Source organism: Ictidomys tridecemlineatus, unplaced genomic scaffold, assembly GCF_052094955.1.
Source record: "Ictidomys tridecemlineatus isolate mIctTri1 unplaced genomic scaffold, mIctTri1.hap1 Scaffold_1005, whole genome shotgun sequence".
Classification (NCBI taxonomy): domain Eukaryota; kingdom Metazoa; phylum Chordata; class Mammalia; order Rodentia; family Sciuridae; genus Ictidomys; species Ictidomys tridecemlineatus.
Window position 1 is genome coordinate 1 of NW_027520975.1, and position 72,089 is coordinate 72,089.

A 72,089-nucleotide genomic window follows, 5' to 3' on the forward strand; every position below is an offset into this window, starting at 1 on the left:
AAACTTTGTTTACAAAAGCAAGTGTCATTGTTGGACACCGTGGTGTGCTCCAACAGTCACAACTACTCAGAAAGCTAAGGCAGGAAGATTACTTGAGCCTAGGAGTTCAGGCCAGCCTGGGAAATAAGAAAGAAAGAAAGAGAGAGAGGGGGGGGAGAGGGAGGGACGGAGGGAAGGAGGGAAGGGAGAGAGAGAGAGAGGAATGAATGAAAGAAAGAAAGAAAGAAAGAAAGAAAGAAAGAAAGAAAGAAAGAAAGAAAGAAAGAAAGAAAGAAAGAAAGAAAGAAAGAAAGAAAGAAAGAAAGAAAGAAAGAAAGAAAGAAAGAAAGAAAGAAAGAAAGAAAGAAAGAAAGAAAGAAAGGAAGAAAGAAAGAAAGAGAAAAAAGGAATAAAGGGAACAATTTAAAAAAAACAGTGTCAGGCTTACAGCTATGATTTGCTCAACACTGTTCCAGAGTATTAATGTTATGCTCACAATAGATGTTTGGCTAGGCTGTATACATACATACATACATACATACATACATACATATATACATGAAAGCAATTTTGTTCTTTTGTTTGCTTTCTTTTATTTTTTCCATTTTTTTGTTGATACATTATAGTCGTAAATCATGGCAGTATTTGTCGTTACATATTTCCACATGCACAATATAACACTACAGTTTGGCCAATATCATTCCCCAGTATTTTCCCTTCACTCCTCCCTCTCCTGGTCTCTTTCCTACACTCTACTGATCTCCATTTGATTTTCACTTTTTTTTTTCCTTTTTCCTCTCTTGCTTCCACATCTGAGAGAAAACATAGGCTCCCTTGATCTTATGAGTTTAGCTTATTTTGTGTAACAGAATGTTCTCAAGTTTCATCCATTTTCCAGCAAATGACATAATTCACCTTTATGGCTGAATAAAGCTCCATTGTGTGTATATGCCACATTTTCTTTATTTATTCATCCTTGATAAGCACCTAGTTTGGTTCCATAGTTTGGCAACTGTGAATTGTGCTGCTATAAACATGGGTATGCATGTACTACTCTAGTATTATGACTTTAATTCATTAGGATAAACATTGAGTAGTTGTATAGCTGGGTTATATGGTGGTTTCCTGCCTAGTCTTTTGAGGAACCTCCATACTGATTTCAATAGTGGTTATATTCATTTATAATCCTATCAACAGAGAAAAAAGTGTCCCTTCTTCTCCACATTTTCTCTAGCATTTATTATTGTGCATATTATTTTTTTAAGTAGTTGGACACAATACCTTTATTTTTATTTATTTATTTTTAATGTGGTGCTGAGGATCAAACCCAGGGCCTTGCACGTGCTAGACAAGCAATGTGCTGTTGAGCCACAACCCCAGCCCCATATCGTTCATATTCTTGATGGCTGCTATTCTGACTAAAGTGAGATGAAAGCTCACTGTAGTTTTGATTTGCATTTCCCTAATTGCTAATGATGTTGAACATTTTTATAGATTTGTTGTCCATTTTTATTTCTTCTTTTGAGAAGTATCTGTTTAATTCATTTGCCCAATTAAGCTAGGTTATTTGAGGTTTTGGTGTTAAGTTTTTAAAAGTTTCTTATATAGTTTGGATATTAATCCTGTGTCAAAGAGTAGTTAGCAGGGCTGGGGATGTGGCTCAAGTGGTAGCACGCTCGCCTGGCATGCATGCAGTCCAGGTTCGATCCTCAGCATCACATACAAACAAAGATGTTGTGTCCGCCAAAAACTAAAAAATAAATATTAAAAAATTCTCTCTCACTCTCTTAAAAAAAAAGAGTAGTTAGCAAATATATTTTCTCCAATTCCTTAGGTTCTTTCTTCATGTTACTAATTGTTTCCTTTGCTGTGCAGAAGCTTTTTAATTTGATGCCATTCTGTTTATTAACTTTTGTCATTATTTTCTGAGCTTTAGGAGTTCTAATAAGAAAGTCATTGCCTGTACCTATATGCTGGAGTCTCAAATGTATATTTTCTTCCAAGGATTTGCATAGTTTCTGGTCTAATTCCTGGGCTTTTGATCTCTTTCAAGTTTGTACAGGGTCTAATCTTATTTGTCTACATATGGATAACCAATTTTCCTGGCACCACTTGTTTAAAGCCTGTCTTTTCTCCCAATATGTTTTTGGCATCTTTGTCAAGAATCAGATGAGTGTTAACTGTGTTGGATCTTTTTCTGTGTCTTCTCTTCTTTCCCATTGGTCTATGTATCTGGTTTTATGACAGAGCCATGCAGTGGTTATTTCCATAGCTTTGTAGTACAATTTGAAGTCAGGTATTGTGATGATGCCTCCAGCTTGCTTTATTGACTTAGAATTGTTTTGGCTATTCTGAATATTTTATTCTTCCAAATGGATTTCAGGACTGTTTGTTCTAGTTCTGGAAAAATGACATTTATTATTATTATTATTATTTTAAATTTATATATGACAACAGAATGCTTTACAATTCATATTACATATATAGAGCACAATTTTTCATATCTCTCATTGTATACTAAGTATATTCACACCAATTCATGGGTATTTTGATGGGAATTGCATCAAATCTGTATGTTGCTCCTAAAACCAATTTCAAACATATACAATCATATTAGTAGTGATTTTAGTGTCCAAAAAGAGATCTACTAAACAATAATTACTGGGCTGGTTTGGTGACTTGTAGTCCTAACTACTCAGAAGGCCAAGCCAGGAGGATTGCTTGAGTCCAGGTGTTGGAGATCAGGTTAGGCAACATAGCAAGACCCCCATCTTAAAAATAATAATAATTACTGATGTCAAAACACATCTCAATCATTATGCTAGTCACCAACTCTTCATTGTTTTCCTTGAAACTCTAATATACAATTAGTGAATGTCAATTTAGGACTAATTGTGCTGTTTTATAGAGGAGAAAGCTGATTATAATAGTAAGTGAAATCATCTGTCATGAACTGATTTGTGTTTATTTAATCACAATTATCATGCTGATGACTCTACATATTAAGTCTCCACCTATAGTCCCCTAGGTGCTAATTTTAAAAAACGTGAGTTTTCATTAAAAATAAGAAAAGAAACCCCTCCATATGCATTTCAATAATTCAAATTGTATCATAATTTGACTATTAACACAAGGGAAAATCAATGCAACTAATTCAGATTTAAATTCAAGATTACACAGTGCAAAAGAGGGAATAGTCTTGGAAAGGGAAGTAGAAAAATGTAAGATCCCTCTTAGAGGTCAGAAAAAATAAAATAAAATTTCCTTCAGAATAACAACTGGACATAAAGCTTTCAAGAAATGTTAGCTTCTAGCTTTCTTCTCTGACAATCGGTTTTGTCAGTTGGTTCCCACTAAGTTGTGGACTTTTTCCGACCAGGACCAGATATCTTGTCTTTTGATTTTCATCCACTCCCACACCATGCTAGGGCTTTGGTAGCACAAAATGAGAATTAAAAATATGCTTTTGAATTAAATAATTTCTTCCCTTACGGATAAGGATAAGAATCTCAAGATCTTAGCCTGAAGACTAATGTCCATCTCTCTGCCCCCACCTGTCCCCGCCTTAAAAAAAAGCAGGCCACTGTCTCCAGTTTACACCCTCACTCACAGTTCCATTCACCTTCCCCTTTCCTAATCAGAGGGATCTTGGGGTGGGGCTTCAAGGAACCTCAAGGAGATTGAAGGGGAGGGAGCCTGGAACCATAGACTAGCTGTGACAAGTCATGGGTGGGATTTGGTAGTTCAGAAAAGGAGGTACCAGACCAGGAATGGGGGATGGGAGTGATGGTGAAGTGGAGTGGGCTAGTTTAGGATGGACCAGAAATGAGACATTAAGGAAAGCCAGAAAGGACCAGTTGGCGGGGGGGGGGGGGGGGGATGGGTGGGTGACTACTAGAATCATGTGGAGGGTCGCTTGTGAGGTCACAGGAGCAAAGGCAGGTGATTGGACGAGAAGGAGAGTTCTAGTTGCCAAGGCAGCGACTAGAGGAGAAGGTCTTCAGTCCATGAGAAGGTCTTGACTAGAGAAGGACGGAGCTCCAGCTCCGTGTGTTCTCCAGTAGAGTCTGTGGATTGACCCCCAGATATCCCTGCTGAGGTGTCACCCGGGAAAGGCTTAAGCCTTCCCGGGCGCCACCCCTCTGTGCTTTGCTACCCACCCCACCCGCCCCCCTGAGCCCCGCCTCCGCCCCCTGACACCCGCCACAGCCTACTCCACCCCGTCACCGACTCCCCAAGGTGACCACAACATGGCTGCAGCGCCAGTGCTGCTCTTCTTGCTGTTCGTGCTGTGGCTGACCTGGCGAGTGCCGGGCCAACTGGACCCGAGCACCGGCTGGCCCTTGTGGAAGCACAAACTCTGTGCAGACGACGAATGCAGCAGTGAGTGCACAGGTGGGCGGGCAGCCCAGGGTCTCCGTGGTGGCTCTTTGGGGCCGCATGGGGCTCCGATCCCCCGGTCCCCTGCCCCGTGGGCTGGGCTAGGGGGTCGTAGGATGACGGGTGGGGCGCAGGAGTGACAGAGCCTCAGGACCCTGCGTGTGTCCCCTCCGGCTCTGCCGGCGCCTCAGCCAGCCCGCTCAGGTTGCTGAGATGCTGAGCCAATGGTGCAGACTTCACCAGCAGTCAAATTCATAGACCAATAGTGAATGGAGGGCCTGGGGTTGTAGCTCAGTGGTAGAGCGCTTGTCTAACATGTGAGGCACTGGGTTTGATTCTCAGCACTGCATACAAATAAATAAAATAAAGGTCCATCAAAAACTAAACTAAAAAAAATTAGGCAAAAGCTTAAAAAAATAGTAGTGAATGGGAATCTCAGGGTTGAGAAAGACCTTAGAAGCAACTGGTCCAACTTCTTAATAACTGCATGTTGGACTCCTGCTGTTTAATCAAACGTACCCCAGGCTGTAACTCATACTGAAATTCCACCCCTACAAGCTCTCAGTTCTTACTGGAATTCTACCTCATTCACAGAGCCTCAATGCAGGTCTGTATCCAATTCCCTTTAGTCTCTCTTGATATTACTGTGTTCTTTTTAAATAGCTGTCATCTGTCCATTCAATAAATAATTGTTGAGTATCTCTGCCAGGTGCCAGATACTGTGTTAAGCCTTGGCTCATTCCACCTGCAAATCTGCAAACCAAGACTCCCTCTCTTTCAGCTTTCCTAAAATTTTAAACACAAGGTTTCACCAGCACTAAATCCATGTTTGTTGAATGTGACCCTGGTCTATATATCTCTGGTTTTAAATTTTCCCTTGAGTAAATATTGTTCTGGTAGCAGTTGTATGGCCATGGAAGTAGTGGAGAGTAGACTGGAGATTGTTCATTTTATAATTGAAGGGTCTAATAGCTCTAATAAGGATTTTGAAGTTTTCTTCTCTGTGTTAATTGTCTTTAGGAGAGCCAAATATTCCAGGCACTGTGACTCATATATTTAGTGAAACACTCGATGAATATTGAAACTGAAGAGAGACAATTCTTATTCTATAGCATAAAATAAAATAGCCATTTCCCCTTTCAATTTTAGAGCTACTTATAACAGAAGGTACTCCTGTTGATGCTGCTGATACAGAAAACCAACTAGAGATAAAGGTGGAAGAGCCAGAAGATGCCACCACCATACTTTTCTTGTTACATTCATTCTTGCTTTATTTGTCTAAGATGGTAAGTTTGACATAGTTTCTTCAATTAGAATGTTGATTATTTATTAGTTTTTAAGTGGCTTCTGGTCATGAAGTGAAGAACTTAAAATGTCTTTATGAAAATTACTCCTGATCCTTTGAGTAGATAGCTCCTGAAACAAAAGCCATAGGGGTGTGGCTTTAATGGCTACTTGGTTTAGCACATGAGGAAGATTTGCTGTCTACCAAGGCTGGACATTTGCACACCTATAAAAACTTGGTTCTTCCCCTCAGAACCTTTCATTCTGGCAGGGAGATAACAGCATTCACTTGAAACACAGTAAGATAATGGCAGAAAGAGAGGTATTTATTCGATGGTAGAACATTATTGTCCATAAATGCATTTATTATGGTTGGAAGGGTGATCAATAAGGTCAGAAAGTGGTTGAGATGTGTTTGAAGCACAGGCAAAGGGCAAACAGGAGTCTGACATGTGGTTTGTTGTTGATTAGACAGGCTGGGGTGGTGGGGGAAGCTGGCAGTCAGAAGAAATGTGTTCAGAGAAATGGAAACATGAAGAAAGGATATTTGGGGAGGGCAGGAGAATGTGAATAGTTGGTGTTGTAAAGTGTGAAGTTGGAGGGGGATGGGCCTGTTGGAGAGGCCAGCAAATCTTAACTGAAGTCATGAGCCAAAGTAGCATTAGACCATTAATAGTGGGGATCCTTAGAAAGTTTTAAGAATGAAAAGGAATTAGGTTAGATCTGTTTCTTAGAAAGAGTCACTTAAGGCTGATCTTTCTAAAGAAAATCATGATTCAAACAAGACATTTAATCTGTCTAGAAGCTTATCTAAGCATTTTAGGACTTACCTCCCCCCCATTGGTATTTGTTGATATTGGACTTTTAGAATTTAATTATAGGAATGAGAAAGCTTTTAGAGGTTGGAGGTCCTAGGGCCTTTGTGACAGTAATCCTCCTCAACTGAAGTTGTTTCCTATAGATTGTGTTATTTCAAGGCTTGTGTAAGAAAGATGATGTTGTTGTTTTCCTTGTAAAATGTATAGATTTTGAAGCCAGGTAGATGTGGTTTCAAATCCCAAGGTTATCATTTAGAAGTTTGGGCAAATAAGTAAACTTTTGAAAAAAGTTTTCCTCATCTGAAAAATGTAGATAATGCTTACTCCAATCATAAGAATTAAATGATTTGGCAAGGTAAAATGTCTGGTGAGGTGTCTGGCATTTTGAAGGGTTTTACCCCTACGCACCCCCTAATTCTCATGTAGGCAGTCAGAAGGTGGTATAAATCAATGAATACCTGGGGAGGAAAGACCACCAGGGTGGAATAGATGTGGTGGGGAGAAACAAATCATTTTTCAGTTGGCTCCATGTTTGTTCATGATGGTGGCAGCCACCTGGGTAAGGGGTATGTACAAGCCAGGCAGTTAGAATAATGATATTTCCAGTGATTAAAGCAGTCTTCCACAGTCATAATTTGATTATCAGAATGAATCAGCATCACTTGGAAAGTTAACAGCCTCACGATATGGAAAGGATTTCTTTATTCATATTTTTAGGTATGCACAGAGCCCTCCTCTAGGTCTAGGTCGGGGGACACGAATGTGGTGCAGGTGTGTCAGTGATTGTACGGTGATAGGTAAGACATAGACGTGAGTGGCAAAGAAGAGGCACAATGTTAAAAGACTGATTTGAAAGGAGATTTCAAAAAAGCATTTTGATGGCCCAGTATGTACAGGACATTGTGTGAGGACTAAAAGAGTCTAACAGGTGTAAGGCATGATTGTGATTTTTGAAAGCCTTAAGAAAAGGACTTAACAAATATATGCAAAAATTATGAACAAATCAATGTAAAATCTTAAACAAGTAGTATGATATCTGATAGGACTGGAGAGTAATAGGCTCTGATGTGTTTGGGAGATGTGCACCAATCAGGTTCATTGATCAATGGAATCTTAGTAGAATCTTAGTGTTAGAAGAAACCTTGGAAGGCTGTTAGTCTAGTTTCTCACTCATTGCTGTTATTTTCTTTACTGTGGCCCTGACGAGTAGTTATGAGGCCTGTACACCAGTATTTCCTAGCATGAGTCACTCTCTTACAAGGCTATATGTTCTTCTGTTGTCTAGTTCATCCTCGTATTGACTCCAAATTTTCCTCCACATGATTTCCTCTATAAAACTGAATTCTTTTCTACATAGAAATCCTTTAAATATTTGAAGTTATATCTTAATTTAAAAATTATTTTTAGTATTTTTATCATGGAAACTTTCAAATAAGAGCAGAGAGAATAGTAGGGGACTATAGGTAACCATAACATACTGTACATTTTAGAATACTAGAAGAAAAGGTTGTGAAAGTTTTACCATAGAGAAATGATGTTTGAGGAGGTAGATATATTTAACTGATTTAAACGTTACATAGTGTAATCATGCATCAAAATGTCATGTTACCTACTTCAATAATTATAATGTTTGTTTCTATGTACTAGTTAAAAAATAAATTTAATTAGAAAAGCTTTAAAGAAAAGCACAGAGAGTAGTATAATGAACCCACGGGCCATCACCCAACTTAACAGTAATTCCTTGATAGCCAATATCAGTGAGTTTTTTTTTAATTTGTTCTAATTGGTTATACATGATAGCAGAATGCATTTCGATTCATTTTATATAAATGGAACAAAACTTTTCCTAGTTGTACACAACACATTTGTATTCCTACATGTACCTCGGGTAATAAGGTTCATCTCATTCCACCATCTTTCCTATCCCTATGCCCCCTCACCTGTCCTACCTCCCCTTTGCCCAGTCAAAGTTCCTCCATTCTTTCCATGCCTCTTACCACCCACCTTACCCCCATTATGGGTCAGCATCCACTTTCAGAGAGAACATATAGCTTTTGGTTTTTGGGATTGGCTTACTTCCCTTAACCTGATATTCCCATTCACCCGCAGATGCCATAATTTTTTTCTCTTTTAAGGCTATAAGTAATATTCCATTTCATATATGTACCACAGTTTCTTTATCCATTCATCTGTTGAAGGGTTGGTTCCACAAAACTATGGAATGCTTCACAAATGTGGGTGTCATCCTTGCTCAGGGACCATGCTAATTTTTTCTGTATTGTTCCAATTTTAGTATATGTGCTGCCAAAGCAAGCACACTCTGAGTTTTAACAAATGTAGATACCCATGTAAAAACTACCATAATCAAGATATAGAACAGTTTTTTCACTAGAAAAGGGGTTTCCTTGGGATCCTTCCCAGTGAGTTCCTTCACCACCTGTTCCAGGCAACCACTGATAACTTTTTTTTAACTATAGATTCATTTTTCCTACAGTACTATTTCATATATATGCCACTATAAATGGACTCATATCTAGGAGTGCAATTGCCTCCTACATTTAATGTATGTTTTTACCTTATGTGATACTGTCAAGCCATGCTAAAAAATGACCACAATCATTTTATACTTCCACCAGCAATTTAGGAGACTTCCACTTGACTTCATCTTCACTAGCACTTGGGCCATTCTAGTGGGTATGTCTTTGTGAGTTTATTTCCTGATAATTAATGATATTGAGTGAACTTTCTTTTTCTTTTGAGATAGGGTCTCACTAACTTGCTTAGGCCCTTGATAAGTTGCCAGCCTCAAACTTGGGATCCTCCTGCCTCAACCTTCTGAGTTGCTGGGATTACAGACATGTGCCATGATGCCTGGATCAAATACTTCTTCATGAGCTTGTTGACCATACTGTTTTTGTATGTCAACTCTCTCTGGCTAGCTGGAATCCAGACTTCTCCCAGCTCAGTGCCAACTGTGGGATTGGTTAGCTTATAGTTGTTCTTGGCCCTTGCAGGTACTGCTTAGAATATAGCCCCAAACTGAAGACCACCTCCATGCAGATTTCTGGAACTCTCTTTCTTTGTGGCTCCCATCTTTCTGGTAGTTTTCTCTACATATTTTTGGCTGCTTAATCTCCTGGAACTCTGGTCTCTCTCTCCTCAGTGAGACTGTTATGCCCTATTTGGGTTCCCCTTCCCAAACTGAGGTCTAGAGGGTGCCTCCAGGTGAAATGCTCATCTATTTGTTCTCCTGCTCTTAGGGGTGACAGTTGCATGTCCCTTGTGGCTTTCTATCTGAAAAATAGCTCTTTAAAAATATATTTTGACTGGGCATGGTGGCACATGCCTTAATCCTAGTGGCTCGGGAGGCTGAGACAGGAGGATCATGAGTTCAAAGCCAAAAGTGAGGTGCTAAGTAACTCAGTGAGACCCTGTCTCTAAATAAAATACAAAATGGGGCTGAGACTGGGGATGTGGCTCAGTGATCAAGTGCTTCTGAGTTTAATCCCTGATACCAAATATATATATATATATTCCAACTTTCTGGTTGCTTTCAGTGGGAGAAAAAGTCTCATATAAGTTACTCTCTATTGATTTATCCTTTTGTTGTAACTTTTTGCGATAATTGAAAAAAATATGTTTGTGGGACTTCTAGGATATATTGTAGTTTTGGTGAATAAATGACATCCCCCTGGTACAACAATTTAACCTGTTTTCTCTATTGCCTTTTTTTTTGTTTGTTTGTTTGGTGGTGTTGGGGATTGAACCTCGGGCTCCATGCATTCTAGGCAAGTGCTGAGCTAACAACCTCAGCCTTTCTCTGTTGCTTTATATTTCTTGGAAATTGGTAGTCAGGTTTAGGTTCAATTCTGTTTCTTATGAAAACTTAATAAAATATTGCATTGACATCTGCATGTCCTCTCCTTTGATGTTGACTACTAGTCAACAGTGACCTTGGTGAGATTTGCTAATATATTACAGGTTGCAAAATAGCAATGGTCTGAGTTGCTGGGATTTTTCTTTCTTCATTTAAAGGCTGGGATGCCTATACAAATAAAAATTTATGATTGATGATTCTTTCTTTCTTTCTTTCTTTTTTTGTACTGGGGATTAAACTCAGGGGCACTTGGCTAGTGAGCCATATCCCCAGCCTTATTTTGTATTTTATTTATATACAGGGTCTCACTGAGTTGCTTAGCAATTCGCTTTTGCTGAGGCTGACTTTGAACTTGCTATCTTCCCTCCTCAGCCTCCCGAACTACTGGGATTACAAGTGTGTGCCACGGCGCCTGGCTATGATTGATTATTCTTTACACAGATATTTTGTTTGTATAGTTAAGGCAGGAGATAAACATTTGATTCCTTTTCTTCATTACTTTTCAGAATAGTAAGGTGGTATTCTAGCATTATCAAATGATACCCAAAGGGGCTTTTGAAATCCTTTTAACTTTTATTTAAGAGTCAATATGATGTCATGCATTTAAAAATATTTGGTGTGTTTAATCCAGTTAGGAATAGTAATTGTTCTTACCTGATGCTCAATTTCTCCCCCTTTTGCCTTGCAGAAGCCTCTTTATCTTGGCTCCTGAGACCCTTTGCCACCACCTAGTGGTCATTGTTACCTATTTCCCTTGCTTTTGAACTATGAGATATTCCAAGTTCATCTTAAACATTCCCTGTCCAGACCTTGAAGGAACTATTTCTCTAAAAGAACTTTGGTTCCTTTCAATAGGAAATGATATTTAGAGGCTACATTCCAAGTACTAGGATTGCTTATTGCTCAAATTGACTGTCATTTGTAGGCCTTTTTAGTGAACAAAGCTCAGAAATATGTGGGGATTTTTCATCATGTCATTTAGATAATTCCCATGAAAATTCAGGAGAGATTTTACTTCACTTCATCTATCTTAGATTTGTGTTTTCTTTCTCTGATGTTGGAGTTCCAGTTTTCAATGACATCAGTATAATTGTTTACAGTCTTGTGCCACTTAATGACATTTTGGTCATTAGTGCATAATAATGGAGCTAAAAAATTCTTGTCACCTAGTATTTTTAATATCTTTTTTGTGTTTTGATATGTTTAGATATATAAACATTTACAACGTTACAATTGTCTACAGAATTCAGTATGATAATATCTTATAGGTTTTTATCCCCAAAGCGATGATATACCATATATGAATACCTATGTGTGGAAATGGCTATATTTTCTAGGTTTGTATAAGTATGCTCAATGATGTTTACATGCTGAAATTGCCTAAGACGTGTTTCTCAGAATTTATTCCCATCATTAAGCAACACAAGACTATATTTATGTTATTTAAAATACTTTCAGGAATGTATTCCTGAAATGAAATTCTCTTGTCTTTAAGCTATATCCCACTAAGGTATGTTTGAACTAATTCATTTCTGTGGTTTGTCACCAACTTGATGTCACAGGTTGTTTCATTTTTGCTTTCAATATTTAGGTATTACTTTATAAAGATTTTTTTGTTTATTTTACATTTATTTAAATATTTAGAAGAGCCAAAGTTAATTTGTAAAAATAAGTTGTTTCTGTTTTCTAGTACTGGTGATTGAACCCAGGGCTCCTATCCACTGAGCCACATACCTAGCCTCTTTATTTTTTATTTAGAGATAGTTCTCACTAAATTGCATAGGGACTTGCTAAGTTGCTGAGGCTAGCTTTGAACTTGTGATTCTCCTGCCTGATTTTGAAAGAATTCTAGCTTTTGTCCCAGTTCTGTCTACCCTGATGTTACTCTCTTTTATAGTTAACTTTTAAAATTTATTTCATTATGTATTCTGCTATTAAAAAAATAAGCAAATGAGAAAAGGGATATGTAGCTCAGTGGTAGAGCACTTGCCTACCATACATGAGGCCATGTGTTCAATCCCCAGCACCATAAAAAGAAAAAGAAAAGCAAATGATTTATACATCTAGCTATGATAGCTTTATATAGGTACTGGCTTCACCTTCCCAACTGAAACAACTAAAATAAATATGAAAAAAAAACCCACAAACAGATAAAATTTGAAGATCCAGCAACATTGAAGATCAAGCAACAAAGAATGATTCTGGAAACATAAGGAACAAATGCTGTGAGCTCTTTAGTTGTCCCAGCTTTTACTATGTTAAGAGATTCCCAAGCCATGACAAAGAAGGGGAAGTCAGGCAGAACCAGAGGATACCATGAATTGAGAGATGGTGCTGAGATTCCAGGAAAACTGAAGTGACTAGAATTCACAGGGTGGAGTACCAAAAGAAGGTTGCTACATTGAGAGACAATTCTGGAAATCTGTGAAAGGCTCTCTGAGTGTTCAGCAGGGTATTGATCTGCACATAAGTGTGATGAAACTGCTTAGCAAGTCAGAGAAACAATCTTAAGTGATTAGAAGGAACAGGTCCTAACACAGGGACCAGAATAGCACCTGGAAAAAACTATCTAAGGAAGTTGGGTAGAATAATCAGAAGGGCGTTACCTCGGACTGACTATTACAATTTATGTCATACCTAGCAAATATTCAGACCCAAGAGAATCAAATTGTTTCCAGTAATTTAATTGTATACAAAATATTAAGAATAGTAATTCGTAATGTATGGCATCGAATCAAAGCTTACCAGGCATGCAAAGAAGCAAGAAAAATACAATCCACAATGATGAGGAGAAGAATCATCCAATCAAAGCCAACCGAGAACTGCCGGAGATGTTAGAATGAGGTAATGGCATTTTTTAAAAAGTTATTACTACCATATTTCGTGTGTTAAAAAGGTAAAAAGAGATATAGAAGATATATTTTAAGAAAATCAGACTTCTAGAGTTGAAAATATATGATAAACACAGTGGATGGGATTAATGTCAGAATAAGCATTGTGATGAAATTGTTAGTGAACTTGAGGACATAACAGGAGAAGTACCCCAAATGAAACACAGGAAAAATTTCTTCTGTTAAAGAAAAGTGAACCAGAGCATCAGTGAGCTGTGGGACAGTTTCAAGTTGAGCATTGAGAGGTATTCAGAAAAATATTTTAAGAAATGATGGCCAAAAATTTTCAAAAATTTGTGAAAACTGTACATCTGCAGATCCAAGATATTAAAAGGAACTAGAGTACAAAAAGCATGAATAAAGCTATATCAAGGTATATTATATCATAAATAAATTGCTCAAAACCAGTGATAAAGAGCAATCTTAGCAGTTAGAGAAAACATTTATGTAGAGAAGAACTAAGGATGACATCAGATTTCTTGTCAGAAATTAGGCATAAGAGAATATAGTGGAGTGATACCTTTAATATATTTGAAGAGTAATAATGTTGGCCGATAATATCATGCCCAGTGAAATATCTTTCTAAAATGAAGACTTGTACTGACATACAAGCTGAAAGAATTCACCCTACACTTGCACCAAGACAGCAGATGGAAATAATGGAATAAAGGAGTAAAGAACACTGAAAATGGTGACTGTGTGCATAAATATTTAAAATAATTTTTTCTTATTTGAACATTTTAAAAAGTCCTTGACTGTTTAAAGACAAACATCAGTGTAGTATGGGATTTAGAAAACATGTAAAGTAAAATACATGACAACAGTATAAATCTCAGAAGGGTAGTAATTATTGTAACGTTCTTATTGAATATGTGAAGTAATACAGTGTCATCTGAAGGTATATTGTGACAAATTAAAGATGTACATTCTAAACCCTGAAGCACTAAGATTAGAAAACAGAGTTATAGCTTAATAAGCCAATAGAGGAATCACTAAAAATACCGATAGTGGTATTTCTGCAAAAGAAGACAGAAAGAAAAGAAAAAGAACAAAGAACAGAAGGAACAAATAGAAGATTATATTAAGCTTACACCTATGCACAGCAGTAATCCTATTAAGTGGAAAGTATCTAAATACATCAGTTAAAAACAGAGATTGTCATATTGCCTAAAGAAGCAAGACCCAAATAGATGTCTAAGGGAGTAACACTGTAAATAGACACAAAGAAGTCAAAATTAGAATGATTGAAAAAGGTATCTCATGTTAAACACTAGTGAAAGGAAATCTGGAGTAGCTACATTAAACCAAAAGAGGTTGTGGGGCAAAATATATCATCGAGACTCAAGAAAGTTATTTCCTAATGATAAAGGAATCAATCAAGATTATATAATAAACTTAAATGCTTGTACTTTTAATATTAGACCTTCAAAATACATGAAGTATAAAAATTGATAGAATTATGAGGAAAATGATGAATCCTATAGATTACATTTAGAGATTTCAATATCTTCTCCTCAGCAATTGGCAGAAAATGAAAAATAAAAGTAAGATTGTAGAAAGTGTGAATGACATAATCAATCCATCCATTTGAAATTAATTGACGTTTATAGAAAACTCCCAAGGAGCTTAGTGCACATGGAACATTTACCAAGATAAAGTGTATTCTGGATCTTAAAAAAATTATCAGTAAATATAAAAGTATTCAAAGTCAGGCAAAGCTTGTTCTCTGAACACAATAAAATGAGAAATCAATAATGGAAAAATCTGGAAATTTCTCAAATATTTGAAAACTTTAGTGCCAGACTGCTAATATATATATATATATATATATATATATATATATATATATATATATATATATATATATATATGTATGTATAAATGAACAACACAGTACATTTATTTTTATGTGGTGCTGGGGATCGAACCCAGTGCCTCACACATGTGAGGCAAGCACTTTACCACTGAGCTACAACCTTAGCCCCCACTGCTAAATAATTTTTGAGTCAAATAAATCAAAGAAGAAATTCATATTTTGAGTTCAATAAAACTGAAAACAACATATCCATTTGTGCAATGTCACTAAAGCGTTATTGGAAAATTTATAGCACTACCAGGCCCAAGATAGCTTTATTAAAAAAGAAGTCTTCAGTCATTGACTTTAGTTCCTACTATGAGAAACTAGAAAAGGAAAAATACGTTAATCTCCAAGTAAGCAAGAAAAAAAGATATAATAAAGACTATAAGTCAGTAAAATTTTAAAAAAGGAAAATAAGAGAAAATCAATGAAACCCAAAGCTAGTTCTTTAAGATGAATAAAATTGATCAACATCTAGTGAGGGAAATAAAAGAGGAGACACAGATTACCAATATCTGCAATCAGAGAAGGGATATAACTACAGATTTCACAGATACTAGACTGATAATGGGGATATTATGAACAGTTTATGTTAATTAACTTGACAATTTAGATGAAATGAAGAAATTCTATTTAAGCCACAAATTGCAAAAGTTCACTCAAGAAAAACAGACAACTTCATAAACCTTGTTGACTATTAAAGAAATTGAAGGTATAGGTAAAAACCTTTCTACAAAGAAAAAAATATAAGACCCAGATAGCTTTATTGGTGATCCAATTCCTGTAAGGAAGAAATGATACTAATTCCTAATAGTATTAGTCATACTAAACCCTTGCAGAATATTAAAGCAAGGAAATATTTCTCCTATGAAGCCAGTGTTATCACTACACCAAACCAAGACAAAGATATAACAAGAAAAGAAAATCACATACCTCTCAAGAGATCTCCAATGAATCTGTACAGAAATTCTAAACAAAAATTTAAGTCAAATACAACAATATGTAAAAGGAAAATACATCATAGACAAAAACTAGACTGATGATGGGGATTTATGTCAAGAATCCAAAATTTATTTAACATTTGAAAATCAATGAAATTTACCACATTGATGTACCTAAAAGCACAATCTTTGTGTTTAGCTCAAGAGATACAAAACAAGCATTTAAAAAATATAGCAGAGGGGGGAAATGTTGGGGAGTAATATTGGCCAAATTATATTGTTATTTTGTGTGCATGTACAAGTAGGTGACAATAAATCCCATCGACATGTAAAAAAAAAATCAGCCCTGATTATTATTTAAAAAATTTTTTTAGATGTTGATTGACTTTTATTTTATTCACTTATTTATATGCGGTGCTGAGAATCGAACCCATTGCCTCACACATGCTAGGCAAGTGCTCTACCACTGAGTATCAACCCCAGCCCCTCAGCATTTATTATTGATGTAGAAAAACAAACAACAAACTAGGAATAGAAGGGAGCTTAAAATATCCCCTGAAAAAATGCAGCTAACCTCATACTTAATGGTTGATAATTGAATACTTTTCCCCAAGATCAGAAACCAAACAGAGATGTCCACTCTCATTACATCTATTTAGCATTGTACTGGGGTGCAGTAAGGAAATAGCTAGTATACTAAGGCAAGAAAAAGAAATAAAATGCACTCAGATTGGAAAGGAAGAAATAAAATTCTCTTTATTTTCAGATAACATGAATATATATAGATACAATTTGGTATGATCTAGAAAAACGCTATTGTAAGGTTGACAGATAAAATTTACATCTAAAAGCAATTATATTTTCTATATATTAACAATGAATAATTAGAAATTGAAATTTTAAAGATTTCCATGTACAATAGAATAAAAATATGAAGTATTTAAACATAAACGTGGCAAAAACTAAAATGTATATATTCAAAACTATAAAATATTGCTGATAGAAATTAAAGAGAACCTAAATGGAGAGATATACCTAATTTATGAGTCAGAAGACTAAGGTGTCCATTCATCCCAGTTTAATCACCAGAGTCAACATTATTCCAATCAAAATTCCTGCAGAGTTTTGTAGAAAATGACAAGCTGATTGCAACAGACCTAGAATACGTCGCTTCAAGACTTAATCTAGGGCTGGGGATGTAGCTCAGTGGTAGAGCACTTGCCTAGCATATGCAAGGTCCTGTGTTCAATCCCTAGTACCATACGAAGAGGAAAAAAAGAGAAAAAAATATTCTAAAGCTACAGTAATCAGGATTGCAGACAAAACATTGGAACAGAGCCAAGAATTCAGAGATAGATACACAATATATATGGCAACAGTCATTGACAAAGATGGAAAGACAAGTAGAGAATGGAAAGTTTTTTTAGCAAATGGTACTGAAATTACTGCATATTTATATGCAAAATATTGATCCATGCCTTGCATTAGACACCTGAATTAACTCACAGACTTAAATATTAAACTCAAAACTACAAAACCTCTAGGAAAAAAATAAGAGAAAAATTTTTGTTGAACTTAGGTTTGGCAAAGATTTCTTAAATTTGACAACAAAAGCATTAAAAAGGATTTGACAATGTGGGATTCATCAAACTAAAACCTCTGTAATTCAAAATACACTTTGAAGTGAATGAAATAGACAAAACACAAGCTGGGAGGAAATTACTGTAAAGCATTTATCAAGACTTGCATCAAGAATATATGAAGAACTCTTAGAACTCATTAGAAAAAATATAGTCCTGTAAAATAACACTTCATCAAAGAAGATAAACAGATAGTAAATAAAGACATTAAAAATGCTTGACATAATTATCAGGGAAATGCAATTTTGAAGCATAAGAGTTACCACTACACACTTATTAAATATCTAATATTAAAGACAATTGTGCTGAGTGGTTGGAGATGGAGGAACTGGATGGGTACACAGCTGGTGGGGATATAAAGTGGTAGAATCACCTTCTTAAAAAGGTAAACATATACCAGTCATATCCAACCATTCTTTTCCAAAGAAAAGATAAGTTATATAGCAATAGGAGGAATTTTATATTTGTAAAAGCCCCAAACTGGAAAAAAATCCAAATGTCTATCAATAGATGATAGACAAATTGTGGTATGTACATATAATGAAATGCTACTCAGCAATAAAAATAGATGATAGATAAACTGATGTAGATGAATCTCAAATTATGCTGAATAAGAGAAGCCATAGAAAATACATTATCCCATACACATAAAACTTGAGGAATACAAAGCAATCTATTAAGATAGACATTTTGCTGGAGGAATGGGAAAGTGGGGGGCAAGAAGGAAGGGTGACAAAGGGCAGAATTACCTAGAGAATGAGAATATTTTTGGAAGTAAAGGATGTGTATATTATCTTGATTATAATGGTGATTTCATAATTTCATGTTAAAATTTATCAAATTGCACACTTTAAATACATGTAATTTATTGCATGTCAATTTTACCTCAAAGCTATAAGAAATAATATACTCATCTTTTTTCACTTTCTAAGATACAAATAATATTCTACAAATATTTTTCTCTACTTCATTTTAAAAATATATATTCTGGAAACCAGCTCTTAGCAGTATTTAAAATTATTTTCTTTCTTCCTTGGTTTATTCAACAACTTTCATTGATGACGGTTGTTTCAGCCTTTTGTGACCATCTTGTATTATTATAATTAATGCTTGAATAACATAGTTTTGTAAATACAAGTTTTAAACATTTGTTGTTGTATTCCCAGTATCTTTAGAAGTTAGGGCTGGGGGACTATAGCTCAGCAGTAGAGCACTTGCCCTAGATACCCTTCCCCAGCACTGAAAAAGTTAAAAAAAAAAGTGCAATTGTTGAGTTAATAGGTAAATATATAAGCAGTTTCGGAAGATGTTGCCAAATCTCATTCATAAGGGTTGTATCATTTTGTATACTTATCTGAGAATTTGTATTCCCCCACATTCTCTCACCTACTGAGTATGTTGTCAAACGTTTGGATCTTGCCAATGCAAGTGAGAAATGGTATCTTGGTGTGGTTTAATTTGTATTTTGTTCATTATGAGCTAAGCAGAGCATGTTTCCATATGTTATAGCTATTTGCATTTCTTTTCCTGAGATCTGTTTATTTCTTCAGCCCATTTTTGTATAGGTTTGCTGGCCATTTTATTTATAATGTTCTTTATATTTCAGGAACATGATTCTTTGGACAATAATAGGTTGCAAATATTTTTTCTCAGGTTGTCATTGTCAAACTGTGTGTGTGTGTGTGTGTGTGTGTGTGTGTGTGTGTGTGTGTGTGTGTGTGTAGCAGGTTTAGATACAGCCAGGAAAGATTTTTTCAATGAGGCAGGTTTTGCCCACTCATAATACATAGAAAATTTCACCCAATATTTTCTAGTACTTGTTTATTTTCTATTTTTACATTCATGTTTCTTATCCATTTGTAGTTTATCTTTTGAATAAGTAGAGAAAAATCCAATTTTATAATTTTCCATGTGGTAACGCTACTTATTAGAAAGTCTATTTTCCCCAAACTAACTTTTATTGTACCCCAAGTGTCCAGTTGGTTCTGTTTCTGGATTCTCTATTCTGTCCCACAATCTCTATGTATTCTTGGGCTTGGACGAGGGTACATGAATTAATTATATAGTCTGCCCTCCCTGTACCCTTCATTGCTCTTCTTTTTTCAGTGCTTTCCTGCTTATTCTTGTTCTTTTGAATTGACTATAATCAACTTGACGACAGATTTTTAAAGATCCACATATGTTCATTCCCTCCCCAAGTTAAACGTCCCCAGTTTCTTCAATTTTTAGCACGTGCTTTTCGGGGGCTATTCATGATTCTGTTCTTTTCCACAAGTCATGCAACCTTAAAATGTGGCATCCAGAAATGAAGCCACCGGAGTGGGGTGATAATGACATGATTCCTTAGGGTAAGGCTTTTTAAAAAGAGTGTCATCCACAATTGGAGAAAGTAACAGGACTGGATTGAGTAGGGAAGGAAAGCCCAGTCCAAGCAGTAGTCCTTTAGAAGGGAGCAGGAGAAGCTTCTTCTCTTCTGTCTGCACTTTTGGGGCAGGTAGGTACCTGGTGTCTCAACATGTTGACAAAAGGGTTTTGCTCTGGGAGGAGCTGGGAGGCCTGACTTTCTCCTTTTTCCTAGTCTCTGCCTATAATCCCCTTTTGCTACTTCCCTGGCTTCCTCCAGGGCCTTCTAAATCGCTGGTCCTCTCCCAGTTCCGGGGACAGGTGAGCCTCTTTCCTTCTGGAGTCCTTTCATTTGGACTCTTCTGCTGGGCTCTCCTCGCGCTGTCCCCCGCTGGGCTCCGCAGTTGGTTCTTTCCGCTCCCTGCCCGCCCCTCTGCATCCTCTGTCCTCTCACTGCTGTGGGCCCAGGGGCTTCCTCTGATGACGCGTTTTACTTGCGTTGGGCGGAAAGCGCCTGCGGTGGAGGAAGGCAAAGTTCACTCCCAGTACCCGCCCCCTGCGCTGGGTCCTACCGAAGTAGGAAACGGTGAAAGAGGGTCCTGTGCTGTTCTGCATGGAAGCGTTGCTTCCGCTCAGCTGTCCCTACACCATGGACTCAGTACCTGCCACTGTGCCTTCTGTCACTGCTTTCCCGGGGGACCCGGAGCTCCTGGGACCCCTGTCGGTGCTCTACGCAGCCCTCATTGCCAAGCTACTGGAGGTGACGGTCCCATTCCCAGGGAGGGACCCCAGCTCTGGCAGGCGGGTGGCTGAGTTCTGGCGGAGTGGGTGCACTGACTGTCGTGGCGACGGAGAAATGGAGTGTGTCGGGCCCAAGGCAGGCAGGACTTGACTGTATTGTTAAGCGAGGCCGGTGAGAGTGTACTTGAGCTTTCCCCACTTGCACTTTTTTTTTTTTTTTTGACGGAATAGAGGTGACAACCTCATGGTATGTTCCGAAATGCAGCCAACAATCCAAACAGCTAAGGTTACTACAGGTGTTTTCCCTACGGAGACTGCTGGGGAATTGGGCCCAAATGACAGTTATCTCCTATTACGTGTAGAGGGAGGTGAAAACAGGGAAGAGTAGGCAGGTGTTTACTGCACTGCCTTTGAGCAACCATTTAAAATTAGGCTTTGAATTTTATAGAAGGATGTTAAATTCAGAGAAGTTTAAGCCAGTTTTCAAGAGTTGTCTGAAATTACATGTCACTTATCTGTTTATATAAGAGTGGAATGGAAGTAAGATTTAAAATCTTATATCATCATTGTTTTTATTTGTTGCCATAAAATTAATTAGTTCTTTCATATATTTAAGTTTTTGTCTTAAATGAATTTTTTAAATTATAAAAACCAGGTTATTTAATAGAAAAGAATGATCCAGAGGGATTCTAGCCAGGTGTTAGACAATGTGATGATATAGGGCCTGTTACAAACTGGAAATGTATGCTCAATTTAAAGTATTTAGATTCGGGCTGGGGTTGTGGTTCAGTGGTAGAGCGCTTGCCTAGCATACATGAGGCACTGGGTTGGATCCTCTGCACCATATAAAAACAAAACAATGTGTCCACCCTAAAACTAAAGATACATAAATAAATATTTTTTAAAAAAGTATTTAGATTCATTATACTTGAAAACACTGCAAGCCAACAAAAAATGTGAGACTGCCAGTATTCTCTCTCTTGAAGAAGCTATTGGAAAATATTGAGGAGGTTGATTTCTGATGAGGAGGTTGGTTTAGAATTGCCATGATTCTTTGTGACTGTTTTGTTATAAATTTAAGGTTTCCCATTTCTTCTAATTTGTCTGTTTCAGCTGTTTACTACATTGCCTGATGATACTCAACCTGGGCCTGATTTTTATGGACTACCATGGAAGCCTGTAGTTTTCACTGTTTTCTTTGGGATTGTATCCTTTGTCATTTTCTTTTGGAGAACTGTTCTTGTTGTGAGTAAATTAACTTACTTATACCTCAGCACATAAGCACAAGGATTATTTTATATAGTCACTGCCCCCCCCCTTTTTTTCTTTTTCAGTTGCTAAAACACAAATTAGTGGTTTAAGTCAAACTAACCTTATAAAATAATTTAGTGTGGGTGCAGTTGGTAGAACTGGTAATTCTTACAGCCATCCTGACCAGTAGTTTCATATGTATCAGAAGTCTTAAAAGTGGGATAAAAGATGGGATAGGTTAGATAAATATCCTTTTATGTAGCATATATGTCTAGTAATCTATCTTAAAGAAATAACTATGCTTTGAAGATTTTGGTAATGTTTTTCAATGGAACAGTGTATTAGATTGAAGACTTAGCACAACATAATTCATTTAGGGGTTATTGTATGTTCAATTAATGGAATAGTAGGCAGATGTATTTATTTCAAAGCTTTGAGGTACAGAAAATGCTCACAATTAAATGTGAAGTGGGGGAAAAAAGCAGAAACTAAGATTTAAATGTTGATGAACTGTATGTTAATATAAACACATATAAACAGGGGGAAATGCTGCAAAGAAATACAGTAAAATGAGAAAAAGGAGATGAGATAATTTTTCCAGTCTTTTATATAAATTTTTCCCAGATTTTATGATTTGATCATATGTTCAGAAAATACCTTTTTATTTGGAAGTATAGATTATGTGTTGTCCAAAAATCCATTAAATGTTTTGTTCATTAAGTCTTTTTTTTTTTTCCTGAGCAGAATTAGTCTATCTCTGTGTATATGTGTACATATATGTATAAGTGTGTGTGTGTGTGTGTGTGTGTGTGTGTGTGTGTGTGTATGCGCTTATACATACTTATGTTTGTACTGTAGGTCATTCTGTTTCATAGTTATTTAACATAATTGAAAGAAAATTATTTTAGGTAAATGGACTTTGCATATGAAAAGCCTAACAGTTAAAGAGGCCAAAAGCATTGGATACAAATCTTTTCAAATCTGATTGTTCTTTTTCTGATTTCTTAATTATATCAGACATATCATTGTTAAGATAAGTTTCCTCTCCTTGTACAATTGAGTGTAAAATCTCTTAGAAAGTATTCCCTTCTTAAATAGAAGAATCGTTTGCCTGGATTCCTGTGAGGAATTTTCTAATCTCATTGAACTTTTTCTCAGCTAAAAGGAAAAAGGAAATAGAAGGATAAAGAGAAGGGAAAAACATGAAAACATTTTATATTTCTCTCTCTTGTTTCTTTCATTTCAAGAACCCTGGTACCTGTTTCTCTTTTCACTAGGTTATGTGGGATCTGGTTCCTAGCTTGTTGCTCCTCAGTTTCAGCATTTGACTTTGGAACTTTAGTCCTTACCTTAGATGACTGCTTTTATGCTACTTCCCATTTTCCTCTGTTGTCATTTTGAGTAAAAGGTTAGCAAGGCTATGACATTAAAGAAATGTTCATTTCTTTCTGTGTTGGAGTTTTCTGAATGCAATTTCCTATTACGAAGATCCCATGGATGATCCATGGACACATCTGAGTATCCCATCACCATTTATAACATTTGAAAGGACAAGTAATATGCTAAGTTACAAAGAAATTTAGTGATGTTTTAAAAAAATTTCTGCTTACGTTTTATTATCAGGTAGTTTATTGCTGTCTTTTGGAAATGATTGTTTTTGTCCTTTCCAGAATATGTTAATTGTCATTTCTCTTGTTGCTTGTGCATTTTCTTCTAGCAGTCTTCCCTTTAAGATTTCTTGCTATATATTTAGTGGTTTGCAGAAATAAGATGATGTAGCCTCTTAGTTTCTAAATTCAGCCAATAGCCAAATTTAAATTGGAGTTCTAAGATGTTTTCTGGTGAGTGAAAGTGGCATATCTTAGTACAAAGATTATGCCTTTAATATTGTTTCCTCAGATTCCTTTTGAATAGTCATTGTTTCTAGACTTTATCCTGGTTATTTAGAATTGTCAAGTAAATGATTTTGAGTACACACACACACACACACACACACACACACACACATACACACACACATATTTACTGTGAAATAAGGTGCATATCTTAGTGTTTTTATGTCAGAGGCTATTTATGAAATATCACTACCAATTAAATTTAAAAGGCTTGTTAACCTTTACTTATTTTTAATCCTATAAATTATTATCCTGAACCAGAATGTTATTAAATTCTCACTTGGTTATGATTCTGATTGTTGTTTTAGGAATGCTGTTTCTATTGAGCAGATGTTTGATATCAAATTTAATCTTTTTTCTCTCTTCTAGGTAAAAGATAGAGTATATCAAGGTAAATTTTTAGGTCTCTTAAACTTGTAATAACCCTTTGTATTGGTGTTTGATGTGTGTTTTATGTATGTTAGAAGTAGATACAGTGACTTTTAATGTCTATTATCTTTTTTACCTCCTGAAAATTTTACTGTTCCTAGGTTGTTAGCATGGATAATAGAGTAGATGATGATGGTTCCAACTCTGAGATAGGAGATAAAGAGGAGGAACAAATTGTGGATAGGGAGATGATAAGTTTTAATTTGGGGCAGATTAACTTTGAATATTGATATAATGCAGATGTATTACATTTGAAGAGTATTTCTATGCTAATGATTTAATCATGCATTAAGTAATTGAGTAGATAATTTAAAGAATGGTACTGTGAATCAGTATGTTTTCATTTCTGTTTTTCTTTGCAAAGAATTAAATGATTCCATTTTCTGAAAAGAAAGTGTTTTGAGAAGGGAGGAATATCAAGCTACAACACTTTACTGTATTTCCCATCTGTGAAATAAGCTTAAATTAAAATATCATTTTGGATGGGAGGGGTACCTGGGATTGAACTCTGGGGCACGCTACTGAGCCACATCCCCAACCTCCTATATTTAGAGACCAAGTCTCACTTAGTTGCTTAGTGTCTCACTCTTGCTGAGGCTGGCTTTGAACTTGGGATCCTTCTAGCTCAGCCTCCTGAGCCACTGGGATTACAGGTGTGTACCATTGCGCCCAGCAAAATATCATTGTTCTTATATTTTTCTTAAATTTTAATAATTTTTATACTCTTATTGCTAATAAGCATAGTTTGCTTTTTAAAAGCATAATAGCTATGCTAAGAAGTATTTCCTCATAGTACCATATAACATGTCTTTGCTTTTAGTAGATTGAATAATTGAATTTCATTTAGTGATTGTAATAATCTTGTATATTTCCCCCTTTTAGTCAATGAACAGCAAATTTCCAAAAAGGTGAACAATTTCATAAAAGAAAATGAAGAACTAATGCAGAAATTGTCAAATTATGAACAGAAGGTATAATTATTGTTTTGTTTCTTTCTCCCTTGGTTCTAGCTTGAATCATTTCTACCTGTTTTAATTTAAAAATCGTATTTTAAAATTTTTTTCATTATTTCCTACAAATCATCCAAATTCTAAGCAGTCATGTATTAAGTACTGCTTTCTTCTGGAAAGGGTCACTTGTCTGGAAGTAACTTGTATAGTAGCACTATAATTTGTGTATCTTAATTCTGAATGCTTTATTTGCATAGGTGATGGAATCAAAGAAACAGGATCAAGAAACCATGAAACAAAAAATGATTCTTTCTGATGAAACAACTAAATACAAGGTAAAAATCCCTTCTTTGGGGGGAATTACATTCTAAACTCAAAAGTAAATGTAATGAGTGAGTAATCTTGACACCTATTTTTTCCAGGATAAAATGAAGCTTCTTGAAAAAGCTAATGAACTTCTGGATGAGAGAGCTAAAAGTCTTCATGTTATGTTAGAATCTGAGAAAGAACAGAAAGCTAAGAATCAGGACTTGGTAAGAGTTTTGCTGCTAAGTGTTACTGCAATTTGGCTTTTGAAATATTTTGTAAAATTGGTTAAGTTAAACTTAGTCTAGCTGTTAACTAAAGTAAGATTAGGAGCCAAGGAAGTTGAACCCACTTCTGCCCATTTTGTGGAACTTTTAAGTACTGATACAACAAATTATTTTTATGGGCCTAGGAAATATTTTTATTCTCAACCTTGGATAATTTTCATATTGCTTTGCTCTGCCCTTGGAAACATGCAGAACAACTAAAAAACTATTGTCCAGTTGAACAGTATTTGTTTACTTTTTACTTGAAAGAGTAATGAATTAATCAATTTTCTGTACTTAAAAAAAATTTATTTCATTTTCAATTCATGTTTCATTTTCAATTTCTATAAGTTTCTATAATTACATAAAAGTTGCAAAAGATAGTAGAGAGTGTGTTCTGAAATATCCTACCCCCAAGTAAGCTTGATCACCTAGCTGAGGTAGTATTTATCAGATTTCTCCACTGTAAAAATTCTTTCCAATCCTTTTCATATTGTATTCTTTGGAAGTTACCATGCACAGCCCACAGTTAAAGTATGAAGAGTTACAAGCTCAGGATGCAGCTCATGGTAGAGCACTTGCCTAGCATACATGAGGCCCAGGATTCAATCCCAGGCATTGCAAACAAAGATTGCAGAGTTATATCCACTTCCTTAAGGAGCGGGTATATTTATAAATTTTTTGGATTTCTTCTGTATGTGAGATTAGTCTATACTTCCTTAAATTTTATCATTTTTTACTTCAGATAAGAAAATTTTAAAAATGATCTTGGGAAATTTTTTTCTCTATCACTAGAAAAAAATTACTAATTTGAACTGGTTTACTTGAAACAGTAATTAATTAGTTAATTTGCTGTGCTTTAAAACATTTTATTTACTTATTGCATTATGATTTTCTATACTTTGACCTTTTTTTTCTGGTTATCTCATAAACAGTAAGGTTGTGGATGCCATGAAATATTTATGACTTCATTTTCCCTCATCTCTTTCAGTTCTTGATTTTTTGCTTAGTGCAAAGCTGGATCCCCTGCATTTACCTGAAATGTAATGGGATGGCTTGACAAAAATTTTGTTGTGTTTATCTTTTTAGTATATATATGTGTGTGTACACACACACACATATATATATCAGTATTTCTACTGAAATCCTAATGCATATTTTGTGTTCTGTTTTCACCTGGTAGATAATGGAAAATAAGAAAACTATAGAGAAGCTTAAAGATGTCATTTCAGTGAATACTTCTGAACTTTCAGAGGTAAAGCTGCCAACTCTTGCTAACGGATATTAATACTATATCTTAGTTTTGTTGCAGACCAAAAATTTGAGGTGTGCTAAAATGTGCAAAAAATGAGAACTGTATGATGTGTGGTTTGGGAAAGTATAACTTTGTTTTTTCTTTGGAATTAATTCACTAACTGTAGTGTTTTGCATTAGCTTCACATTGTCCTTAATGAAGCTAAGCTTCGTGAAGAGAAGGTGAAGTTGGAATGCTGTCAGCTTCAGAAAGAAAATACCATGCTTAAGAAGAAGAAAGAGCAGGTAAATAAAATTTGATGTCATACATAATGTAAACTAGAGAAGTGAATATCTTTATCTTGTATCTTTTTTGGATCTGTTTCTGAGGTAAGGAATATTCATGTAGGACCTTTTCTAGATATGCAAAGTTTAAACAATGCTCCCCAAATTGAGTGCATATATATGGTCTCCATCTGTTTTGGATTTTTGGATTATTGCTTTTCTTATCAAATGTCAATCAGTTATTAACTTGCATAGCCTCAAAGAAACTTTTTAAACCAGAAAATTAAGTATTTTATGATCCTCTTTTGAGTAGTTACTGATTCACCGGCCAAGGGAAGATTACATGATAAGGAATCTAAATTTAGGAGACAGTCATATGTGCCCAGCCATTCCTGCTGGAGGTAAATTATTTGAATTGGCAGCAATTTTCTGGGGAATGCAATAAACAGGGTCAACTTCCTGATAGCTCTGATGTTCTTACTGCAGCTGTGAGAGTTGAGGCCACTCTGCCCTCTTCCTTAACCAAGGTCTCAACCTCCTCGATTGAGGGAGGCCACCGAGGAGTATGGCTCTGTATTTCTTTGTCTAAGTCTTGTAGTCCTGATGTATCCAGTGCAGAAACCCCTCCCTAACCCATAGGAATTCATGTGTTTTGACTTTTCAGTTGCAGCAGGAAGTGAAAGACTGGAGTACATCACACGCTGAGCTCAGTGAACAAATGAAATCATTTGAGAAGTCACAGAAAGATTTACAAGTAACGCTTAGTCTTAAAGATGATACTATTAATGTAAGTTTATACTCCAAATACATGTTTCATCTCATGAATTCTCCTGAAATCTTTGAATTAAAATCGAGAGTCTTCCAACCTTTTGCTTCTTTTCTAGGCTCTAACTAATTACATCACACAGTTGAATCGGTTACAATGTGAATCTGAATCTGAGGATCAAAGTCGAGATGAGTCAGATGAATTAACCAATGGAGAGTTAGCAGGTAAGATCAGTCTCAGGGAGGTTGAATCCTTTTTTTCTTTCCTGTCTTTAATTAAGTATACAGATGCCACTTTTCAGCTGGCTGAATTTCTTCTTAAGCTTCAGGGTTGTAGACACATATCACTGGATCTATAGATATGTCTGTTGCATTGGCAGAGGTGGGTTGCTGGGGTATAATGTAGCAATAGGCATGTGAAGAACACTTGACTTTTCCTATCCCATTGAAAACTAGTAAGTACACTGCAGCTACAATAGTCACATCCTATACCTCTAAGTATTGAACATTGTACAGTAAGAGAAATTTATTTCTTAACTTATGCAGATGATACTTGATTTTGATACTCATCATCTCTATGGCTCTGTGGTTTTAAGTCCACAGTCAGTCTTAAGAGTCCGGAGGTAGTTGGAACCATAAACTAAGGCTGTGAGAACAGAGGCTAGAGACTATCAGAAAGCTAGAGAGGGAGTGTAACAATGTTTACTGATGAGGAAAATATTTCCAGATGTTTTCTCCCAAGTTGGATATTGCTTACATAGCAAGTATTTCAAACCACACCTGGTAGTAGATTCAGGGAGAAAATAGAGGATTGAATCTTTCTAAACAAGACACTTACTTGCCCAGGTGAAGATAGATCTGAGAGAGAAGAAAAGCTTTTATCTTACAAGAATAACATAGATAACATTTTAGTTGTGCAAACTAGAAATTCACCTTTAAAAAAAAAAAAACAGACACAGTACTTTTATTTATTTTTATGCTGAGGATCAAACTCAGTGCCTCACACATGCTAGGTGAGCACTCTACCACTGAGCCACAACCCCAGTCTGAAATTCACCTCTTTCTTTTTTTTTTAAATCTAAGCTTGCAATTCTCTTAAAAGTCATTAGTCTAATCAGTTTAATTATTTAATTGATTTTTTTTCTTCCGGTGTTTGAACACAATCATTCTTTAGTTTGGGGAAGTTAGGAGAATATAGAGTTAAAAGTAAGGAAAGGAAAAGCTAAAAGTCTTTTGTTTTTTAGGTGATCGGAACGAGAAGATCAAAGATCAAATTAAGCAGATGATGGATGTCTCTCGGGTATAGTTCTTTGTAAGAGTCCCATAGTGCCTGTGAATTCTTCCTGTGCCTCACTTTTAAGAATACCTCTCTTTTCTGCAATTTTTAGACACAAACTACAATATCAGTAGTTGAAGAGGATCTAAAACTTTTACAACTTAAGCAAAGCGCCTTGATGTCCACAATATGTAATCTAGAAGGTGGGTTCTTCTTGAGAAGAAATTGCCATGTTGAAAAGACTTAAAATTTTATTGGAAAGATAAAGAATGGCTTCTTGCTTTCATGCTTCTTACTTTTCTTGGCACTACTCCCTCAAACAAGTTCTTAAGTCCTTGTACACATATAGAGATAAGCTGTTTTATCCTTTACAGACCAAATAAAGAAATTAGAAAGTGACTGCAATTCACTACGGTCTTCTAAAGCTGAACTGGAAGAGGAATGCAAAACTCTTAGGCAGAAAGTGGAGATTTTAAATGAACTCTACCAGCAAAATGAGATGGCACTACAAAAGTAAGATTTTCATTGTTTGTTATTGTTATCACTGTGTGAACTAACAGATAATTTTATCTTTTCTTAAGATTATTTACAATTTTTTCTAGTTGTAATAAGTAGAGATTTGTCTTTTTTCCTTTGTGTTTTGTTTCCTATAAGTTGCATTTTTCTTTCCATCGTCAGTCTTAAGAGTCCTGAGGTAGTTGGAACCATAAACTAAGGCTGTGAGGACATCGTAATCAATTGTCAAATTCATATGAAGGCAGGAAGTGGTAAACTGGTATTAACAGTCACTGATGTGGAAATACCTCTCAAAAGATCTAGGCCCTTTCTATGATCCCACTATTTATTTTAATTACCTTTCATTGTAATCAGTTATGTAATTCTAATGTTTTGAACTTTTATCTCTAACTCTGGACCTTTAAAAATACTGAGTGATTTGGAATGACATGTTTTAGTAGAATAAAAACTTCAAAAAGGAATAATATTTACTTATTGATGGTACAAGTTTTGGACTTGAATATCTCAGATGTTCACACTAAAAATTGAACTGTGGCAAGGACCTTAGGAGTTATGATTACAGAAGTACTTGTTTGTAGTATATATTTATATATTAGTCTTCTCAGTGTGGAGCTAGTTATTTTTTGAAAGTTCATTTGAAGTTTTTAATCCACAAAAATACTTGAATTCTCTAAAAATAGGTTTTTTTGTGTCAGATTTTGTTTGTTTGCACCTGATTTTACTCTTCGGCATATATATATATATATCTTGTTAAAGCAAAGACAGACCTTCTTATAGACCTAACTATTTTTAGGTATTTTGACTTCTGTTGCCTAATTAATGCATTAAATATTGAAACCTTTCCATTAACTTTTCTAAAATTCTGTGATCTCCAAGCGACCTTTTTAGAATCTCAAATTTTTGTTCAGGCCAGTTCTAAATGCCTGGCCTGTTTCAAAGAAACATTTCTCATTTTATCACTTTTTATTTAAGAGAACACTTGTTTTCTCTGTCCCTACTAGTAATATGAATGACCTAAATGGCAATTAATTTTCTTTGTAATGCAGTTAAATTATAGCACTATTTTCCTCAACTCCTCCAAAATTCATTCAGTCATCATCTGTGGTTTGTACTCTTTTTACTCATCCCCAGGTACTATGTTAGTTCATGCCTGTGTCATCTTTTCTGTTTCTAACCTAGGTCATCTGTCTTCATTCTCCATTATTTATATTTTTATATAATTTATTTCAAATTCTTAGTAATTTTCTCTATAGCTGCTTGAGTGGACTTTCTAAAATATGTCTGTCCATGTCAATATGTGCCTGTGGTTTATGAAGAATTTGCTTTCTATTTGATGACCTGTTCTTTTTTTCTTCCTTGTATCTTTTTAATAGTTTAAATATTTTTAATTATTTTCCTCATCCCCTGTATAAGCTTGATGTAATCATAAATTATAATGGAATTATAATTATATAATTGTAATTATATAATTATAATTATAATTTTATTCATCTTCTCATAATTTAAAGGCCATGGTATATATTCTGGATTTAATAAAAACCTGACATAGATTAATAGGTTTATTATTTTTTTTATGGGCTTTAAGTAGCTCCCGAATCAGATAACTGTTGTGGCATTGTATGTTAGTACTTCATATACTGTGAACTCCATAAGACATTCATTCAATTTATACACATATTTAAAGTTTCTGTAGTTCTGCATTCTACACTGTTGGTTTCATATTTGAAATTATTTTCATTCTATTTGAACATTGTCCTTTAATGATAGATTTGATTAGTGTATCAAAGTAGTACAAGGATAAACAGAATAGTATTTTATCCACTAAATATTGCTACCTTTATAATCTGTATTAGGTTGACATGAACTTCATGATTAGAGTTAAAACCAGTTTCCATTTTTAAAGGATCTCTCTTTTGGCTACTGAATTTTGACTGTTACTTAGTTTTAGCAATTTAAAAATATCCAATTAATTACCATCTGTTCTAAATTTTTTCTTTATGGAGTCCATTATCATTGTTGTTTGGTCTTATCCCTCCCCTAGTTCCTGTAGTCATTTCTCTGTTTTTTTATCAGTTTTATTGGGAAGTGCCTAGGTGTAGTTTTCCCCACCCCACCCACTTTTTCCTCTTGCAGTTATGTTGTTTGGGACCATTAAATATTTCTTGAGTCTTTTTTTAAATGTTGATTTTACCTCATTCTCTCTTCTGATTATAATAATGCATATTAGAATTTGATTTCCCCTGCCTCCTACATTCTGGATTTACTTCTTCTGGATATTTTCTTCTGACCTGTCTTAAAAGCGCTAGGATTTATTTTACTTCCCAAATCTGCTGCTAAAATCATTCATTGAGTTTAGGATTTTAAAAAGTTCAGGGTTTAAAATATTATTTTAGTTGTAGATGGACATAATATTTTATTTTATTTTTTATAGAATTTTTTTAAGAGAGAGAAAAAGAGAGAATTTTAATATTTATTTTTTAGTTTTTAGCGGACACAACATCTTTGTTTGTATGTGGTCCTGAGGATTGAACCCGGGCTGCACACATGCCAGGCGAGCGCACTACCGCTTGAGCCACATCCCCAGCCCGACACAATATTTTATTTATTTTATGTGGTGTTGAGGACTGATCCCAGTGCCTCACACATGTGGGGCACGTGCTTCACCACTGAGCCACAACCCCAGTCCTATTTCAGTACTACAGCTCAAACCCAGGACCTTGAGCCATGTGCTCTACTATTGAGCTACCTCCCCAGACTCCTTGCTCTTTCTCATAAGGGACTAGTGTCTTACTGCTTTCCAAGCTATCTTTAATCTCATCATTCTGCCTCTGCCTCCTGAGTATCTTCGATTGTAGGTAGGTCACCACACTCAACTATTTCTTGGTTTTATAGTTTCTAATCCTTTGACAAAATTCATAATCTTTTTTTTTCCTCTTTTGTGGTGCTGGGGTTTGAACTCAGAGCCTTGTGCATGCAAGGCAGCACTCTAACAACTAAACTATATTCCCAAACCTGAAATTCATAATCTTGATTTTCTTTTTTGAGTATATAAAGCACAGTGATTTTAAAACATGTGCGGATAACCCCATTAGGTGGTTTCCTTTTCTGTGGGATTTTTTTCTCACAGAATTTTGTCTTATGGAGTGCCTGATCAGTTTTGATTGGCTAACATTGTTGTGATAATTATAGATGAAATTTGAGGACTAAGATGAAGTTATCTTTTTATAGAAAAGTGTTGAGGTTACTTGAGTAAGATTGTCTGTCACTTTAAACTTAGTCAGCAATTAAGATAATTCAAAAATGACTTGTCTTTTCAATGTTTCAGTATTGTTCCTTTTGGATTTTTTGCCTGTTCATCACTTAAGTGTGCAGTACTTTCTAATCTAAACTCAAAGGCTAGGGCTTTTATTAAGGGTCCCTTTATTTGTAGCCCCAAACACTTGTTTTTTCCTCTAAGCCCAGGAATTTGATGAAGGCTTAGTTCAAACTCATTATATCTTTGTGTTATCTTCAATATGTGGGTAAATCTAGGAGAAAAGTACCTTAAAGTGCCAGACTTACTTGTAATTCTGAGATTCCTTTTTCTAATGGATCTTGGCCACATACATATATCTTCACTGCCTTTTTAGCTTGGATCCTTTCAAACACATTTTTATATTCTTATAAAGATGTTTTGATTGTTCTTAGTGCTCTCAGACTAACTCTTTGATAATTGGAAACAAAATTCTCTCTGTCCTTCAAGATTCAGTTTTCTCCATATTCCTTCTTAAGCCAGTGGGGAAAATTATTATATTCCTTTAGGTGTCATTTATACCTGAAACAGTGAGCTCTGTTATTCTTTAGCATCTTACAAGGTAACTAGTATATTATAGCCACTCATAAAATACTTGCTGAAGAATTAAATGAGAAGCTATATAAGAATATATAATCCCCTTTTTCTATTTGGTATCAATAATCCTTTTTTACTATAGTTCTTCTGATTTATGGAAAATTAAGTTTCAATTTAATTATCTTTTGAATTGGAACTATGGCTAAAGTAATACAAGGATAGCAGAAAATAGTATTTTTTAAATCATTAAATGTGGCTACCTTTGTCTCAGTAGATGAACATCTTGAGTTTCATGATCAGAGTTAAAACTTGTCAGTAGATAATACTCTGATCGTGGGTCAGTTTGGCTTCTTTTCAGACATTATCAAAACTCAGATTTGTCTTTTTGCTTAATTGCAATTCTTTTGAAATAGATATCTAAAGTGTGAAAAATGTTCTGTTGTTAATTGCATAGCTAAAAAGACATATTCTAGAAGATTTTTTCTTTGACTGAATATATCTTTATTATGGTACCAGTCTTGGATTGAGAAAAGAGTTCCTCCATGACAAAGATATACTTAGTGTCCTACCCATGGCAGAAACGAGAAAAGAATTATCCCCTGCTTTATCCTAATATGTTTAATTATGTTAGGTTGATCAGTCCTGATCTTCCACATTGAAGTAAAGTGAGTTTTTATTATCTTACACACAGGAGACTTGCCCCTGGGGCACATGTTGTTTTCACATTTATTTTATTTACTGGTAAGTAGAGAATTAAGAGGAGAAGTTAGAAAATGTAAGTGATTTGCCAGAGTTTGATTTACGAAATTGCAGGTTTGAATTTCTATTTTATGTGCCTAAGCATTTTATAGAATTGTGGGAAGTGATATTTACAAAGAGAAACTTTTGATTTGATAACTGGCTTTATTTTAGGAAACTAAGCCATGAAGAATATGAGAGACTAGAAAAAGAGCAGCGGCTGTCAGCTGCAGATGAAACGGTGGTTTCCGCTGTACAGGAAGTTAAAAATTACAAGTGAGTTCAGTTTCTAAAGGAGGGTGTCAATGTCTAATGATCTAGTGTTAGCTTTCTTTTTTAATCTTTTTTTACATTATGTAGATAGAAGAAAATAGCATGGAAGTATAAATAACGAGAGGATATGAATACATTCAATTCACACAGGAGAAAAAATAAATTTCAACTTTACAAATGAAAAATGTTAACAAAAAATTTACTTACACCCAATGGGAAAGACCATAGGGAACTTGGTCAATGCAAACAATTCTGGGGGTTTTGATTGTTGTAGTAATTCTTTAAGAAATCAGTTTGCTGTGTGATGTATCAAGACCCACAAAAGTGTGGCATTTGATAGATCTTGGAAATCTTCTATGGATATAATTTGAAAAAAATAAAAAATGTTTTAAGGAGGAAGATATTTCTAGCAGAATTACTTGAGAACACACTGATGAACAGTTATAGAAATTATAATTTATCATTCAGAATCTTTAGCAATTAAATGATAAAGAAGTTATTAGTATTAGGTTTTTATTTTATTTATTTATTTATTTTTGGTGCTTTACTACTAAGCTACATCCTTAGACCTTTTTTTTCCCTTGAGACAGGGTCTCAGTTGCATAGGTTCCCACTTAATTGCTGAGACTGACCTCGAACTTGTGATCCTCCTGCCTCAGCTTCCCAATCATTGGGATTACTGGCATGTGGCATTGCACCTGGTCTGTAGTATTAGTTTTGATCACACTGGATTCATATAACTATAGAAATGTTTTTCTTATGTATGATAAAGTCTTTAAAAGTATAGCTGATGGAATAAAGGGAAAATGGTCAGAATGTTTCAAATGTTATTCAATTGTTGTAATTCTTAGGCGGAGAATTGAAGAACTGGAAGAAGAACTACAGAAAACCGAGCGCTCATTTAAAAACCAGGTAGTAATTAATACTGTCCTATAGTTGCAGAATTCTTTGTATCTAATACAGACAATTATAGGCTATTATAATGAGTCCCTAAAAACATATTTTTTAATGTGTTGTCTTTTTCAGATTGCTGTGCAGGAGAAGAAAGCTCATGATAATTGGGTAAGATTTTTTCCCCATTTTCTTTATTTTGTGCATAGCCTACCGCAACTGAATTTGAATATTTTCTCTTTAATAGCTCAAAGCTCGTTCTGCAGAAAGAGCTATAGCTGAAGAGAAAAGGGAAGCTGCTAATTTGAGACAGAAGTATGTGATTTTGGTATCTTACTATATGTTTTATAGTGTTTTAAGGTTATGCTAGATATTATCTATGAAGGAATAGATTGCTGTTTCATAATTCAGCCCATTCTTTCTCAATATTCAAGACTATTGGAAATGACCCAAAAGATGGCAATGCAGCAAGATGAACCCATGATTGTAAAACCTATGCCGGGAAGACCAAGTTTACAAAATCCTCCTCTGAGAGGTAGGGGGCACTTTGTAAAAGGAGCTATTTTATTTCTTGGTGCAGAATGTATGTAAATTACTTTTTATTTCTGTCTGTAATGGTTATGAAATAATCTGAATGATTTGCTAAAGCAGGAGGTGAGGGTTGGTGTCAGGGAGAAGGCTACCTTAAAGTAGCATTGTTGTCTTTAGGTCCACTGAACCATAATGGCTCTTTTGGTCCATCCCCCGTGAGTGATAGAGAATGTTCCCCTCCACTGACAGCAGAGCCAGCTGGAAGACCTCCTTCTGCTACTCTTAATCGAAAAGATATGCCCAGAAACGGATTTGGTGAGCATTCACATGTTGCTTTATAGTAAACTGCTTCAAGGTTTTGTTTTTTTTTCCCTTTTGAATATTCTAATAAAAACATAGAATTTGGGCCTCTACAATACATAGAAGATAATTTCTTACGTTATCTTAGTGAATGTTTTCTGTAAAATCTGTTCTAGAATAGAAAACATTTTTTTTTTCCTGGAGGTCCCTGTATTGTTTTTTTCTTTTAAATTTTACACTGTGAAGTGTAAACCTTTATCTTTAAATCTCTATGGTGTTCCTTTCCAAAATATTATAAAAGTAGCCTTAAACTTTATGTAGCATACATATTTCCAACATGAAATACTGAGTCTTATTTCCAATTCTAAATAGGACTGTAGTCTTGGTAAGATTGGAATTCAGGTTATACAGACTAAAGAAAAAACAGCCTACACATACTTCAAGTCTATAGCTTAAAGTTTAGGACCAGTACTTATTAATCTGCTGTTCTATCAACCCAAGGCAGTTCTTTATTTTTCTTAAGTCTCTTTATAAATTGTGATTTATGTATTGGGCAACCCATTTTTTTAAAAAAAATATTTTTAATTGTAGATGGACATGATATCTTTATTTATTTTTTAAATGTGTGCTGAGAATCAAACCCAGTGCCTCACACATGCTAGGCAAACACTCTACAACTGAGCTATGACCCCAACCCCTGGGCAACCCATTTTTAATGTTGCTTTCCAGTTATTGTTGAACCCTGACCTGTCCACCAGTGGTTTATTTCTTCTGAAAAATACATACAAGGGCTCTGATCTTTCTTTCCCAAGGGTCAATGGATGGACCTTTACCTTGTACTGGTCTTCTGAGGCATCTGGGAAACCCGTTGCCTCTGGTAAAGGACCAAGTAATTTCAAAGAATCTGTAATTGTGGATGGAGGATTTTTATTCTTTTCATGTTAGAATAAGTCTGAATCCATTCTTTGATCTCTAACAGACCCAGGATGTGGTCCAGCTCACATGAACAGCAGCTCCAGAAGTTCTTCTCCAGCTAAGGTGACGAATGAGGGCAAGGTAAGTTCTGTAGTTACTGTGAATCATGTGGTCATGCAGGAACATGTAGCTTTCCTACAGTACTTTCTCTTTGCTTTATCCTTCTTTGTGTTCTATTTGTACTATCCCATTTGTTTTTTAAAAAGCAAACTGTTCCCCAAGAACCTGAGACCCCCTCAGTCTCCACCATTACTTCTTTGACTGAGCATCCAGTTGGAGTAAGTACTTAGAGGTTGAGAACTGAATTGGGTTTTATTCTGTGCATTTCTGGGAAGGATATTCAGAGCATGACACTGATCTTGTTTGCTTTAAACTGCATGCAATATTGAGCTTACTTTTCTCCTTAACTTGGGAATGTTGCTTAAGTGTGTACAACTATAATGAACTACAGAATGTAAAAAGTTATCACTCTAACTTTATATGGTGTTTTGTGTTGAATCTTCTAAGGCAAAGTAAATTCATTATAAATTATATAATTCATCATTTTTATTTTTGTTTGGAAGAATGTTATTTAAGAATTCCTCCATTTGTGCAAACCCTATTTTGAGTGATTTGAATTAGATTGGTATCAGATTTTCTGAAAGTGAAATACTGTTTCAGTGAAACAATGATAATCTGAAATGACCTCTTGAGCCAGTCCCAAGCAATGGTCTCATTTGTTCACATAAGTGTATTCTCTTGTAACTGTGTTGCTATTATATCTGGTAGGTCTTCTGCAGCTCTATAATAAAATAAATTTTTAATTGTTTAGTTTCAAACCCACTACTCATAGGAAATGATAAATCAATATCTCAAATGGTGTACAGTAAATGAAAGTAAATATTAAAGCCTTTTCTTCCTAATTTGTGTATATAGCACTGTGATGGAAAATACTTCTCAAGTTCCAGTGTATATATATTCTAGGAATATACATCTCTGGAGAAATCTAAGGGCAGCTTAGATAAGACCCCAAACCCCTTTGTAGTAGAAGATTTAAAAGAGAGCAAAGACCCATTGTTAGAGAGGAGTAGAGGTGGGAAAAGCATGGCTTGGAGGCAAACCTGGGATTGAGTTTCTTTAATATGCAGTGTGGCCTTCAACAAATTATGATATTCCATTTGCTTTTGTTCCCTCTTATTTAAAACAAGACAGTCTACTTAAAGATCTCAGAGGTTGAATAATATATGAAAGACTTACCGAAGATACTCTGAATAGTAGCTATTATTACATGGGTAGAGAATGGATTTTTCATTTTATTCTGTTCATTCTTAATATGGAAGTAATGAGCTATTGTGATGAAAGGGAAGTGATGGGGAGGGGGGGGAGTCCCTTTGAAATAGATTGTAGTGAATACAACATGACATACTGGTCAGAAATCACCTCTGTTAACAACCTCTGCCAGTCCTCTTGCCTTTCCCTTTCCTGTGCAGATATAATCAGTAACAAACTGCTCCCTCTTGTGGCATCCTTCCAACTTCTGTAAGCTGTCAGTGGGAATACACAGGAGGGGTGGGTAGAGTTTTGTTGCACTGATGGTGTTCTCTGGACAGGTGCCTGTTTTGGGTTTTAGCTTTTATCGGTGTTGGTACTTTGTCTTAATACATAGGAATTTTAAAACTTTTAACTTCTTTCAAATCTTAAATTGCAGGTGCATATGGCTATGAAAGGGCCCCCTCCTTTCTCAGGGGTACCCTTCATGGGCCCCCCCGTGGGACCCCCAATGGGATGGCCTCCACCACCTCCCATTCGGTATGGACTGCCACTTCACCTCGGTGGGCCTTTTGGGCCTCGGCCAATTCCTCCACCATTTGGTATGATGATCTGAATAGTAGTGATTGACTTATAAATCACATTCATCTTCCACTTCTATTGCTTGCTAAAACAGTTGGTTGCTATCTCAGGTCTTAACAATGAAAGGATAAAGCTGAGTACATTTTAACTTTCCTCCAGTTTTCTGGGACATATGGGACACTACATAATCTTATACTGAGATAGGCAATAGCTATCTCTCATAGACAAGAATAAGGGGCTATATACAGAAAAGCCAGAAATATTACTTCTGCAGATGTTTGTTGAAAATCTGTTGATATGCACTGCAATAGATGGAAAGGTGGATGAGACGCATGCCATAACTTAAAATTTTGTCACAGATATGAAAATCCTACAACATAAAGTTTGTAATCACCCATAATGGAAGCATAAGCAGTAGGTTATAGAATATAGAAAAGGAAAAGTCAAACCCTCCTTACCTTGAGAAAAGTCAGAGGGAAGTGTTAAAGAGGAGGATTTAACAGTGACCTAATAAATGTTGCTGATTTAATTAGGTGGCTGTGGAAGGCCTTTTCCTGGAGGGCCTGCACCTTGATTCTGATGGCATGTGTAAAGTCCATGCTGAAATACTTCATGAATTTTTAATGGATAGAGTAATAAATAGTGGGATTTCCTTTTATCAAAATTTCTTTGATGTAGTAAAGTTCTTATTTCATAATCTATCATCTTTTCATGGTAATATAGTACTTCCAAATATAAATGGAGCTCTTGTGAGATAGAAATAATTCTGCAATTATATAGTATGGAAAGAAAAACGACAAGCCTGGAGCTAGGTAGAGCCATATTTAAATCCTTAATATGTTGCTTCATGGCTGGCTGGCCAAAGTCTATAACCTAAACTTGTTCCATTTCAGTTTGCCTCATCTGGCAAGTCAGGATGTTCACCAGTTGATGTTCTAGGCTTGAGAGAAATTAAAGACTATAATATCAACATACTTGAAATCACCCTAGTTCAGAAATTTCTGGGTATTTACATAACTTCCTTTTTATTTTCCAGGTCCTGGTATTCGTCCACCAATAGGCTTCAGAGAATATGCACCAGGTGTTTCACCTGGAAAACGGGATTTGCCTTTTGACCCTCGTGATTTTTTTCCAGGACCTGCACCAGCACCATTTAGACCTTTAGGCTCATTTGGCCCAAGAGAGTACTTCATTTCTGGTGCCCCATTACCACCTCCAACTCATGGTCCCCAAGACTATGGGCCACCACCTGCTGCAAAAGACTTAATGCCTTCAGGCTTTAAAGATGAAGCTCCACCTACACCTGATTCTCAGAGTAGTGAGGGATGTTCACAGGCCTTAAAACAGGGCCTGTAAAATTAACCTCTGACACTTAGTCAGAAAATGGACTATGAACTATTCATCGAGTTAAAGGATTATTGGCTTCAAAATATAAAAGTTTATTTTAAAAGGTTTATGTTTTTAGAATAAAGCTGCCTTGGCGCAGTATACATTTTGAGCCAACATATTTTCCCCCTAAATATCCCCACTTAAGCTAGAGTATTCTTCCAATTTTAAAATGTGCAATAAGGAATATCTTTGTTTTAGTTAATGTAGCATATACAATTGCTAAATGATTTAGAATGTCATAATTATGGACATTTCTTGTGGAAATGCTTTAAAACATGTATTTCCATTATCCTATTTTTAGTGTATTCCAGTTGATAACAGAGAAATGGTGTTTTATAAGCTTGATTTTTTTCTCTTTCAATATCTGGTCGCAGAGACTGTTACGCTAAAAATGTTTACTCAAAGATCATAAACTTCATTTTTCTTCTTGCTGAAGTTCTTTGTTGTAATAGTTCATAAAAAATTGTTTATTAATATTTCCCAAGTGTCTGTTGATTCATTGGATCGTCATGAGACTTTGTGCCATTGGGGAAGCATGTAAACTCACTCTCAGAACTGAAGATGGTGACTTGGCAGCATATTCCCTGTTGCTCACTGTTAAGGAGGCTGGACCTTGGTCAACTATGGACTTCTACAGAGGATTTCTTTTACTTGTGAGAAGTCTTGTGGCTCTATTTTTGTAGCACATTCATGTACTTTTTTCTAACCACTGTCTATGTGAGAATGGTTTTCTGAGAATGAGTTTACATTAGTAGCAAGAGTTGTTTGACCTGAAGTTCTACTGCTTTTGCCATTATTGCATTATAACAGTAAAATATAAGGTGGTATGTTGTGTCTATAAAATAAGAAAATTTCTTTTTAAAAATGTACACAACACACTCTTCTCTTTCCCATACCTTGCCACTGATTTTCAAGGAATATGATAAAAAAAATTAGAAAAGTATAATCCTCTAAGAATGAATGAAACTCATAAACTTATAATGTCTATAATCAGCAAATATGGGCTGAATTAAATTCTTTTTTGATAGATACTCAAATATATTTTATTTAAAAATCAATTAAAGCAAATCCTGAATCTGTAACTACTGTCTTTAAAACAATGTTTCTAAGAACTAGCTCTCCAGAACTGTAATATTAATTACGGCAATTTTAACAGTACATTTTAAGAGGTTTAAGATTTAAATAAAATTATAAAAGCCTAGTACTTTTTTTTACTGCTAGACCATATTCTTCCATTCTTTTAAATTCTAGAAAGTAATAGGATTGTTGAAACCTAGAACATAACATATCATTGTTCTTTTTATGTCCCCTAAGTATTCTCAAAATAGGGGCAAAAGCTTCAGTGTGAAACAAAATCTCTAAACTACTGAAGATAACTCAGAATAAAAAGAATTTGAGTCCTTTAGGAAGAATTCAATCTACATAACCTCCATTTAATATTAGAAGCAGCAGCTGTGTGTGTAAGAGGAAAACCATATAATAGCTTATGCCATTTTTAACCATGTAAAATAAAATTTAAGTCACAAACACCAATTTTGAATGTATCTTTCAACCTCTACAGGACACAAGGCAATGCTGAAGTTACTAAAACTTCTAATTTTAAAATAGCATTTAAATAAAGGTGATGTCAGCTAGGAAGATAGATTTTCAAGGAAAGGCAGATTTATTATTTTATTCAAAACAACAGTAGTTTTCCCTCTAAAGCCTTTTTTGTATTTATTCTATTAGTAAGTTATAATGCATTCTACGTAGTTTATCTGAGCAGTTCTGAACCCACCCATAGTTGCCTCTCCTTACATCCATCTGATTGTACCACTTCTGTAGCAAAGCCCAAGGTATCTGCCAATATACAGGTTGTGTAGAGAATACTGTCCCCTGATTCAATTATACTTTTGTATCTCAAAAGTTTTAGAAGTCCTCTCCAGCAAATTGTGTTTCAGTTTAGTTACTAAAATCATTTCATTTGTGAAGCAGTAGTGTTTCAACCTGAAAGTATTACTGCTATAGTTGTAATTATTTTCCAGTGACTCATCCCCTCCCACACTAGAAAGTAAATTTAAACAACTAATTTGTGAGATACAGATTGCTTTGTGTTAACTGCTTCAAGATAAAATCACCTTTTTTGGGGGGGGGTTGGTCAATCAGGTCTGAATTAAAGCTAAGCTGACGACAATGTTCAATTTAAGTTTGTTTAATGCTGATGAAAGACATTCATATAAAGCATCCTCTTTTTTTTCCATATAACCCCATTCTTTGGTGGCAGCTGGGGTTGTGGCTCAGTGGTAGAGTACTTGCCTAGCACAGGCAAGGCCTTGGGTTTAATCCTCAGCACCACATAAATAAATCGAGGTTAAAAAAAAAAGCATTCTTATGTGAAGGATGCTAAATGTTTCTTCATATAAATTATCACTTTGAGGGGCTGGGGTTGCATGTGAGGCACTGGGTTTAATCCTCAGCACCACATATAAATATAAAGGTACTGTGTCCATCTACAACCAAAAAAAGTTTGTTTTTTTAAATTATCACTTTGATATACATATTTTATAGTATGAGAAAACAGAAAGAACAATGTATCAGTTTTGCTACATTTTAATAGTAGATTTTAAGGGAGCAACATCAAACATCAGTAACATCAAACAAAAAGGTACTGAGCATTCCACAGGGTACAGAGTAGAGTGCTGCCAAGCACCTTGGAAAGTTTACATGACATGGAGAAGATGAGGCCCTTCTCTTGAGAAGTTTACAGTCTGGAAATTTTGACTACTCAGAGTTTTGGTTGAGTGAACATTTTATTAAGGCAAATTCTTCATTTCCTAGAACTACTGTATACTGACCTATTTTTGCACTTGTGAAATTAACCCAATCCAGATGAAAGAAAAGACTAAATTTGGTTGAGAATTCTTTCAGGCTCATATAGTTTTATTAACATTCATCTAGTAAACAAAACTGACCTAACAGACAACTGAAAAATTAAAGACTAGATCTCTTGAAGTGCAAGGGCTAAAATAACTGTTATTCATTTTAAAAAGCAAATTGATGGTATGATTAGGGTTTACACTAGTTTAAAAATAGGCCAAGTATTGCATTCCCTTCATGCATTGTTCATTTAAAATAGTGAATATTAAAATACATGGGTTCTACATGTAACCCACAAAAAAGCTCCTCACAAATCTTTATTTTCTGTGTATCAAATATCCACCTTGTGTACTATGACAGTTTTATTTATGTCTCATCAAGTTAAAAGTAATGTAAATAGTGAAATTATAATAGGCTAATAACCTGCATATTTTCATATGAATGTCAATATATCTAAATAGGAAATAAATGGCAGTCGTATCTACCTATATTAAAAAAATAGAATATCTTTCCAGATTTTGCATACTCATCACTTTATAAAGACAAGGTATGCAGGTTTTAAGGTTTCACAATCAGTTGTCAGAAAAACAGCAGTTGTTCCTGCAGTATCTCATTAGCATCTGACTCAATTATTTTTAGATGACATGATTTAGACGATGTAAACCCACTCAAAAATTTGTAATTATTCTGAGAGTGATAGTTTTAATGTTAACCCTAGAATCATTTAATGTTAACCATAGAAACAATAGCAATGTGATATAGAACAACTAATCAACATGACTAAAAATATGCTCACTTTCAGAAAAACAATCTGGTCATCTGGAAAAAAATCACAGCTACAATCTGGGGAACACTCCCATATAAGATATTGATCTGATCAAGGCACACTATTTCTAAGTAGAACTATCAGATGAGGGTGAATTTAGGCCAGCTCTAAGGAACAGCCTAAAAGACAGACCATAACTGATCCAATTTCCTTTCAAAGCAATCTGGTACTATCCTACCCACTTCAATTCAAAAGTTTGAAGTTAATTCAAATCAAAAGACCATATTGGAGCAAAAGTGAGCAAATGTGTAAACTCTAGCACATTCTTATTGCTGTATTAAGTTTGAAGATGAGCATACCTACCACAGCAATATTGTTCCAGGAAGCAGGGTAGGAACAGTGGTAAATTAGGAAACAGACTATTAATTGCACAATTAATAGAAAAGTAAAAACAAGTTTCAAAATCTACAATAAATCTGTATCCAAAGGAGTCATAACAATGAGGTGCTGGACTTTAGTTCTGTGGTACAGCTTTGCAATGGACTCACTGGCCTATAGATACGGTTCACTTCCTGCCTCCTGAAGGATGAATATGCTACACAGAGCTATGATGGTTTCTACTGAGTGGTAAAATTCACAGAAATTCCACATTACTCATGTCAGAATCATTTCTTGTGCAAAGTTTGATGTAGATGAAGATAAAGTGGTTTCTTGGTCAATAACTGCAATTTCTTTCTTTTAAAGTCAGTGGGTTTCTTGTATCTGTAACCACAATAGAAAGATCATTGTTTAAAATACTTTGATGATTGATCTACTCCAATGTTACATTCTCAATAAGAGGGACTAAGAAGAAACATGAACTAGTAACCATTAGAACAGTATGAATCCTATATGTATATCACTTACAGTTCTATTACAGTTGGCCCAGGTTTAATCTCATCCATCTCCATGAAAGCAAAACACTTGATGCTGGTAAACCTTTTTTAGGCTTGTAGTGTTTGAATTCAAAGAAGATAGCTGCACCTAAGGAATTAAAACAAACAACATAAGCCAGAGACCACACATTTCTTATGTTTCACCAGAAGCCTATGATTTTACAAAGTAACATGTGTCAAACAGTCTGATGACACAACTGTTGATAACTCACTGTGGCTGTCACTCCAAGCTCTGGTACTAGCATGTCTGAGTGACATTTCTCCATATCATTTAATTCTACAAAGTACAACAAAAATGTATAGCAAGAATGTAAGTTATGTACACAGGTAGAATCATAAACTACCAAAGAACATAAAATACTAAATACCACAAGAAAAACAGAAGTTACTTAAGTATCAGCAGTACCTATAGAAATGGTTTCAATAAGCACCTGTATTAGATAGAATAGAAATTTAAGAGTTCCTTTAAAAAAAATTCTACCTTATATCATTTCTCTCCCTCCTGAAACCACGCCCAGATTGTCCTTTCCATATTCTTACAAACTAACTGCCAGTTATAGTATCTTTTTACCCAATGCATCTTATTGAAAGAAAAAAAATAATTCTTTAACTGTTAGAAAGTAATCATTAGGTTCCTAAAAGGACTTAAGGTAATTATTAGGGAACCTGCTTCCTTAACTCTGTATCATGAGAAAAACTTCCCTATCAAATAATATTTAACCACATTATTACACAACTAGATAATGCAACTGCTAATTCTCATATTTTAAAAAAATTTTTGATTTGACTTTAAGTCAATATTCATAACTATGTGACATAAGATCTTGTGTTAAGTATACTATGAACACAAACCCAGATAAGTACTGTGTCCTTAAGAAGTCAGTAACTGATAATTACAAACCTTTGGTTAATTTTTCAATATGCTTCTGGAGCTCAATGTCCACATTAAAATGAACATATGTATCTTCTTTTCTTGAAGCCACAGGAGTATCTTGCACAGGAGTTAAATCTATGTCATTCAGATCTGGAGAAACAATTAAGTTTCTGCTTATGAGCATTCACATATACAGACGGAAAATATAGAAACTGCAAAGGTTACAGTTCCTAAAGAGGCATGGAAAGAGCTGAGAGGAGATTCTCAGGCTAAGAGATTCCTATTTGGTGTGAGCAAGTATGTGAGAGTTGTTGAAGTTCATGGGGTATGTGGAGAGAAATGAATATAGACTGGATAGGAGACCTCATGAAGGGGACAAGGAAGCCTTTACATGGCCAAGTGGACAAAACTTGATCTTCATAGTGAAGTGGTAGGAAGCCTTTACATGGCCAAGTGGACAAAACTTGATCTTCATAGTGAAGTGGTAGGAAGCCTTTACATGGCCAAGTGGACAAAACTTGATCTTCATAGTGAAGTGGTAAAAAGAACAAACATGTTTTTTTTTTCCTTAGGGAATAGCCCACTATATATTTCTATGCCAAAAAAAATCTGGAGTATATAATTTGCCACAATGGAGCTCTGCCACCAATTTCTAACTTTGATCAAGTATATGACTTATTTAGAAAAGCCTTTAAACCTAACCTTATCATAATTTCCCTGTTAAGAACCAAAAATGGATGAGAACAGCCAACAAAAACCCTTTGGTTAATGAATAATTTTTCATATATATTATCTAAATTCTGGTTATACTGTTTACAACATACCCTGAATTTACAACAACCAGATGGCACGTTATATATACTTTTAATTTTCCGGGTTTAAAAATCTCAGTTTAGTCAAATTCAACATGGACTCATTTAATAACTCCTCAGTGTTTATGTGTTATTCATTTATGTGTCTCAAAAAGCTCAAAAAACAATTTAGTACATTTAATAATTAAAAAAATATTTACATAAAAATATTTCAGTATAACATATGCAAAGGTAATTTAACATTTACAACATCATTAAATATTTTTGTGTTTTAAGTATACTTTCTCAATGAGTATGCAGTTTTATAAATGGCCTATCAAACAATGTAAATATTTTCCGGTACACTATATATTTGATAACTGGTAACCTCGGAATTTAAAAGTGTACCAGTATTAGTGCTGTGGATTATGTTCTTTAAATAAATGTTTTTTTTTGTGGTAATATTTTTCTTTTAATTAGCACTAATGAACCCATGGATCTGACTTTATTTCTGCAATTGATAAAAGTTCCTCCATTTAATTTAAGCACCGATCTGTTCCTTTGGTGCAAAACTACAGATTAAAATAAGCCGTTTGTACTAACTATAGTTATTTCTGTAAAATGGTATAATTTATTCCTTAATCACATCATCATCCCACGGGATTGCTTTCAGGGCATGGATGTTATGGATGCACCCTACTTCCCTGTCCCCTGATTTTCATCTGCCTCTGTAGAATTCACCTAAGTAGATACCTCAGTAGCACAGGAAGAAGAAGGGGCTGAAGCAGGAGAGATGGGAAAATAGGACATGGGGCTTTGTGGAGAGAAATGAATATAGACTGGATAGGAGAAGGTGAGGGGTGCTATTGTTAATCTACATCCTGAAGACTGTAGCTGCTGTTAAGGACAATGTGTATGTTTAGTCTGCACATTAGATGGAATCTGAAGAGCAAAAATCTATACAAACTCAAAAGCAAAAGTGAGTGTATAAGTAGGAAATATTTTTTGTAAGTCTTTCGAACTATGTTCTGTTATGATCTCTTCTAGGATTTTGCCTCATTATAGAATGCATTAAAGTAAGTTGTCACATATACAAGACCATCCCCTGTCAAAAACTTTGTCCCATATGAGAAAAAACATAATGCAATTTGCCAGTTATTTACCCTTTATACTAACTGTAATATAGGGATAGATGCACTGTCCAGCGTCTTTCAGACCAATTTTCTCAATCCTGATAGTGAGTAATGTCATTCCCGGTTCTGATGGCAACCTTGGCAATAAAGTACCTGGCAACAGAGAAACCTCAGTAAAAGTTAGCTCCACCAACAATTCAGAGTAAATACTTTGACAAACAGAAGATATAGCCTACCTTTTAGGAACTAGCTAGGCATTATGTATTTTTATTTCCGAAATTCATGAATATCTGATGTTATACTTTTTTAGAAACATATTTAATTTTACACATAATATATCTGCATTTCCCAACCATAAATCACCTTTAAGCAGAAATAATCATTTCTATAATAATAGTATATAGTATGTATAATAAAAGTATGTTAAAAAGATTACTTGAGGAAGCCCAATTATACATAATTGTATAATATGCTCACATAATATTTATATTCCATATGTACTTCTATATTATACTCAGCATCTTAATATGAAGTGGTAGAACAAAGACAAGAAAAGCTTTTAAAATACTTGTTATACTGTTCTAAAGTCTGAGACATTTAATATCAGAGTTGATCAATACATTCTTCTCTTTAGTTACTCCTAATAAAGAAAATAATTTACAATTTGATATTTATGTTTTAATTTAACTATATAGTCTAACTTCTATTCTTCATTCTATTTTGTATGAGTTATTCTCTCAGAAATTAGTACTATACAGACTGCCATATAAAATGGCCATTTGTATAACTGAACATTTTCCCCAAAACCAACTAAAATTGTTAAAACTAAAAACCCACCCAGAACAACATGACAACATTCACCCACCAAGGACATATGAAGGAAGAAATCAACTGTTCAGTATGTTCCCTTTTTTGAAACTAGCAATAGAGAACAGTTGCAAATAAGCTGATTTTAATCAAGTATGTATACAGAACCTCAAAATACACTTAACAAAAGATTTTGGTTGATGTTTTTCAAGTTTCTATTCAACAATGTGTTATGCTACTTTTAATGATGAGTTATTTGAAATACATGAAGCAATAAACACACTACATTTGAAAATACACATTTGATTGATGGCAAATGTGGCTTGAGAAAATTTTGGGAGGTGATGGGAATGTTCTGAACTTGTATAGTGATGACAGATGCAAAACTCTATAGAGGTGTCAAAAATCGATGAATTTTATACTTACAGAAGGGAAATGTTATGAAATGCAAATTGTACCTCAACAGTGCTGTTAAAAATGTATTACTTTCTAATTTAAACAAATATGAAGACAATACAGACAAATGCAATAATGGGAAGGCCTGGAGGCTGCATTCCACTGTTGCATTAACAAACCTAAATGGGCTCAGGCTGATATCATTAAATATATACATAATACCTTTTATGCATCTTCTCTGATTGACAAATGAGGGTACTTTTAGAAGAGGGGCTTGTACCTGGACATCTGGGATGAACTTCAGAGAGTTAAGAAACACCTCTGAAATTTTATGAAAAATGTGAATATGTATACATTTATATTTATATACATACATATTCACATGTATGTATATCATATATGAATTTTTCTGCAGAAAAGTTCATTCTATTATGTAGTACATGGCTGTATAAATATGCTACAGTTTATGTACACATTCTTGTGTTGATAGACATTTGAATTACTTCAAGTGTTTGGATATAGTTAACAAGGCTATAATAAATACTCTTCTGAACATCTTCTGGTTCCCATAAGCACCCATTTCTGAAACAGAGGAATCACTAAGTCACCTGGCATGTTACCTCCATACCTACTATGTAATGACAATCCATTTCCCAAGGTGGTTGTGCCAATTTTTATTCCTAGCCCAAGTGCAGTAGTGTTCCCATTGCTCCACATCCTCACTAGGTACTGTTGTCTCAGATTCTTCATGTTAGCCAATTTTGGTATAAAGAGATCAATCATTTTAATTTGCATTCCTCTGAAGATTAATAAGGTTGAGCACCTTTTAGAATAAATCAAATATATGATTTCCTCTTTTCTGAAGTGTGTTCAATTATTTTGCTCGATTTTTTATTGAGATATCTATCTTATTGAGCTGTAGGAGGTCTCTATTATTTTGCTGGACAAATGTTTTACAAATAGCTTCTTAGTAGTTTTCCTTTATAAAGACTTTTTGTTGAAGTAGAGCATATACATTTTAAAATGCACAAATTGTTAGTACAGTTTGCTGAACTTCCACAAAGTGAATACACCTGTATAACTAGTATCAGATCTAGGAAAGATATGATCAGCCTCCTGGGAGTGTCCTTCCCCCCACCCTATCCAATTCACTCTTCCAAAAGATAGCAACCATTGCTAACTTCTAACACCAAGTGTTAGTTTTGAATGTTAAGAATGACTTTTCTCTGCCATGGTGTCTTCTGATTATGATAAATACTTACTGCTAGTAATATTCAAATTTCTTAATATCTTCCTTTACAATCAGTGCTTTTTATGTCATATTTAAGAAAACTTACCCCACTCCAAAATCATAAAGGTATTATCTTGAAAGCATTTTATAGTTTTGCCATTCACACTTAATTCTATATGTCACACAGAATTATTGACTACGGTGTATAGTAGGAGCTTTAATTTCATTCAATTTCACATAAATACTCAATTGTCTCAGCACTACTCATTAAAAAGACTGACATTTTCCACCACTGATCTGCAGTCCCACCTCAATCATAAATCATGTGGCAATCACTTTCTGAGTTTTCTATTCTGTCTTACCAGACTGTTTATCCTCTGACCACTAATATAGTATCTTAATTCTATAGCTGTATAAAAGGTCCAGGAACTGCAATAAAAATTCAGATGAGTTTCAGAAAGAGTCTATCTTTATAAACTGCTTCTTCTAATTTATGAACTAGTATATATCTTTACATTTTAAAAATCATAACAATTATTTAATAGAATTTTATTTGACCTAAAAGCCTTCAGAAATAAAGACCTACAGATCCAGGGAAAACTCCTGTTTTTTTGTTTATGTTCCATGAAGAATGGATGGCCATGTAGAAATGACTGGAAAAGGGGGTGTGAGCTAATGGTAAAAGGCTGCCAGGGTCCCAGCAAGCCCTGTCTGGTCAGATTCTTCTTGGCCTCTCTGTATAGCTTTCTTTCCTTCTGGACCTAAGGCAGGTCCTGTCTGGAATGAGGGTTTTTAAGGGAGGGGTAAGGGAGGGTAGGGGGACAGTAAGGGAATAGCAGGGAGGGAAGGAAAGAGAAAGGAAAAGAGAGAGAGAGAGAGCACTTTCTAGGTTTTATGACTGGCTTTGGGAGAGAAGGGTGAACGGACAGGAGGGCAGGAGGAGAGCAGAGGCTTTGCTGCTGAGGTTGCTTTTGGGATTCCAATCTCCTTCAGTTAGAAGTTCTCAGAAGACCAAAACCTCACCCTTTGGGCTATCATATTCTGATCTGACCCTGCCCACCTTCCCCCTTTCCCTCCCTCCTCCTCCCTTTCTCCTTTTAAGAAGGGAATGTGTAGATCTTTCCATCGTCTAAGATCTTCTTTGATTTCTCTCTTTAGGGTTCTGTAGTTTTCATTGTATACATCTTTGACTTCTTTCATTGATTCTCAAGTATCATTTTTTTTGAGGTTATTGTGAATGGAGTAGTTTTTCTCATTTCCTTCTCAGAGGCTTTGTCACTGATATACAGAAATACCTTTCATTTATGGGTATTGATTTATATCCTGCTCCTTTGCTGAATTCATTTACTATTTCTGGAAAGATCGACCTTGTTCTTGGATAGGCAGAATTAATATTATCAAAATGACCATACTACCAAAAGCGCTATATAGATTTAATGCAATTCCAATCAAAATCTCAATGGCATTCCTCATAGAAATAGAAAAAGCAATCATGAAATTCATCTGGAAAAATAAGAGACCAAGAATAGCTAAAGAAATCCTTAGCAGGAAGAGTGAAGCAGGGAGTATCGCTCTATGAGACCTTAAACTATACTACACAGAAATAGTAACAAAAACAGCATGGTTTCAGCACTAAAACAGACTGGTAGACCAATGGTACAGAATAGAGGACACAGAGACTAACCCACAAAATTACAATCATCTTATTTTAGACAAAAATGCCAAAAACATGCACTGGAGAAAAGATAGCATTTTCAACAAATGGTGCTGGGAAAACTGGAAATCCATATGCAACAAAATGAAATTAAACTCATAACTCTCACCATGCACAAAACTTAACTCAAAATGGATCAAGGACCTAGGAATTAAGCCAGAGACTCTTCGTCTAATAGAAGAAAACAGTAGGCCCTAAACTTTATCATGTGGGTTAGGCCCCAACTTCCTTAATAAGACCCCCTATGGCACAAGAATTAAAACCAGGAATCAGTAAATGGGATGGATTCAAACTAAAAAGTTTTTTTTTTCTCAGCAAAAGAAAACAATCCGTGATGTGAACAGAGAGCCTACATACTGGGAGAAAATTTTTACCCCTCACACATCAGATAGAGCACTAATCTCTAGGGTATATAAAGAACTCAAAAAGCTAAGCACTGAAAAAACAAGTAACCCAATTAAAAAATGGGCCAAGGACTTGAACAAACACTTCTCAGAAGAGGATATACAATCAATCAACAAATATATGAAAAAATTTTCAACATCTCTAGCAATCAGAGAAATGCAAATCAAAACTAAGATACAACTCCAGTCAGAATGGCAGCTATTATGAAGACAAACAACAATAAGTATTGGAGAGGATGTGGGGAAAAAGGCACACTCATACATTGCTGGTGGGACTGCAAATTGGTGCAGCCAATCTGGAAAGCATTATGGAGATTCTTTGAAAATCTGGGAATGGAACCACCATTTGACCGAGCTATTCCTCTTCTTGGACTATACCCAAAGGACTTAAAAACAACATACTACAGGGACACAGCCACATCAATGTTTATAGCAGCACAATTCACAGCAGCTAAACTGTGGAGCCAACCTACATGCCCTTCAGTGGATGAATTGATTTTTAAAAATGTGGCATATATACACTATGAACATTTTTAAAAGAGAATAAAATCATGGCATTTGCAGGTAAATGGATGGCACTGGAGAAGATAATGCTAAGTGAAGTTAGTCAATCCCCCCAAAACAAATGCCAAATGTTTTCTCTGATATAAGGAGGCTGACTCATAATAGGGTAGGGAGGAGGAACATGGGATGAATAGATGGATTCTAGATAGGGAAGAGGGGAGTGAGGGAAAGGAAGGAGGCAGGGGATTAGCCTTCTAATGAATGTGATGGACATCATTATCCAAAGAACATGTCTGAAGACACAAATTGGGTGTCAACCTACTTTATATATAGAGATACGAAAAATTGTGGTATATATGTGTAATAAGAATTGTAATGCAAAAAAAAACAAGTACATGAATAACGTGAATTGGCGTGAACATACTTTATACAAACATAAAAAATTGTGCTCTATATGTGTAATAAGAATTGTCCATTGTCGTGTATTAAAAAAAATAAAATCAATGAAAGAAAAAGAAGGGAATGGGGAGTGGGTAGGGAAAAACTGTGGAATGAACCCAAACTAACTTTCCAATGCACATATGTGAATATACTATAATGAAACTCATCATTTTGAATATCTATAAGATACTAATTTTAAAAAATGTAAGTAAATAGATCAGTAAAGTGGATGAAAGGGAACAGTGGGAGGGAGGATGGGGAGGGTGAAGGGACTGAATTGGAGCAAATTATATTCCATGCATTTATAATTAGTCCAAATGAATCTAATGTCAAGAATAACTACTATGAACAAATGAAAAAAAGAATAATGACTTCACTGTTTTTATAAAATGCATTCTCATAAACAATTCAATTGAGAAAAATGAAAAAAGTAAAAGAGAATGTACAATTCAACATCTCACCAACCATAACAATTATTAAGTCACTCTTCCATCTTTTTCTCTAATTTCAAGATGGCTCCAGTTTCATTTTCCTTTTGATATTCTTTTATTTTTTCAACAAAGGTTTATTTTCTACATAAAATTCTTATATTTCTTTTGTTGAATTTATAATAAGGTCCTTGATATTATTTAATACTACTATAAATATTATAATAGTTCATTTTCTAAACAACTATTACTTGTTTGAGATAGAATTGATTTGTCTGTACAGATTTTATATCCAGGAACCGCATTATCTTATTAATGAGTTATGAATAGGTTTTTGCATATATTCTCTATATATTCATAAATATGCAAATAAAGAACATCCCCCCTTTTATATTTCATTTTCTTGTCCTAGTGCAGTAGCTAGGGCTTCCAAAACAATGCTGATGAAAAGAAGTAATAGACACTCTTGTTCAAATTCATCATTAAACAATTTTGGGCTGTAAATGTCATGTAGCTATGTTTTATCAAGTTAAGGATGTTTTTCTGCTCTTTGCCAAGAAGTGTTTAAAATCAAGGCTGTATTTCAAATTTAACTGAAAACTTTTTCTGCATTGTTGACAACTTTATGAAATCTTTCCCCTTAATCTGCTAATGTAAACTACCTTGATAAATTCTGCTAACAATAATTTGAAAAATCACTCATTAGTTCAGGGAATTTTTTCTGAATTATTTTCTACAGCATCCTATGTTTATTCAGTCAATCTTCATATGGCAGTTACATTATTTCTAACTTTTTATCATTATAAAAATCACCTAAACAGAGAATCTTGTGTATATGCAAATGTTTTTCCCTCTTTTTCCTGTATTTTGGGGGTGCATTTTCAGAGTAAATTCTCAGGAATGGGATTGCTAAGGAAAAAATATATACTTATATGTTGTTAGAGAATGCTCAATTCCCCTCTAAAGGAACTGTACCATTTTTCTATTCCCACCAGTGATTAATAAGTACCTATTTCCCCTAAGACTCTCCAACAGTAGCTTTAATTTATGTTTTTATTAAAAATAAAGTTGAGTATCTTTTTATATGTTTAACGGGTATTTTTTAAATGTGTGTGTGTGTGTGTGTGTGTGTGTATGTGCACGCTCACGCGCTTGCTCATATTGTCTGTTCCTCTCATGTATTCTGCTTTGGTTATTACAATTAAAATTTTTCTTTATATATTAAGAATGTTGGGTTGGGATGTAGCTCAGTGGCAAAGTGTCTGCCTTGCATTTGCAAAATCCTGGAATCAAACCCCAGTTCTAAAAAAGACAAAAAAAGAACCCACCCCACCCCACCCCCCAAAACACCCAAGAATGTTACCTCTTTTATGTATTACCTCTTTACTACCTGTTTTGACATTCAAAAGATGATTGCTTTACAACTTTCAAAAAGTCTTTTTGATGTTAAGATTATTTTTTGCCAAGTTGATATTAAACTTGTTGTTACTTTGGGGTGAGTCAATTTTATAAGCTGTCATTATCTAGATCTTTCAGTTGAAATGGTAGGGCTGATGCTACATTCCTTACCAACAATCTTTTTGCCTGAGACTACACAGTAAGGTTTAATGTAATCATTATGCTTCAGATAATTTAATATGGAGACAGTGATTTCAAGTCTGAATTTCTTGTTTAATTTAAGGTAGAATGTCAAACATTGTGTTCCATGATGAAGGAAGCTGACTGTAATTAAGATCATAGATTACATAGAAAGGTGCCTATTTAAGGTGTTTCAGAATGCTCTATGATGTGCTCTCTCTGCATGGTCAACTCCTACATACTCAGTGAGTCCTAAATCTGGCCAGATTTATTGAACTCCTTTAGCCCTTCTTTTTTGCCAACCTATGACATTGGTGCACATCTCTAATCATAATCATGTGCTTTTGGCTCTGTCTTGCTGACTACACAATAAGCATCCTGAAAGGTGTGGGAACTGTTCCTTTTGTAGTATGCACAAGGAATAAACAGATCTTTGTTGAAGAAATATTTTATTGAATGAATGACTGAATTTCCAGTTCTAGAGGTTATCATGCTCTAGTAAACAAATGGCTAGAGAATCTATATCAATGAGTGAAGAAATAATAAACATAAAAGAAGATCAAATACTAAAATAATACCATACCATCTATAGCTCCCAGGTAGATGAAAAAGGGTGCATGTTTTTGCATCAAAGATAAAACCATGATAGTTGTAAATTGAGCCAATGCATTAAAAGGAAGATTTCTAAGTGAAGAATTAACATATCCAATTACATAGTGTAATATGAGAACAAGTCAACTACATTCATAAAATTCGAAGACTAACAAGGATAAAAAAGAAATCACTACACACAATCCAGTGTAAACTGTGCTATTCCAGCTAGATCATCTGCTCTCAGATCTAGAGCAAAGATCAGAAGAAATGTTCTTCCACATGGAACTGCTATGTAAATAAGAAAGAGCTAACACTTGTGAGTATTTGTGTTTGCCACATACTATCCTACTCCTCTCATCTAATCCTCACAACAATAGTTTAGTTCTATTTTTCAGAGGTGAAAAGTGAGGCATAGAAAAACAAAGTATCCATAATCACACAGCAGTTTGGCTACAGAGTCCATGCTTTTAACCATCATGTCTCATTTTAACATTTTTATTTTAATTGTCCCTAAAGCCTTAAAAGGAACTGCAGGAGAACCTCCCCATCTCAAGCTTTTGCAAAGTTCCTTTTGCCATGTAAACATAACAGTCACAGGTTCCCAGGATTAGAATATAGACATTTTTGTGAGGCCACTATTTGTGCCTCATACTTTTAAATATGGAAAACTCTAAATGGCTAAAGCTGTCCAAACCAAGTTTTCAATAACATCTCAGGGATGTTATTGAGCTGTCACTAAGAACTCCCAAGTAAGGGATTGATTAAAAAAGAGTAACATTTGAACTTTGTACACTGAGCAATGCACATTCACAGGAATGGACAGAGACTGAGTAGCCCAGATAGCAATATGATAGGTCTTTAACACTCATATAGCAGTGAGCAGCAGGACTGTGTTCATTTGGTTAATTCCACTTTCAGTTTTTACTGCAAGACAAAGGAAGCCATTGGTAGCTGGTGAGCCCCAAGTTGTACTGAACACAGAAAGCACGTCTTTTTCTGACTTATCTGCCCCCAACCACCTCTTATGCACCAACCAGAGCAAGCATGCTCTCACTGGTGTCAAAAAGAGTTGGAAGGAATTACTGAATTCAGTGTGATTTTCTGTGAGAGGAAGATTCTAAGCCTAAACCTAAAGACAACTCTGATAAAATAATGACAATGAATTGGAAGGTTTGGAACCATTTTACCACACTACTGTAATAGGGGATACCAAAAAGTCCATCTTGTTGATGGAAACTGTTTATTAACAGGTGGTACTTGGGTAAAAACTCAAGTTGCTCTATTTCATTGTGCTTCATCTTTGGAAAACAATTTATGAAGGTAGCTATGGATCCCCCAAATGGCTGTTTGTTAAACATAGACAAGTTTGCTTAAGAATGTTTTAAAAACTGTGTAAAAGCATCTGACCTAGCCAAGAATGTTACAGCCACTGCCACTGTGGAGAGGAAAGGGAATTGTGCAAGTAAGGCCTCTGCCTCTGCTGGGCACCCAACAGCACTGACACAGACCGAGCAATGAAGCACCACTGTACCTGCAACAGGTACAGAAAAACAATGGGAGAACATCTGAAGCCCCTCACCCACCCACCCCCCGCCCATAACTTCTTTGTTCCAAGAGTGTGCTGAAAAAAATGAAGGTCTAAGTATCAAGTAGGATGGCCTCACATTCAATAGTCTCTGGGTAGCCATAGAGATCATGGAGAATCAGACAATGAAAGGACCACCAACCTGAGGATGAGTCTGGAGTGACATGGATATGAAGGTCAGTGGGATCCTTAAGATCCTGTCCTCACATGCAGAAGAGGAAGTCATTCTTTTCTTTCAACTTTTTATTTTTGCTTTTTAAAAATTTCAATTGTTTATATCTCATATCATACCATAAGGACAATTTCTAGTCCAAAATTGGAAATGGCATGACAGTCTTTGTTCCAAAATAGTACATTATTGTCTAGGTCAGAACATTAAAAGAGGAAAATTACCAAAGATTATATTTTTTTAAAAACACTGATTTGAATTTGCTTTTTACATGATATTGTACAAATGTTTGTCACAGGCATTTACTTCAATAAGAGATGAGTCAGTCTTCATTTTGCCTTGGTGCTTGGTGAATTAAATGTCATGAATAAGGAGTACAAAATTTGTTGTCCATACTTTTAGGACAGAGATGGACCTGATATCTAAAATGTAAACTAAGCATTATCATATGTGTGTGATTCTATATTTATGTCTTCTTTGTTTTAGATTTATCATACTTGCAATTAAATTCAGATGTTTGATACTACCAATTCAAAGTCTGTCACACACATTTTTTAAGTGCACATTTCTTTGTAATTTTAAAATCCAATAAAAAGGATATATATAAAATAATATTTTCTATTATTTTGGGATAATTTTAACATAATTTAAAATAATGGTATTGTCAAATCATTATTTGGTCATAACATTTTGTAGATGGCACAAAACATGAAATGGGTCTTAAAAATCTAGCAAGAGAAAAATTTTGCAATTTGTACTGCACATCTGCAATTTGTACATACATACAAATTGTGTGAAAATATGAAAACACATGGACAATTTCTTTTGGTTGGTAATTGATTAGTAGTTGAGGAACTGCTCCAACCTTTCAAGATAAAGAGTAAAATCATAAGAAGTTTATTCACTTTGAAATTATATTAAAAGTTTGATAAAAATCTTAGGGGTCATTAGCATTCAAACAATAATATTTCTAGGTCTGTCAAAAATTATACTTTATTAAAGTTGTTTGTATATAGGTTATATGAGTATATTCTTGTTTTTATTTTCTTTATTGACTGGTACTAGAAATATGTATTTTTATGTGTTCAGAAATATGTGATTTGGATAATGGCTGAATTCTTAAGTGTCACCATCATATCTGGAAAAAAATAATAAATACTCTCACAAAACCTAAGATGAATCAGTGGGTATATGCTTCATACACAGATGCCATTTAGCATGCAAGGAAGAGTTACTACAGGTGTTGGGTTAAAAATTTGAGTGGCCAGGGGACTTTCAAGAAAAAGAAGGCCTGGGGCTGGGGATGTGGCTCAAGCAGTAGCGCGCTCGCCTGGCATGCCTACGGCCCGGGTTCGATCCTCAGCACCACATACAAAGATGTTGTGTCCACCAGTAACTGAAAAATAAATATTAAAATTCTCTCTCTCTCCTCTCTCTCTCCCTCTCTCACTCTCTCTTTAAAAAAAAAAAGAACAAGCAGGCCAGATGTTGCTTAGAGCCTTGATGAAGAGCCTACTCAATAGACATTTCCTATGAACCAATTTCTGCAAAACTCTGGAGAAAACCTTTTGACTTCAAGTGACAAGATTCATGGATTAAAAAACAAAACAAACTGAGCCAGACATAGTGCTGCATGCCTTTAATCCCAACAACTTGGCAAGTTAAGGCAAGAGAGGCCAGCATGGGCAACTTAGCAAAACCCTGTTTCAAAATAAAAAAATAAATAAATCAAAGAGCTGGGGATGTAGCTAGGTGGTAGAGCATCCCTGACTTCAATCCCCAGTACTACAAACAAACATGTAGAAACAAATTATAAAAAAGAAATCTTAAAATGTTTTCAAAACTGCTTGAGAGTAATAGAATATTAACAAGCCTTAAAACTATTGAAAAACAGCTAGGAGAACTACCAGATAACATTGAATGGTATTTTCCTTTCCTTTCAATATAAGTACATGACTGGATGAGAGACTCTGGCTCTGACTGTTCGGCTCAGTCTGAGAATTTGAGACTTTGATAGAAAGGATGTACTCGGAGAGCCAGAGTCTATCTGCACACTTTGGTGGTATTTACTGTTTAACCCTAAATATATTCTGAAATTCTGTGAAATAAGGATGCCCTAATATTCATGGAACAGCAATGAATATTTTGTTGCAGTTTTCAACTTCCTATATGCATGGGTAAGAAAAAAACTGCACTTTAGCTGAAAATGAAATCCATATTTGCTTAACTCTCAAGTTCAACTCAGAATTGAATATTTATGCAGGAAAGAAACAAGTACAGGTTTGATATTAAAGAAGTAAGATTCACTCTTCATTTTGAGTTTCAAAAAAACATTTTTTGTACATATCTAAGACTATATAAAAGATGAATAACCAATACAACTCTAGAATAATGTTGAGATTGCTAGGCTTATGTTTAGGTCACTCAGAAACATTTTTTTAAATTTTGTCTAAAATTGTGACATGGCTATTTGTGCATGTGGTACTAGGAAATGAATGTAGGGCTTCACACAGGTGAGGCAAGCACCCTACCACTGAGCTACATCCCTAGTTCTTTCTATTTTGAGACAAAGTCTCTCTAAGTTGCCCCCACTGGCCTCAAACTTGCAATCCTCCTGCCTCAATTTCTCAAGTAGCTAGGATTATAAGCATATAATCCTGGCTAGCTATTTTTTTTAAATTTGTATTACTTTGGTTTATCATTTAGAAGCTTTAATATTCAACATGATAAATAAATTTTCAGGTAATAAATAATAGGTTATAAATTTTTATCCTCTATTTAAATAAAATCTACTGAGATTACCTTAAGAAAATTAAACTACTATTTGGACTTAAGCCAGTTAGTGTTTAAAGCAGTACAAAAAAGTTACAGTCTTATGAGAATTGAAGGCTTTGAAAATGATAATAATGTCAAAGAAAGGTTTAACAATTTTTTATTCTTTTCAAGAAAGGTTGGATAAAAATCCATTTTTTATTTTAAATGGAAATAAACTACTCTTGATCATACCATATTCATATATTATACGTCATCTCATTAGCTTAACAGTAGTAGTGTTTACCATGTGTGTTTGTCAAAACTCATAAAGCTGTACACTAAAAAAGATGCCTTTTATATATGTAAGGGACACCTTAATAAATCTTTTTTAAAAAGATCACAATAAGCTAGATGCTATAGCACAAGCCTGGAATCCAGGTGACTTGGGAGGCTGAGGCAGGAGGATCCCAAGTTTAAGACTAATCTCAGCAACTAAGTGAGGCCCTCAGCAACTAATTGAAATCCTGTCTCAAAATAAAAAATAAAAAGGGCTGAGGATGTGGCTCACTGGTAAAGTACCCCTGTGTTAAATCCTCAGTACCAAAAAAAAAAAGTACAACAAACTTACAGTTACATAAATTACATAAAATAAAGGTAATAAAAATGTTATAATTCTTAGAAGCACCCTGCCATGATAATGTAGACACAACAGCCTTATCACGAATGAAATCTTGGATGTCCACAGTATAACAATTTTTTTTCCCATTCTACAATTAAGTTAAAGGTCAAATTGTCCTTCAATGATATTTTCAATTTTATAATGACACAGGCCCTGGAAAATATGATCAAAAATCAAATATAGCCAATTGAACTATATGTACTCTTTCTTACTTTGAGGAAAATAATTCAGGGAATAGAAAGGTTTAGTGAGCTTTCTGTATCTCTGAAATAAAATACCAAAATGCTATATCAGAATAAAAAAAATCTAATTACTTTGGGCTTAATCTTTCATAGCAAATAGACTTAATTTACAGAGTTTCTTTTCAACTCAGCAACCTGAACCCCATAAAGACCTGTCCATTTCATGACTTACATCATCTGCTTTAAGGATCTTGTTTGCTACAGAAGTATAACTAGTGAACAAATAACCAAACCCAGAAAGTTATAGAACTGGAATCTATTTCAATTACATCATGTGTTTGAAAAGGAAATAAAAAATGCAGAAAAATTTTAGCAAATTTATTTACCTCATCATCTCAGCAATCTTGAAATTTCCTACAAATATAACAAGTAAAATATAGCTCTTTCTTCATAAGGACAAGCAGATTGGAAATAATTACCTTGTACCAAAGAAACACTAACAATAACATTTTATAGTGATTGTAATTTTTCTAATAATCCTATGGTGTAAGACTGTTAGCATCATTTATAGGTGATAATGAAAATACAGTAGCCACCACTACCCCAGCAAATGAAAAGTATAATGCCAAATGATTTGTATGTGGTGCCTAATTTTCATTGTAACCCTATGAATTAGACATTGTCAACATCTGCTTTTATAAAGAATTAAGTACAGTCACTTAACTACTGATTGGCAGATGTTAGACTCAAAAGCACAGGTATCTTATTGGTCTAAGCCTATACTGTTTATGTTTCAAACGTCTTCTACCAAAGAGTATTTAAATTACTGGAATATGACTTTAATTATGAAGTTTTATGGATGATATGTATATTATATTTAATTATACCATAAAGCATAGAGTCTTTTAAAAAATGCATCACAATAGTACAGCGCTATTTCTACACTTCCAAAAATGAACTAATTCATCAGAAGTAAAAACTGTGCACTGTATAAGAACAGAAGAAAGTATAGAAGTAGAAGAGGCAAATAATTTACTCAGGGTGCTTGACTAGGGTATTTTACAACCTTGTCAAGATCTTCCACAAATAAAAAGGACTTGCTATGTATTCTTTATTTCTCTGTTAAGGGCAACTGTTTAGTATCTATTCCTCCAGGTCCAGGTTTCACAATCATATATGATTATTTAAAGAACAGTTAGATATATAAAGAAAAGAATTAACATAGCAAACAGTTACTCTAGAAAGCCTACTTACAATGTTGGTCTATGGCTAGCATCTGGGAACCTGGATTTCAGCAGGATTCCCATCATGCCCTGTTAAGAATATCACTGTGCCTAAACCGTCCATGCAAACAATATGGTTTGTGCTGAACACTTGCTTTCTTCCTGGAGTCTGTAGTTTTGGTTCACGCTAACCCCAATAAGTGTCTTGTGCACTGAATCTCTGCAGTGCTTCCACAATAGACAATATTTTTTCATTTCACAGGTGTGAAAGAATGTTGAGAGAATCAAGTACATATTTGACTCTGCTGGGAGAGGACTCTTAGAAGTTTGGTTTCCTCTGGAATTTGCCTGTGTGCCTTTACCCTTTGCTGACTTTGTTCTTGTGTTTTCTTATTGTAATGACTCAGAACACAACTGTGAGTACAGCTATATGCTGAGTCCTGTGGGTCTTCCTAGCCAATCACTAAACATGGGATGTTTTGAGGATCCCTGACACAAATAGTAAGATACTTTCACAATAAACCGATAGTTACCGCTAACAGAATGGCCATGATAATTTGCTTAAGATTGGCAAACCTGGAGATGTTTTACCCGCCACTAACAAGTACAAAAGTAAGTTCCAAACACTTGACCTTGAATTATATAATGTACATTTTTTGTACCCACCAGGCACTCTAGCAGGAAAAGAATTAGGAGACCCTACTCCAGCACCACCTTCTTCTTCATCTTCTTCAAATTCCAAATGCTCTTCCTCACCAGGGGCTAAAATTCTCCTATATAAAAAAGGACAGAAAAATTAGTGAGCTACTCCACTTAATACACCAGCTAACCCTCATAGCCACTAACTTTCCAGATAAGATGCTGATTATTAGGTTGATGTTGATATAAATGTCAATGTCAATCATCTCATTGCTACCAATGGTAACAGTCATATCACCAATACCAAATTTGATAGGGAAAAAATACAGAAATATTTGAAAAACAGGCATAAAATAGATAATAAAATCAGAAGACAAAATATGGATGCTTATTTATTTACCTTAATGGGCTAGGCTGAACATCAAATGGAAATTCTTTATTATATGTGAGAATATTTTTTAGGACTAGAACAAAGACATAGACAAACATTAGTCTTATATCTTAGTCTTACATGTTATGTAAGTCTTATATATTAGTTAGTCTTATATGTTATATCTTAAATTGATACTTTTAATCGTATTTTATAGTGTATTAAGCACACATTAATATATGTATTTTAAATTCCGAGCTTCACTATCATTTTAAGACTCTGCAATTGACTACTGAGTGTCTTAGCAAAATAAAAATGTCCATAGTGGACTGCAGGTACCAGTATTTTCAGAGTACTGTAAGATCTCCAAGGAAAGTCTCAGAGCCCTCATAGAAAATGAACCATAAAATAGTTCTCCAATGTACAAGGTCCTAGGTGATATGGGGTACCAGTGAAAGAGAATACCTCTTCTCCTGAAGTATTTTAATTAAAAGATTGATACTGAAGATGACTAATTAAAGAGAGATAGATAATCACATCTTATTCTTTATCCTAAATAGATTTCCCTCAATACTTATCACACTGGTAAGGTTTGTAGCAGCAAGGTTATAATTATAATATTCCTTTTATGATGAAATTTATTGTATATGTGTTTGTGTATATATATATATATATATATATATATATATATATATATATATACACGTGTGTACACACACATACACATACATACACGCACACACAGCAGACTTTCTCCGCAGGGAAGTCATCAAACAACATAATGCTATCATCTCTTGTGTCCTGGTTGATTACTTTCTGGCATGTAAGCCTACAGACAGATGTTCTACAATTCTATCTGTATCTGGAAAAGTATTTTATGAAATTTATTGTTTCATTTCACAATTTATGGGTTCCTAGTTACTACCTGCAATTATTTCAAGGTGAATATTTAGCATTATTAATTGGGCAACCCATGGTTTTTACTCTAATTACTCAGACTTTAATTTTGGAGTCTTGCAGATTTCAGTTAAAAGGAGTATGGCATATTGGGTTCCTAAATAAGGAAATTCAAAAAGAACAGGTTGTAATTACATAACTTATTCCAATAGGAGTCAATCATCCAGTGAGAAAGAAGTTGGAAACTTGTACCTAGATTCTCATTACTCACTCTTATTCTCTCTCCCTTTAGCTCTTCTTCATCCTTTATCTCTTTCTTCTTCTCAACAAATGCATACCGAGTACTCACAATGTTCCAATCACTGTTTTAGGTGCTAAAGATACACAGTAATCAAGAACTCATATTTGGACCTTAGACCTTACTAAGGAAAAGTAGACAATAAATATGCCAACAAATAAACAAGATAATGTAAGATGTGATTAGTGGTATGAAGGATACAAACAGGATGCTGTGTAAAAGCAGAGAGAACTTGGTAGAGTAGCTAAGGTAGACAGGGTGCCTTTCAAAACTAAACTGTAAGAAGACATTTGAGCCAATACCTGAGATGAGAGGAATAATCCATAAGTAGCTCTAGCATAAGGCTTCCCAGGTATTAAAGAACAGGCTGGAGCAACAACAAAGGTTCCAAGTAGGAAACAGTTTGCCTTATTCAAGGCACAGAAAGGACTGTGGGAACTTAAGTCTGACAAGCAAAGGGAAAGCAGCAGGAGATCAAAGTAGAAGGTTTAAATCAAAACCTAGCCCTACAATTACAACAATAACTTGAACATTTACATAAATACTCTAATCTCCCAAGTTCTAAAATGAGAATGCTACTTCCTTTACAGGCTATTTAGAGAATTACAGCCTAAATGTATACAAAATGGCAAGGGAAAATCTAAAATGGACATTCACTCTCTCCATGACCTTTTTGATCTAGTTGACTAGAATCCTAATATTTCTTATCTCACTAAGAAGTACTGTTTATTTTTTAATACAAGAACATCTTTTCTATACTTCTGCATGATCATTGTTACTAAACTATTAAATCAACTCAATATTAATAAGTAATATTAATAAATATTGCTCACTTACACAACAATAAAATAGATACCAAGAATGGGGAGCAGGTAACAAAAAGATCATGTCTCACTCATATCAGAAACAAACACACAGAAATGATCATATTGTAATAAGAGTTTAATAAAATGAGCAAAAAAATCAACCATTAAAAATGTATATAACAATAATTTTTAAAAGCTGATCCTGTTATGGTGGCATGTGTCTGTAATCCCAGGTACCAAAAGCCTGAGTCAGGAGGACTAGAAGTTCATCTGCCTAAGCAATGTAGGGAGACCCTGTCTCAAAATAAAAATAAAACAATAAAAGGGCTGGGGTTGTAGTTCAGTGGTAGAGTGCTTGCCTTGCACATGTGGCAATGGGTTCAATCCTTCGCACTACATGAAATGAATAAATAAAATAAAGGTATTGTGTCCATCTACAACTAAATATGTTTTAAAAAATAAAAATAAAAAAGACTGGAAATATAGCTCAGTGGTAGAGCACCCCTGGGTTCAATCCCCAGTACGTCAAAAACAAACAAAAAAGTTGAAAAATATCTTGGTTATTAAGAATATCTTGGCTGAGTGTAGTAGTGCACACCTGTAATCCCAGAGGCTTAGGAGGATTAAGAATTCAAAGCCAGCCTCAGCAAAAGTGAGGCATAAGCAACTCAGTGAGACCCTGTCTCTAAATAAAATACAAAATAGGGCTGGGAATGTGGCTCAGTGGTTATCTTGCATTTGTATTGTAACAGAATAATTAAATAGTATTTTCATTTCTTTGGTATCAAAGCTCTGAAGAGGACGTATTTGCTTTAGAATAATAGCTTTGTTATATTATTTTTACAAGTTAAAGTACTATGAAACATTTAATTTATGTGAATAGCTTTAGAACAAATTTAAATAGCTTTAAAACAAATTCTGTTTTACTTTCTATAACTGTATTATAGGTTTACATTTTCAACAACTATGGAATAACAGATTCTATTGTTCTTTTAAAATAGCTTAAACTTTACATAGAGTTTTCTTTCTACCAATACTAGCAATGATGTCTTAGGAGGATCTCAAGAGGAGCTTGAATTTTACAAAAGACATTATCATAAGTATGAAGCATGTCATGGGTTGGAGATTCATTGGCTAATTTGGTAGGACTTACACACTTTAAATCACTACATGGCAGACATCTGATGCTACTCCACCATGGAAAATTCAGCACTCCCAGCCTTTCTCTTGGAGCACAGACCTACCAACCTCCTGAAGCTAACCCTCAAAAGATGACACACAGGCAAATATCAAAATGCATTTTGCTTTTGGTGACTGACGTGTTTCATTTTTGTGGTAGGAAAATGGGCAGCTGCCTCAATTTTGAAAGGTTATTTTTTAAATTATAGGAAAAGATTCCTTCAAAACATTCAAATCTATTTAACTCAACACAATCTTGCCAAGTTCATACTACACTTAAAGCATTCAATAGGCTCTGGGGTGGGGGAAGAGTCCATTCATAATCTCTTTGAGGACTAAAACAAATACAAGTGAAAATAACACATGTGAGAATCTGACAATGGATAGTTAAAATGATTCTATACAGGAGAGGAGGCAGAGTTTAATTATGCCTCTATAGAGACAGCAGAGAAAGCTTTCAGGGAGAGGTGGGATTTCTGTGAAGCCTTGAAGGGTGGCTTAACAGAAGGGAATTTTGCAGGGTGGTGGTGGGGAGATATGCTTGAGTAAGCAGCAGTACATTACTGCAATTAACATAAGAAAAAATGGCTTAGACTTTCACAATCATAGTTTTAGTATTTTCAGACAGAATTTAAAAGATTTCAAAATGTTCAAGTAAAGAATACATCAGCCTAATAAACCAGCCAAGAGCTAGTGATGTAGCTCACTGGTAGAGCATTTGCCTTATATGGGAAATGCCCTGGGTTCGATCCCCAGCACCACACACATGCATTAAATTTTAAAAAAAAAAACTTTTTTTAAAAGAAAGGAAACCAGTTAAGTTTAACATATTAAAAGTTAGAATTCATTATTTTCCTTAGAAGAGGCTTAACGTTTTAAAAAGAAAGCTTGAATAAGTATACTTAATTGAAATATTACTAAATACCAATTTGTAGAAAATATTTAATTCCAACTCAATAATTAACTCACAACAAGTGCCCTGCTTGGATAAATTCCAAATTACAGAGTCTACCCTACTGAAATACAGAATACTCACTTATGTTTCTTTGAGAAGCAACAGCAAATTAAAATCATCTAAAAAGATAACTATCAAGAAGGGAAAAGTACAAATGAAAAACATTATATAAAGTATAATAAAGTGAATCTCCAAAATACTCTTTCTATTTCTATTCCAAATCTTTCTTTAAAAGCCAAAAAAGTAATAGATTTTAACCTGATCTTCGACTAATACATGGGTCAATAATTTCTCAGGAATTTGAACTGGAGAGCTGTACTTAGGAATGATGTAGTACAGCACCACTACAGGTATTACTAACAGCATAGTGAAAGAACCAATCCAGGTGACCCTAAAACTCATTGCTGGGATTTACAAGCTAGTGTCAGTGTTGTCCTTAGCAGAATTTTACTGAGAGGATTCGAGTGCTTAGCATATAGATGCTATTCTAAAAAAAAAAAGGGGCAATTAATGAAAGATCTTGTGAGGCAATAGAAGTACTTGAGCATGCTCAGAGGAAGAGAAGAGATAATAAATATACGAAATAAACATCCACAGTCTTTACGGCCACTCTGTGTATCTATAAGATTCTTAAATTTTGTTTGGAAACAAACAACTAATAGGAAATAGTGACTGAATAAGAAGCCAAAATCCTAATAATTTTATCATAAAAAACTGAGGGCTGGTGACATAGTTTATGGTAAAGCACTTGTCTAACATGCCCAAAGCCCTTGGTTCAATCCCCAGCATCATCATCATCTCTCTCTCTGTCTCTCTCTCTCTCTCTCTCTCTCTCTCTCTCTCTCTCTCTGTCTCTCTCTCTCTCTCACACACACACACATACACACACACACACAAACACACACACTCACACACAAACATAATTTTCAGTAGAACCACCGTATAAACAACTGTTGCAATCTTTTATTTAAAGTCATCAATGTGTTTTTCTCAAAATAATCTTATATGTAGTCAGTCATAAAAGATCATATATCATATGAGTCCATTTAAATAAAATGTCTACAATAGGACAATTTATAGACAGAAATCAAACTAATGGTTTCCTAGGGCTGGGAATTGGAAGGGATTTTAGGGGGATGGCAAGAAGTGAATGACTGCTCATGGGAATAGAGTTTCTTCTTGTGGTGATGAAAATGTCCTAAAATTGATTGTGGTGATGTCTGCATAATTCTTCCAATTTACTAAAAAAATTGAATGATACGTTAAATTGGTGAATTGTGCTTTATATAAATTATATCTCAATCTTATACAAAGTATTTATTAATGCTTTTGAAAAATAAAGTTTTAGGTACAAAAAACCCCCAAAATTTGTGAGAAATATCACATTGATTAGTATCCTTATATACATTGGATATAGGCATAAGAACTATTTCTGAATATAAGTTGTGTCTCTTATAACATCTCCAACTCTTATGATCTAGGGCTGGAGATGTAGCTCAGTGGTAAAACGCTTGCCTAGCATGTGTGAGGTCATGGGTTTGATCCTCAGAACCACAAAGAAAACAAAACTTTATGATCTGGATTACATAAAGAAACCAAAACTATTAAAATTACAGAGTTCATGAGAATTCTTGCCATATTCAGAAGGATGGTGTCCTGAAGAAATGAAATATGATCATCTAAAACTGTGGAAAAGCCACCAGAATCACAACAAATCTGCTATGCATTCCTTTGTTGTTGTCTGTTGTTGTTTTTAACTTCTCTTTTCCAACCCAAACACCAGAAAATCAGATCCCCTTCAGTATACTCTGAGAATCCTTTTCTATCCTGGATCTGCAATACAATCACATTTCAGCTATCTCAATAATATATGTCTTTGTTAGAATTGCTATAATGAATTAGATATTGGCAGTTTGTGGAATTTATAGGAACATTCTATTTAGTTCTTTTTTGGCAAGGGGTACTGGGATTAAACTCAGGGGCACTTAACCACTGAGCCACATCCCCAGCCCTATTTGGTATTTTATTTAGAGTCAGGGTCTCACTAAGTTTCTTAGTGCCTTGCTTTGCTAGGGTTGGCTTTGAATTTGATATCCTTCTGCCTCAGCCTCCAGAGCAGCTGTGATTACAGGCATGCGCCACTGTGCAAGGCTCTCTTTAGTTATTAAATTAATTTTTTACCTCTTACTCAAAGAATGTTTACATTAAAAGGATTGCACTAGTGTGAACTGAGATACACTGACAAATGTTCTGAGATTTAGGCCCTGCTCAGTTACTGAGAGATTGAAGTGAAACAGGACAAACAAATCATTTCATTTCTTTCCTCAATAGAGAATGTGATCACAAGTCTGAGACTCTTTTCTGTTTGAAAATGCTTTGATTTTATGATTCCCTACTTAAAAATCTTACTTAGTTGTATAAATAAAATCTACTATTCCCTAGTCACATAAATGCACTGAGATGTGCAATCTTATCTCAATAAAAAAAGAGTACAGGAGCTGGGTTATAGTTCAGTTGGTAGAGAATTTGCCTTGCATGTGTGAGGCACTGGATTCGATCCTCAACACCACATAAAAACAAATAAATAAAATAAAGGTATTGTATCTGTCTACAACTAAAAAAGTTTTTTTAAAAAGGCTACATTAACTTACATTCATTCAGTTATTCACACTGTGCCTTTGCCCATACTGCAGACAGTTCTAAGAGAGCAATCACTTGAAACAGCAGAAAGGCTTTATTTGGGAATATCCTAACCAACAAGATAACTAAAGGAATTGTTTACTTTTTAAATTTTTGAAGAAGGGAAAAAAATGGAGACAACAAAAAAACACTTTGTAATGCATTCCCAACATTCAGACTGTAGTTTTCAATAACATGTAATGTGAATGGGCATTAATGACTGTAACCTTATCTTCTCTACTGGACTCTACTGAAAATGTTTATCAAAATAATTATAATCTTATTAAAGCCATTAAGACAAATTAAAGGTTAATTTGGATATTTAGATGAAGTACAACATATATATTCTATAATAAAGATTAAATCCAAATGGTAATTAAAAATACAAATATTGTAGGAATTTTAAAAGCACCAAAAAATAAGAGAAATAAATCCAATCACTTTCTGTGCTAAACAATCTTAATATTCACAACAGATAAAACTCTCTTCCTAAAGGAATATCACTAAAAAATATAAAACAAAACTTACTTGGTTCTAGCTTCTTCAGGTCCTCCAGTTTAAATTCTTCCTGGGACTGTGTGGACTAAATTTAAAATATGCATATTATATCTTTTCATTATAAAGATTTCAATGCACCCTATGTCTTTTAAATGGCAAGAATAAAATATTTAAAATAAATATATTTCTTGTTTTAAAGGTAGAAAATGAAAAGTTCCAAACTGATTTTTGGAATATTCAAGCTAATAGAAACAGAAAAAATTAGAATCATATCTTTTATTTCTACCATGTACAAAGTATGAACTAAATCATTTAAGTGTGAGTTCAACTGATCAATTCCAATTGTTATAAAACCCTTCTGAGATAATATTTCTTTGGACATGAATGTCTAATATCTTATCAGAACAATTTAGAATAATTCATTTTAAAAAATCAATTTACCTGTAAAACTGCGCTTCGCAATTCCAAGCATGTTGCAATTTTGCCTATGGTTTTCTGTAGGGAAAAAAAATGCTATAAATCCCAAGATAATTTTAACTGTCGGTTACTAAAATCAAGAATTTTTATTTATAAGAGATCTATAGGGACTGGGATTTTAGCTCAGTGGTTGAACACTTGCCTCACATGTGTGAGGCACTGGGCTCGATCCTCAGTACCACATAAAAAAAAAATAAAACAAAGATATAGTGTCCATCTACAATTTTAAAAATTTACAAAAGAAATCTATACTTCTTTAAATAAATTATTATTCCTTTTCTAGCACCTTGCAGATTTTAGAGAAGAGAATCAGAAGACAAAGGGCTGAGAAGTGGGAGAGAGATGAGTATATATTCTCTTCTAAACTAATATGCCACAACCAATTCTAAATCAAGTTTGGTTTGGTGATAGGTCTAGATATGATTTAAAGGGCAACAAAGATAGCCATTATGGAAAGCAGTGTAGAGGTTCCTCAAAAGATTAAAAATTGAACTATGATATGATCCAACAATTCCACTCCAGGATATAAGGCCAAAGGAAAGGAAATCAGTAAGCTGCAGAGACACC

At 34.7% G+C, this 72,089-nt stretch overlaps 2 protein-coding genes, 1 long non-coding RNA gene and 1 other non-coding gene across 6 annotated transcripts; 2 read left to right on the top strand and 2 right to left on the bottom strand.

Annotated features, from left to right (window-relative positions):
* Positions 1–1,685: 1,685 nt before the first annotated feature.
* Positions 1,686–46,536, bottom strand: LOC144372399 (uncharacterized). 2 transcript variants are annotated; one of them, XR_013432423.1, is made up of 3 exons: positions 46,139–46,536; positions 45,209–45,325; positions 1,686–2,379 (listed from the first exon to the last, which is right to left on the bottom strand). It is a non-coding gene; the product is annotated as an uncharacterized LOC144372399 (long non-coding RNA). The 2 variants fall into 2 exon arrangements; XR_013432424.1 differs by lacking the exon at positions 1,686–2,379 and adding an exon at positions 44,259–45,064.
* Positions 4,208–25,304, top strand: LOC144372400 (transport and Golgi organization protein 1 homolog). Its single transcript, XM_078035792.1, has 5 exons — positions 4,208–4,362; positions 5,509–5,645; positions 21,866–21,997; positions 24,268–24,289; positions 25,210–25,304. The coding sequence occupies exons 1-5, from the start codon at positions 4,230–4,232 to the stop codon at positions 25,302–25,304; spliced, it is 519 nt and encodes a 172-aa protein (XP_077891918.1). The 5' UTR covers positions 4,208–4,229.
* LOC144372403 (U6 spliceosomal RNA) lies at positions 8,672–8,778 on the bottom strand. The gene has a single exon (XR_013432426.1). It is a non-coding gene; the product is annotated as a U6 spliceosomal RNA (small nuclear RNA).
* Positions 25,539–40,741, top strand: LOC144372398 (transport and Golgi organization protein 1 homolog). Of its 2 annotated transcripts, XM_078035790.1 has the most exons (18): positions 25,539–25,612; positions 25,700–25,810; positions 27,033–27,104; positions 27,284–27,388; positions 28,032–28,154; positions 28,252–28,357; positions 29,377–29,432; positions 29,521–29,611; positions 29,783–29,921; positions 34,666–34,767; positions 35,616–35,676; positions 35,791–35,826; positions 35,903–35,970; positions 36,090–36,190; positions 36,364–36,501; positions 37,466–37,542; positions 39,149–39,311; positions 40,328–40,741. In XM_078035790.1, exons 1-18 carry the CDS (start codon positions 25,568–25,570, stop codon positions 40,645–40,647), a joined length of 1,914 nt encoding a protein of 637 aa, XP_077891916.1. In that variant the 5' UTR covers positions 25,539–25,567; the 3' UTR covers positions 40,648–40,741. The 2 variants fall into 2 exon arrangements, with proteins under 2 accessions (XP_077891916.1, XP_077891917.1); XM_078035791.1 differs by lacking the exons at positions 39,149–39,311; positions 40,328–40,741 and adding an exon at positions 37,668–39,144.
* Positions 46,537–72,089: the final 25,553 nt, after the last annotated feature.

What these genes read in the sequence shown, in the direction of transcription:
- LOC144372400 (XM_078035792.1), top strand. Translation starts at nt 4,230, where the DNA reads ATGGCTGCAGCGCCAGTGCTGCTCTTCTTGCTGTTCGTGCTGTGGCTG. An exon ending in TGCTTTATTTGTCTAAGATG is followed by an intron (nt 5,646 to 21,865) that starts GTAAGTTTGACA and finishes TGTCTGTTTCAG; the next exon opens with CTGTTTACTACATTGCCTGA. An exon ending in TTTGGAGAACTGTTCTTGTT is followed by an intron (nt 21,998 to 24,267) that starts GTGAGTAAATTA and finishes TCTCTCTTCTAG; the next exon opens with GTAAAAGATAGAGTATATCA.
- LOC144372398 (XM_078035790.1), top strand. Translation starts at nt 25,568, where the DNA reads ATGAAACAAAAAATGATTCTTTCTGATGAAACAACTAAATACAAG. An exon ending in TTAAGAAGAAGAAAGAGCAG is followed by an intron (nt 27,389 to 28,031) that starts GTAAATAAAATT and finishes TTGACTTTTCAG; the next exon opens with TTGCAGCAGGAAGTGAAAGA. An exon ending in GCCAATTCCTCCACCATTTG is followed by an intron (nt 39,312 to 40,327) that starts GTATGATGATCT and finishes TTTATTTTCCAG; the next exon opens with GTCCTGGTATTCGTCCACCA.